Source organism: Eretmochelys imbricata, chromosome 9, assembly GCF_965152235.1.
Source record: "Eretmochelys imbricata isolate rEreImb1 chromosome 9, rEreImb1.hap1, whole genome shotgun sequence".
NCBI lineage: Eukaryota > Metazoa > Chordata > Testudines > Cheloniidae > Eretmochelys > Eretmochelys imbricata.
In genome coordinates, this window is record NC_135580.1 from 93,157,603 (window position 1) to 93,229,691 (window position 72,089).

Genomic DNA, 72,089 nt, shown 5'->3' on the forward strand with positions numbered 1-72,089 from the left:
GTGTTAAATTATTTAAAGTAAACAAAAGGATATGCATTTGTTGCTGAATGTCTCCTAAGGTTCGGAGACGCAGCTCCCCTTGTTTTAATTATTTGTTGAGCAAGGTTTTTAGCGTGCGATTTGCACGTTCAACAATAGCTTGGCCTGTGGAATTAAAAGGGATCCCGTGTTTGAGACGGACGTCCCATTGGGCACAAAAGTTGGAGAGGGCTGTGGAGCAATAGGCTGGGGCATTATCCATTTTTATCTGGCTCTGGCGACCCATAACAGCAAAACAGGATAGCAAATGGTGACTAACTTTGGGAGTGGCTTCCCCACGCTGTAGGGTCACCCAGAGGAATCCTGAATAGGTATCAATGGAAACATGTAAAAATGAATAGGGGCGGAATTGTGGCACGTGAGTGACATCCATTTGCCACAGCTGATTCGCTGCGGTACCTCTGGGGTTAACGGCATAAGAAAAGGTAGGGGCAGCAGCGGCACAGTGGGGGCAGGAACGAACAATAGAACGTGCATGATCAGCAGGAATGTAAAACTGTCGGGCCAAAACAGAGGCAGACTGATGAAAAAAGGCATGGCTTTCAATGGGGTCAGAAAAAAGGGAATTTACCTGACCACGTAACGCATGATCAGTGCGCGCATTGCCTTCAGTGAGTAGCCCAGGCAGAGGGGTATGACTGCGAATATGAGCAACAAAATAAGGGAAATTACGAGTGGTGAGGAAATAGTGTAAGGACAAAAACAGGCGAAGAAGGTCCGCATCGACCTGAGGGGTGATGAGGGCAAGGGGTAAATGATCAATTACCTGATAAACATAATGCGTGTCCACGATCAAATTAAAGGGACAATCAGCAAAAAGTTGAAAGGCCAAAATAACAGCAGCTAGTTCCAAGGACTAGTGAAGCTCTCCAAGTGCTGTGCATGCAAATGTTGTTGTACAAGTGAATGAAGAGCTTTCAGCTTTTCTAGGGGGAGGGGCCACTGGTCAATCCATACGGGCTCTAAGGCTTGCCATACCAACGGTAATGCGGATGGCAAGGTGGGCGAGGGAGGATTTTGGGCCATTATATATTAATATCGAGGGTGGTGTCCAGCTTTACAAGTAAGTCACGGCCCCAAATATTGAGGTGGACAGGGAGTACAAAAGGGCGGATTGTAGCAAGGGCACTGCCTCCTGGTTTAGAGACCGTGACCCAAGACAAACTTTGGCGCCCGGGTTTGCTACCCCCGATTCTCCACAACTCTTTAGAAGGAACTGTTGGCCAACTGACCGGCCACTCCGGATCACGAATCACCGTAAGGTCAGCTCCAGTGTCCACCAGCCCTGTAAAAGGAACATTATTTAAGAGAAGTGTTAACTGAGGTTTCGAGGGGTGGACCGACATTGTTAGAGCAACAAGTGGAGAGGACGTGTTGTGAAACGGCAACTGAGACAGCGTCAATCCAAAGCCGTTCCAGCCCCGGGCTCGATCCTCTGCGGCTGGCACCTGATAGGGGACTAAAATCAATTGCGCAATTGACTGTCCACGCGGGAGCGACTGCGGAAGATGGGTCCACACCTGAACCTTAATAACGCCGGTGTAATCATAGAATCATAGAATATCAGGGTTGGAAGGGACCCCTGAAGGTCATCTAGTCCAACCCCCTGCTCGAAGCAGGACCAATTCCCAGTTAAATCATCAAATTCCCAGTTAAATCATCAAATCGGCGTCAATGACCCCTGGGATGACAAAAAAACCCTGTTTCCCAGCGTGTGAGCGAGGGAGAACCAGACCCACAAAACTGGCAGGGAGAGGTCCCGTCACCTGTGTCGGTATGGCGCAAACCTCCCCCGGCAACTGAAAATCAGCGTCCTCCTGCATAATCAAATCAAGCCCTGCACTTCCGGCAGTCGCCGCCCTCATGGAGTCTACAGATTTTAAGGCAGAGGGACAGTTGTCTGAGTGGGAAACACCCCCGTTTGACCCTGGGTTCTGGGGAGACCCGTCATGCGGTTTCCCGACCCGCTACGACACTGATTAGCCCAGTGATAGCCCTTTCGACACTTGAGGCACTTCTTTGAGGGGAGGATGGGTGCCGTCGATGAGCGGCTCTCCCACTGAAAGTGACCCTCCTTACCACAGCGGTAACAATGCTTCCCCTCCTTCCCGCTTTTCCGCATGGCAGCAGCCAGAACCCCAGCTTTATGTGCTTGTGTGCCGATGTTTTGGCACGCCCGCAGCATGTCCAACAGCCCTAGAATGCCAGCGGCTTGTGCCGCCTGGAGAGCACGGCGGCAATCCTCATTCGCATTTTTAACAGGATCTCCTGAGCTGCTGCAGGATTATCCACCTGTCGGAGGATAGCCTCCTGCAATCTGTTGGTAAAATCCATAAAGGACTCTGATGCACCCTGACGGATACTGGCAAAGCTTTTGGTAGGCTTGCCTGAATCCGGGACCTTCCGGAAAGCATGCTGGGCGCAGGCAGAAATAATGGGGAAGACGGCCTGAGGGAGTTGAGACTGCATCTGAACGGTAGCAAACCGGCCCTCCCCTGCCAAGTGCTCATAAATGATACCTTGCTCTCTATATACCTGGGCTTGGCGTTCCGCCATCTGCCGATACTCACTAAGCCAAATAACATACTGACTGGGCGTCACCATCATGCGCAACAGCGCCTTCCAGTCTTCAGGGACCAGGGTGTACCCAGTACTTAGCCCTTCAATGAGACCACGTACATATGTGCTAGTGAGGCCGAACTCGCGAATCGCTTTCTTTACCTCTCTGATCACCGACTAAGGCAAACTGACCCAGTTTGCAACCTGGTTGCCCTGGCCATCATCCTGCCAGGTCACTGGACAAACTGAGACCAGATCAGCCAGCTCCTCTGCTGTAATATCTGAGCGAGTCTTCGCTGCGTGAACCATTTGTTGCACCAGCGAAAGCCCCTGAGCAGACGCGGACGACCCCCCAGGGGGCCCTGGAGCATGGGGCCCCACGGGGGGGACGGTGATCACACACCGGTTCCGGTGGGGAAGGCAAGGGAGGCGGTGGTAATAGAGGCACTGGGGGTGAAGCAGGGGGAGGGATGGTTGCAGGAGCGGACGGGGGTGGCGGGATCGGCAGCCCCTCTGTTGGCGCGGGAGAGGGCCTTTCCGAGGCGACACGCTGTGTCGCATCACCAGGAGGGGGGACGGCTGCAGGAGCGGACGGGAGTGGCGAGAGCACCAGCCCCACGAGGGAGGGCCTGTCCGAGGCGACACGCTGTATCGCGTCGCGGCAGAGGTGCCAGGCATGTAAAGCCTGCACGGGCACCCGAGGCTCTTTGTGCAATGTCTGGCCCAACCGCTCCCCGTCCGCTAGCTTAAGGGTTCCAGCTTCAGGGTACCAGGGCATTGGGCACTCACCTCCTGTAGCAGGAGAGTGAGTTCTCGAGTGGGGCAGTCATGCTGAGCCTTACGCAGCAAATACTGTAGCTCACTGTGGTGTTGCACTTGCAAAGCAGAGAGGGAGCTTCCCATACTTACCACAATGAAAAATACTCACCGGGATCCGCGAAGAGGATGAGTGACGCGTCTGAAACCCTTGCCGGGTGAGGTGAGTGCTGAGGGCCCCACGTTGGGCACCAGTTGTTGTGGTTCAAATACAAGACAGCACAAAGCTTTAAGCAAGCAAACAGGCTGGTCTGCCAACGGACTGCTCTTGTCAGCTTTCCACCCTCTCCTTTATTCTTTCTCTCCCCCCGCGCATTACATTCTCCAACAGATAAAAGGAATACACTGGCTTTGTTTAACATTCTTATTTACCAATTTCTATCTACTGCATTCCTTGCTCTCGGGCCTTGAGCCCAGTCCTGGGAGGCTTCCCATGGTTCATGTCATCTAACTCAGTATCAAACCTAACTCAATGAGGTTTAACTCAACTGAATGAAGTTGATCTTAATTCCATAAGGTTTGTCCAGGATGTTGTAGGACAGAGCCCATCTGTCACAAATACATCTTGTTATGGGCAAGGCTTCCAGGAATCAGCAGAGATTTAAACTGACAGGCGGACTAGCCTTGTCCCACTGAAGTCAATGGGAGCTTTGTTGATGACTCAAATGGTAACGGAACATGGACTTCGATGTTGCGCAAGTGTTGCCATTTGCCGATTCTTTCTCTGGAGTTAGACAATGCAGAGGAATCTTATAAATACTGCCATGTAGGGAGTAATCTGGCTTACTAACTTAGGGAACTGATTCAACACTGACCTAGGTTTGATCCTGCAGACACTTCTGCATGTGTTTAACTTTATACCCAGGAGCAGTCCTTTTGAGGTTAGTGCTGCAGGACTAAGGTCAGAGAGAGGAGAGAGCCACCTGCTGAATCCTCAGCTCTACTTCTTACAGCTCCTAGCATAAGCTTCCATAAGCCGTTGACCAGGGTGTAGGTATTCAATTATAACTGGCTCTCCTAGTTTTTTATGTAGCAGATTTCAATGTTGATTTCTCGCTCAGTTATTTTTAACACTAAGCTACAGTGTTTTCAGCTAATTGGAACATTAAGGAAAACCAATATCAATAAAGCATAGTTGTTCATGTATAGTCTTTGGCACAAACAAACCGTGTTTTCAAGTGTGTTTAAAAAATGCTCCTCGCAATTTTTATTAAAACAGGGTTAAAAAACCATCTCCAGCACAAAATTTGGCAGCTGACCCACAATCAAATTGCTGTGGCTGTGTCAGGTCCTGCCTTCAGGGAGCCTTTGTAAGTCTTGGTCACAATATGACAATCATTTTGGCAAGTAAAAACAAGAAGGGTTGGGTGGTAGGAAATCATGTGATTTTTTTTAAGATGCTGCTTTCCAAAGAGAGGCACGAAACCATCATAATGAATGATAACTGCCAGGCTCCAGGGCTTCCCCGGAGTGCTGGCAGGAAGGATATCAAAGCAGTGTGTTTTAATGGGAATGCTACGATATCTTCCTGGCACAAACTAGCAGGAGCCTGGTGGCATTCCAATGACACACAGCAAAACATCACTTCCAGCATCCCCCCCTCCCCCAACTTAAAACAAATTTTGCTATTTTTTTGCTTTAGTGTGGTGTCATACATTGAAACACAAAACTCTAATTATAAATGGACCAGCAGTTCTCAAACTTCATTGCACCATGACCCCCTTCTGACAACAAAAATTACGACATGACCCCAGCAGGGTCCCACCTGAGCCCTGCTGCCTCGGGGCAGGGTGGGTAAAGCCCAAGCTCCACCGCTCTGGGCAGGGGCCAAAGCTGAAGCCGAAGGACTTCAGCCACAGGCAGGAGGCCTGTAACTTGAGCCCTGTTGTCCAGGGCTGAAGCCCTCAGGCTTTGGCCCTGGATGGTGTGGCTCAGGCTTCAGCCCTGGGCCCCAGTAAGTCTAAGCCAGTCCTGGCAACCCCATTAAAATTGGGTTGCAACCCACTTTTGGGTCCCAGCCCACAATTTTAGAACTGCTGAAATAAATATAGGTCAAGCCTCTGCTGAATTTAGGCAGGGAGGGTCACCTGGTGGACAGAGAAGAGTGGAACTGGATGCCAGTGTTGTAGTCCTGATCTGACCACTGCTTTACTATGTGACCTGTGGTAATTCACTGAGCCTTTGTGTGCTGTAGCTTTCTCATCTGTAAAATGGGAGATGAATTTCTACCTCAGGCAGGTACAGTGAGATGGAGTTCATTTTTTGTAAAGAAAAATTCCTATTGACTTCACATGGTGCCAGGATTTCACCCTTTGAGTTCTTTGGATAAAGTCACTATTACTACAATGTTTTGCAAAACATTCTTGTCATAAATATAAACGGAAGGGTAAACCCCTTTAAAATCCCTCCTGGACAGAGGAAAAATCCTCTCACCTGTAAAGGGTTAAGAAGCTAAAGGTAACCACGCTGGCACCTGACCAAAATGACCAATGAGGAGACAAGATACTTTCAAAAGCTGGGAGGAGGGAGAAAAACAAAGGGTCTGTGTCCATCTGTATGATGCTTTTGCCAGGGATAGAACAGGAATGCAGTCTTAGAACTTAGTAAGTAATCTAGCTAGGTATGTGTTAGATTATGATTTCTTTAAATGGCTGAGAAAATAGCTGTGCTGAATAGAATGAATATTCCTGTCTGTGTGTCTTTTTTGTAACTTAAGGTTTTGCCTAGAGGGATTCTCTATGTTTTGAATCTAATTACCCTGTAAGGTATCTACCATCCTGATTTTACAGAGGTGATTCCTTTTTACTTCTATTAAAAGTCTTCTTGTAAGGGAACTGAATGCTTTTTCATTGTTCTAAGATCCAAGGGTTTGGGTCTGTGGTCACCTATGCAAATTGGTGAGGATTTTTACCAAACCTTCCCAGAAAGTGGGGTGAAAGGGTTGGGAGGATTTTTGGGGGGAAAGACGTTTCCAAACTATGTTTTTTCAGGAACCCAGATAAAGTTTGGTGGTGGCAGTGGAAGTCCAAGGGTAGAATAGTTTGTACCTTGGGGAAGTTTTAACCTAAGCTGGTAAAAGAAAGCTCAGGAGGTTTTCATGCAGGTCCCCACATCTGTACCCTAGCGTTCAGAGTGGGGAAGGAACCTTGACAATTCTCTCTCTGCCCCCCAGCTACTGAGGTTCTGCAAAACTAAAATTGTCCCAGAGTTTTGCTCAGCATAAAACAGTAGAAGTGAGGAGTTGTGTGAAAAAGGTAGTGATAAGAAACTGATAGCACAAAGCAGCCAGCATGGAGAGGTAGAGAATCTTTGTCAAGAATTATAACATTCAAAAACCAGTCAGAGAACACTTCAATCTCTCTGGTCACTCGATTACAGACCTAAAAGTGGCAATACTTCAACAAAAAAACTTCAAAAACAGACTCCAATGAGAGACTGCTGAATTGGAATTAATTTGCAAACTGGGTACAATTAACTGAGGCTTGACTAGAGACTGGGAGTGGATGAGTCATTACACAAAGTAAAACTATTTCCCCATGTTTATCCCCCCCAACCCCCCACTGTTCCTCGGACGTTCTTGTCAACTGCTGGAAATGGCCCACCTTGATTATCACTACAAAAGGCTCCCCCCCACACCCGCTCTCCTGCTGGTAATAGCTCCACCTTAAGTGATCACTCTGGTTACAGTGTGTATGGTAACACCCATTGTTTCGTGTTCTCTATGTATATAAATCTCCCCACTGTATTTTCCACTGAACGCATCCGATGAAGTGAGCTGTAGCTCACGAAAGCTCATGCTCAAACAAATTTGTTAGTCTCTAAGGTACCACAAGTCCTCCTTTTCTTTTTGTGAATACAGACTAACACGACTGCTACTCTGAAATTTGTCAAGGTCCTAATCTAGGTCTTTGCTTTGGGAATGACCTTCCATTGGATGGTCCACAGCCTGCCCCACTGCTATGCTTCACACAGGTGCGTGGGCTGTGGCACTGAAGCATGAACCATCCTGGGAATTCTCCTGCTCCCTAGCCTTCTCCATCCCACAGAGAAGGAAGTAGAAAATTGCCCTCTTTCCCCAAGGCCGTTGATTGAGCTGTCAGGTGCAAGAGAGGAAGGGCAGGGTGTAAAAAATGAGATGGGGACAGGGTAATGCGACAGCAGGGAAAACAAATAAGGCCTCCTAAAATCCACCAGACCAACAGGAGAATCCATTAAAAGCCAGCATATTCTCAGCCAAGCCAAGACACCCAGTTAGCTAACTCTCACCAATCACCAGATACTGAAGGACCGTCTGTCCTGGAACAGAGAAGCCAGATACTAGATCATCATGTTACTGATGGATTTACTTAGGCAGCCTGGAGGACTTCTCCTCTGCTCTTTTCCAGCAGGAGGCCTCCGGACCTAGTCCACCCTGTCACAAAAACAAACAAGATAAAAAGGGAGTTAGCTCCGACCCACTCTTCCCTGAAATCCATTAAGGACTTATAAAAAGAAAAGACTTTCCAATCACTGCTGATGAAAAAGTTCTCAGACCTCAAAGAATCTCAGGCATTGGTATTTCTCATTTAGGAGATGTCAGAAATGAGGTGATTGTCAGCCTGTTTCTCCCATACCCATTTTATCCCTTTTGGTCTCTGCTGTTGTACTCTGGTCCTCTTCTGCTTCTTGTCTTTAAACTTTACAGTGCAAATGGGACAGAAATTAAAAGAGCAGTTATGAGCGATACACACCACAATCTAAGATTTGTATTTATTATACAGCACATAATAACAATGGTGTTTGTGTGTGTCTGTGCGGAGGGGTTGTTTTTATTTTGTTCTGCTACCATACCATAGAAGTGTGAGAATTGAGAGCAGGGAAATAGACATTTGCAAATGAGTAAAAAGCTTTCACTGAATATTAAAAACACTCTTGTGACTCAACTGTGTTTAGAACTGAATTCAGCTTTTTTTTTTTTTTTTTTGCAAAAGCTGAAATACTAACAGGTTTGATGAAACAGCCCATGCATATACATGATCACAGTTGGCACTAACTGAAACATTATAGGAATTGCCATGGAAATTGAGAAAAGGAAAGCCAGTGCCAGTATACATTAGATATCCCCCAGGAATTTAGTTGGGCTAATGGTTATGTTTCTATTGAAGATACCAGCTAATTGCTGCAGGGTTTCCTTACAGAACTAATAGTAGTCTAATGGCTGTTCTTAGTCAATATCATTAGACTCCCATAGCATTCCTTGCTGCATATAACATTTATACCCATTCTGTAATGGTAGCTACAGTGGCTACTGAGGCAAGCAGAACGCTGGTTCTCTGACCTCTGCGGACTGTGAGATGTAGAACATGCCCACCCAGCCACTGAGAATGGAAAACACAAGGAGAAGCAAACACAGATTTCAGGTAGCAGATGCAAATCAGAAGCTGAAGACACCGAAGAAGGAACTATTTTCTGACCAAGCAGCAGTTGCGTGATCAGAAGGCCCGTGAGCTTTACTAATTGGCTACATTGGTTTGTGCTTTTTATTTCCAGCTGGTATCATCTTGTATTTAAATCGGCTTTAAAAAAAAACCCAACAACATAAAAGGAAGATGTCACAGTAGCCAAAGCCAGTTGTATGACAAAGGTTATGGAGCTTTTGTAACTCTGCCTCATGTCACACGATGGGGATGAGGAAATAAAACTAAGACTCCTTCCAGCACTCTGGAAGTCACGCCTTTATTACACAGTCCAGAAGCTTTAGTTTTTGCACAATACAATCAAACATCAGTTTTTAAGGCCGCTCAATATATGTCACTAAGTCAAGACAGCAAAGGAAACAGATTGTACATCTTTGACAGAGTTTCTCTCACTGAATTAGTAGTCTCCCAACTAACAGAAATATTTCTGTGCACAGGTAATTTCTAATCTGTTGCTTATATAGTGGTTCGACAACTACGCCACAGCTGTTCAAAATTATTTTAACTGGGAAAAAAACCCATTACACAACACCTCAAGCCAATTTTGTTTTTTAATACAGTCTATCAACTGTGACCGATGTGGATAGCCGGTAGATTTCACTGCAGTAAGGGTGACCCATGATGATCTAATGCTGGCTGCTACCCCCTTTATGCCATTTTCAGTTGGCAAATGGTTCTTCTCTCCCATGCTCCTTGTTGTATTTACCACCAGCTTCTTTAGGCTATCACATCTTAAAGGCAACATTTGTGTTTCCGTGATACTTCAGTGGCACACATTTTAGACATAATTCACAGACAAACAGCCCTCGTTTGGAAAGTCCTCCTTAGAATGTTGACTCCACTTGTGGGGTTTCAGGACAGATACATTGTCATGCTTCCAGTACACTGACCTATTCATCCAGTAAGCTGCTCAATGGACAGCATTAGCACAACATAGCATCAAATACTAAAACTCACTTTGTACAGTGTAATGAAAGCATTCTCTACACAGTTACAACAGGATTATGGCATGCAGTACAAAAATCCACACTCCTAGCTCTGTAACGAGCTAGCTGATCCCCTCATACAAAAACCTCCCAACTGGTTTTCCTTTGTGAGAGTTGTGGCATATTGGAAAATTGTGCTGGAATTTGTAGGCTGCCACTTTAATTGTAAGGGGGTTTCCTGTTCCTGCTTGCAGGCTAGGGTTATTCTGGGGGAAAGCATCCTATGAGAGTCAGTCTGGAATGAACCAGCCTGGAACAGGGTGGAATGAATTGTGCCTTTTTGCTTTAGGGAGCAGACTGCTTTGTCTCTCTCAGTTTCTGGTTATTGTATTTTGTGTTATCCTCTGGAGGGTCTAATAATAAAAGTCGTGTTACGTGGCAACCTGCCAGCAACAGCATTAGATGTTTTTAATCTAGTCTCTGTGCGTATACCATGAACATACACAGGAGTGTCCCTCAGTTTAGATCCCCATCCACCCTGATCCACCTCCCTTTTCTGCTATTAAGGGTTGATATCAAAAATAATGACTCAGGAAGCTTGAGGGCATCAGACAATTTTAGTTTTGAAAATAAATCCCCCCTGCCCCCATGGGATTTGAAAACTTCTGGTACTATTGTTAGTTTATTAATTTTTGGGGGGAGGGGGAAAGGGGGCTTAAGTCTTTCAGCAGGCCACAACTAGGGGGAGGTGTGATGCAGAGAGAACATGACACCAGAATGTCAGTCTCTAGTAATCAGAGAGCTTGATGCCAATCAGGTATTGACTCATTCAGAGGACATAGCGGTTACTTCATAGCTTTGTTGTATAATTAACAAAAGACACAGCAGAGGATCATTATCCACAGTTTCATCACAAGTTCATCTTTCCTTCTGGAGGACACATGGAAGTAGAAACATGGGCATTAGTAAATCTAGATTTTACTCTTGGCACTGAGCAAGTTACAACTTCTGTCTGGCTCAGTCTCCACTCTGTAAAATAGAAATAATACCCATTGCTAATACTGATTTATTCATGCTTATAAGTACTATGAGCTCCCTGGATGGAAGGTTTTATAGAAGCACAAAGTATTATAATTATCCCCAAGTCCTCCATCATAGAGAGTTCCGTTTCTATGTTCAGCTTCTGGCTCAGTGCTCTGTTTCCCAGTTCCAGATTTATTTCTCTAAAGGGCCGATGAACAGAGATGATAGGCTATATCCTTTGCAGCTAGGTCTCTCACCTAGAAATTCAGCCGCATTTAGGCCATCATCCAAAAAGGCATTGAAGTATATACTTAACCTTAGGCATGTGAATAGTTCCAAAGAAGTCAGTAGGAGGGTCTTACTGGCTTTCTGGACAAGTTACCAAGATTCACCTAATCTGTTCTCCAGTGATAGCACACGTCCTTACTGGCTGATGAACTGGGCAGCTGTAATCAGGTTATCTGCCAGTTTGCTTTGCAACCAAAGCCCTAGCATTGAGCCATCGTGTGGCTAAATACAGCACCCCTCTCTTCCTTCTGCTCACGGCTGTTTCCCATTCCCTTTGAACTGCAGGCTGATACTGCTGAGTCTTCAGATACTTCTTATCCTTTTTCTTTAGCCAGCCAGTCAGGCAGCAACATAGGAGCCAGCAAACAGAGCTGTAAACAGGGGCATTTGAGTGGGAGCTCTGTTGGAGGAGAAAGTATTTGTGTTTGGTTTGGTATTTGTAGGTGTAGAGGCTTGCAGGGGCTTTGTGCTGGGAGAGAAGCTGAGCCCTGATTAGGGGGTGGGGCTTCTCTGACTAGGGGCCCTATAAAGGGAGCCAGCCAGTCAGGCCGTGGCACAGGAGCTAGCAAACAGAGCCTTAAACAGGGGAGTTTGTCTTGTAGTGCTTGTTTTTTGCTGTGGGTGCTGGTGTTTGGGTGGGGTTTGTGTTTCCCAGATTAGCAGGATTTAGGTGGGAAGGCTGTGACAGATACAGAGGCAGCAGTGGGAGTGACCCATGTAGCGGAAGACACAATGAAGATGACTGGATGTGGAAGCTGCGGTATGTACATGATTCTGGAGGGGGTACCTGGTAAGAGTTTTGTCTGCATGAAATGCCGCCTGATAGAGCTGATGGAAGAAAAGATCTGAGGATTGGAGATGCAGGTGGAAAGTCTGGTTGAGTTTAGAAGGGGGTTTGAGTGGATTATGGAGCAAAGACATGAGGCAGCTGAAGGGAAAAGCTCAGACTTGCAGATGGAAGCAGGACTGAAGAATTCTGAGGGGAGATTGCTGGGTGAAGAAAATGGACAGTGGAAGTATGTGATTAAGAGAAACAGGCAGAGGAAACAACGGGCTAGTGAAGGAGAAATAGAGCTCAAGAACAGGTTTGCAGAGTTGGAAAATGAAGAAGGGGCTCAGCAGGTGGTCACTGAAGGTGGAAGGGCAAGGAAGAAGAGAAGAGCGGCTAGCCCTATAGGAAAAGGGGAAGAGTCAATGGAGACTACACCAAATATGAGCCCCAGGAGGATACAGGATGGGTTGAAGAGGATTACAAGGGAGAATAGGAATGGAAAGAACTTGCAGCCAGAGGGAACAGGGGATAGACCAGAGAATCGCACCGTCACCAGGAAAAGGCAGATCTACGTGATCGGGGACTCCTTTCTGAGAAGGATAGACAGGCCTGTAACCAGAGCTGACCCAGAGAATAGAAGGGTGTGCTGTCTTCCAGGTGCTAAGATATGGGATGTGGACCTGAGGTTGAAAAGGATCCTAAAGGGAGAGGGAAAAAATCCACTGATTGTCGTTCAGATGGGAACAAACGATACTGGTAGATTCTCGCTGGAACATATCAAAGGACACTATGCCAGGCTGGGGAAGAAGCTTAAGGAAATCGAGGCTCAGGTGATCTTCAGTGAGATTCTGCCTGTTCCTAGAGAAGGGCAACAAAGGTTTGACAAGATTATGACTATCAACAGATGGCTTCGGCAGTGGTGCTATAAGGAGGGCTTTGGGATGTATGGCCATTGGGAGGCATTCATGGACAGAGGACAGTTCTCTCGGGATGGACTTCATCTGAGTAGGGAAGGAAATAGACTTCTAGGATGGAGGTTGGCACAACTGATTAAGAGAGCTTTAAACTAGGAATTTGGGGGAGATGGTTGGGAGATGTCCAGGTAATCTCCATGCCGGATTTTAGCATTGAGAGGGAAGAAAACAAAGTAAGAAAGGATACATCCACGGGTAGGAGAATGTATATAAGGAGGAAGGGCAGTGTGGATTCCAGTCTAATAGGTCATACTGGCTGTAGAATGACCGTGCCTAATCGGGTAAAGAATGTGAGCGAGGCCAAACAGCAAAAATTAAGATGTTTGTACACGAATGCGAGGAGCCTAGGTAACAAAATGGAGGAACTAGAGCTACTGGTACAGGAAGTGAAACCAGACATCATAGGGCTAACAGAAACATGGTGGAATACTAGTCATGACTGGACAACAGCTATTGAAGGGTATGTGCTCTTTAGGAAAGACAGAAATAAACGTAAAGGTGGTGGAGTAGCACTGTATATCAATGATGAGGTAGATGGAAAGAAATAAGAAGCGATGGAATGGACAAGACAGAGTACGTCTGGGCAAAAATCACATTGGGGAAGAAAACTATGAGAGCCTCCCCTGTGATAGTGCTTGGGGTGTGGACCGCCGGGATCTAATTTGGATATGGATCGAGCCCTCTTTAATGTTTTTAATGAAGTAAATACTAATGGAAACTGCATGATCATGGGAGACTTTAACTTCCCAGGTACAGACTGGAGGACAAGTGCTAATAATAATAATAGGGCTCAGATTTTCCTAGATGCGATAGCTGATGGATTCCTTCATCACATAATTGCTGAACCGACTAGAGGGGATGCCATTTTAGATTTGGTTTTGGTGAGTAGTGAGGACCTCATAGAAGAATTGGTTGTAGGGGACACCCTTGGCTCAGGTGATTATGAGCTAATTCAGTTCAAACTGAACGGAAGGATAAACAAAAATAAATCTGACTAGGGTTTTTGATTTCAAAAGGGCTGACTTTCAAAAATTAAGGAAATTAGTTAGGGAAGTGGATTGGACTGAAGAACTTATGGCTCTAAAGGCCGAGGAGGCCTGGGATTACTTCAAGTCAAAGCTGCAGAAGCTATCGGAAGCCTGCATCCTAAGAAAGGGGAAAAAATTCATAGGCAGGAGTTGTAGACCAAGCTGGATGAGCAAGCATCTCAGAGAGGTGATTAAGAAAAAGCAGAAAGCACACAGGGAGTGGAAGATGGGAGGGATTAGCAAGGAAAGCTATGTTATTGAGGTCAGAACATGTACGGATAAAGTGAGAGAGGCTAAAAGTCAAGTAGAGTTGGACCTTGCAAAGGGAGTTAAAACCAATAGTAAAAGGTTCTGTAGCCATATAAATAAGAAGAAAACAAAGAAAGAAGCAGGACCGCTAAACATTTAGGATGGAGTGGAGGTTAAGGATAATCTAGGCCCAATATCTAAACAAATACTTTGCCTCAGTCTTTAATAAGGCTAATGAGGATCTTAGGGATAATGGTAGCATGACAAATGGGAATGAGGATATGGAAGTAGATATTACCATATCTGAGGTAGAAGCAAAACTTGAACAGCTTAATGGGACTAAATCGGGGGGCCAAGATAATCTTCATCCAAGAATATTAAAGGAATTGGCACATGAAATTGCAAGCCCATTAGCAAGAATTTTTAATGAATCTGTAAACTCAGGGGTTGTACTGTATGACTGGAGAATTGCTAACATAGTTCCTATTTTGAAGAAAGGAAAAAAAAAAAGTGATCCGGGGAACTACAGGCCTGTTAGTTTGACATCTGTAGTATGCATGGTCTTGGAAAAATTTTTGAAGGAGAAAGTAGTTAAGGATATTGAGGTCAATGGTAAATGGGACAAAATACAACATGGTTTTACAAAAGGTAGGTCGTGCCAAACCAACCTGATCTCCTTCTTTGAGAAAATAACAGATTTTTTAGACAAAGGAAATGCAGTGGATCTAATTTACGTAGATTTCAGTAAGGCATTTGATACAGTGCCACATGGGGAATTATTAGTTAAATTGGAAAAGCTGGGGATCAATATGAAAATTGAAAGGTGGATAAGGAATTGGTTAACAGGGAGACTACAGCGGGTCATACTGAAAGGTGAACTGTCAGACTGGAGGGAGGTTACCAGTGGAGTTCCTCAGGGATCTGTTTGGGGACCAATCTTATTATTACTGACCTCGGCACAAAACGTGGGAGTGTACTAATAAAGTTTGCAGATGATACAAAGCTGGGAGGAATTGCCAATTTAGAGAAGGACCAGGATATCATACAGGAGGATCTGGATGACCTTGTAAACTGGAGTAATAGTAATAGGATGAAATTTAATAGTGAGAAGTGTAAGGTCATGCATGTAGGGATTAATAACAAGAATTTTAGTTATAAGCTGGGGATGCATCAATTAGAAGTAATGGAGGAGGAGAAGGACCTCTGAGTACTGGTTGACCACAGGATGACTATGAACTGCCAATGTGATATGGCTGTGAAAAAAGCTAATGCAGTCTTGGGATGCATCAGGCGAGGTATTTCCAGTAGAGATAAGGAGGTTTTAATACCGTTGTACAAGGCACTGGTGAGATCTCATCTGGAATACTGTGTGCAGTTCTGGTCTCCCAAGTTTAAGAAGGATGAATTCAAACTGGAACAGGTACAGAGAAGGGCTACTAGGATGATCCGAGGAATGGAAAACCTGTCTTATGAAAGGAGACTCAAGGAGCTTGGCTTGTTTAGCCTAACCAAAAGAAGGTTGAGGGGAGATATGATTGCTCTCTATAAATATCAGAGGGATAAATACCGGAGAGGGAGAAGAATTATTTAAGCTCAGTACCAATGTGGACACAAGAACAAATGGATATAAATTGGCCATCGGGAAGTTTAGACTTGAAATTAGACAAAGGTTTCTAACCATCAGAGGAGTGGAAGGCAGTGGGGGCAAAAGACCTATCTGGCTTCAAGGTTAAACCCAGAAGTTTATGGAGGAGGTGGTATGATGGCATAACATGATTTTGGCAATTAACCGACCTTTAACTATTCATGGTAAATAGGCCCAATGGCCTGTGATGGGATATTAGATGGGGTGGGATCTGAATTACTACAGAGAATTCTTTCCTGGGTATCTGGCTGGTGAATCTTGCCCACATGCTCAGGGTTCAGCTAATCGCCATATTTGGGGTTGGGAAGGAATTTTCCTCCAGGGCAGATTGGAAGAGGTCCTGCGGGTTTTTCGCCTTCCTCTGCAGCTTGGGGCATGGGTCACTTGCTGGAGGATTCTCTGCACCTTGAAATCTTTAAACCATGATTTGAGGTCTTCAATAGCTCAGACATAGGTGAGAGGCTTATTGCAGGAGTGGGTGGGTGAGATTCTGTGGCCTGATTTGTGCAGGAGGTCCGACTAGATGACCATAATGGTCCCATCTGACCTTAATATCTATGAGCTGACTCTTGATATTTCAAACAAACTCTACAGGATGCTACCCAGGTACGTGGACTGAAGTGCTCTCCTCCAATCAAATACCTTGCTAAAGGCACATATACAAACAAATACAAGTGTGCTAATGCAATTACCAACTTCAGTGATATTAGACAATAACTTGGTATGGTTTGCTATATAAACATTGATCTCTGTCTTTTAGTCTGAGAAATGTAATATGCACTCCTTAGAAATTCCTTCTGAGCATAGCAAGGGGGTCCCATTGCTTCCAAAGAGACATCTCTACTCAATGTCCAGTTCATCTCCATGACCTAATACAACAATCAGGTTCCTCATTGCCCTTCAGCCAGCCAGATAATAATTTAAGGGGGTCATAAACTGGCAGCATGGTTCTGGGGCTCCAGCAAGAGTCTGCTGGACAGAAGATTTCCCCCCTGCTGCTCCCAACAAGCCCAGCCCTGGTAAGTGAGTACGCTTTGCTTTGGTGATCCAGAGGGAGCTTCCACAAACCGTAGTGTACGAAGATTAAGATGGTGCGACCCAGAGGCTCTTTGGTGCCAGATGGAAAAGAGTTCATTTCTCTGAGTCAGCAAGTCCTATCAGGCCTGATAAACTCACTGCACCCAACACGCTGCTTTCATATTACCTATCCAAAACATGCCTTGTAAGGTATCAGATGAATGCTGATGCCACAGTGGTCATGAATATCGTTGTGAAAAGTATGTACTGACACTGTACAAGGAATTGTGTTTTAAAGTCTGAAACAAGACAGAGTGGAGAAAGAGGGCTTCTGCCAGACAACAGCTTATCTATTCCCCTGTCTATGCTGTACATTAAACACTGTAAAGTCAACAGAAAGGAAGCTCCATTTGCATGTGATGTCAACAGGAAAAGCAGATTAATGTGGGGAGATGTGAAACCAATCGGGAAGGGTGGGGGAGCACACTGGAATACAAGCAATGGGGGAAGAAGAGTCTTATCTGGTGGCTTACATCAAAAGGACCATTTCAAAGGGTTACTGGACTACAAGAGGAAGGAAGAAGGACTCCTTTCTTATCCTTCACTGAGGAAGCAAAATGGACAGTGCTTTTTGCATTCATCAAAGTTAGATCCTGGCCATGTGGGCTAGTGACGCTGGGAGGTTGCTTTACATGAGAAATTGCTTTAGATAGGGATTTTACCCTGTTCAAGTTACGTTTAGACTGACACTAATGTAATCCCTTACGTTTGACATGTAACCTATTGGTTTTATTATCCTTGCTCACTGTCTCTTAATCTTTATAAATAAACTTACTTTTGTTTGCACTATCAGTAGATTCCAGAGCTGTGTTGTTATGAAGATCTGATTCTGGGGTATGCCAGCCAACCTGTGTATACACTGTCTCTTCTGAGACAGTTTACCTGGTTATTTCTATGAGTGTCCAGTGACGGGGGCTGGATGCTACAGAGGGGGATGTTAGCAGAGGAGTTTGGGGGTAGGTGTGTGTCTGTCACTAGCCTGCACAAGAAAGGGCAAGGTCTGCAGAGACCTGGAAGTCAGTGGCTGTTTGTGGCCAGCGGCCGCTTGTTTCAGGATGCTGAGCTACAGCCGGCATGTGGGAAGACTGCTTCACGCTCAAGACAAGGGGTTGTGAGGTGCTGGAAAACCCTGAACACCCCTGGGGAGCATTAGATGGCCGATAAGCTGGCTGGTACAAGTCCTCCTTTCTATCTGGGGACACAATTTGGGGAGTGGGGCATTAAAGATGTTACTATTTCAGTTATAAGGCTGTAGCCACACTTGCAACACCTGGGGTCAGGTGTGGGATATAGAATAGCAGAGCATGGGAGATAGGAAGGTCGTTCATCTTCTGTGCATAGCAAAGGAGTTTTTTGGCTCTGCAGAGCAGGTCAGCTTTTATTCTGGACAGGCTGATTTGCTGTACAGCCAGTATCCATAACTCTGTGGGACTGGCACGGCCTCAGGGGCCAGGCTTACCTTCTGTTGGATCAGGCTCCGAGCAGTTGAGTATCAAGAATAAAACCTGGGTTGGAGCATGGGAACAAATATTCTTCCATGCATCCTGAACTCCTGCCTGCAGGTATGTTACCAGCATTGCCAACAATAATCCCTGCTAGCTCTGTAAATCTGCTGCAGGCACCCCACTGCATATGCTTTGGGAATACCTGAGAATTAAAAGCTTTCGGGAAAATGTTACTACCCGAATACAAATGATTTTAGGCATTACGCTGCCAGGAGGCCTCCTTCCCCCAGCCTCCTCTCTGACTGTTATAGGCCATTTATCTGTTGCCTGAGCTGATCCAAAAGATAAGCTGAGATGAGGTGGGCGGGGATTTTGTAATCTTCTCTTGGCAAAGATATTCATTCTTATGGAATTGAAATCATGTACTTCCCTAAATCGTGGGTTGAAGTGTTAGAAGTAAGTAAGCAGACTGTTTGACAAAACCTTTTAGTCAAGAGGGCCTGGATCCAAAAAAGCACAATGCTTAACTTTACATGAATAGGCCCATTGGCTCCAGTGCGACAATTTAAAGTTAAGGACATGTTTAAGTGCTTTGCTGGATCATGGCCTAGATTAGATATACACAGAAGGCTGGGGTAGAATGACTGGGACAAATTCTGTTTGCTAACTTATCTGATTACTAGAACCCAATTAAGGGTCCTACTCAGGCAAATAACATCACATGATGGGGTGCTGGGCCATGCTACACTAATACAATAATAATGAGGTCAGCAGGATCTCTGTGCTGGGTTTGAGCATTACCCACAGCTTTTGCAATATGGTTTCTGCATGAGTCACGTGCAGCTAAATTGCCCCAACAGGAACAATTCTAAAATACAGATGGATCAGGTTATGTCTACACTACAAGCGCCACAGCTGCAGTGCTGCAGCTCTGTTGTCGCATCACGGCAGTGTAGACACTCGCTAGACAACAGAAGAATTCCTAACTTTTTCACAGCCCTGACCGCTGTAAAGTTAGGTCAATGTAAATTTTAGGTGTAGACCAGGCCTCAGTGTGATCACTGTTTTGTTCTTTTTGTAAAAAAGAACTCATACTTTCTCCATTTCCTCTTTACTTCCTTGCTTCTTCGGAGAAGAAGGATGGTTCAGAAGTTAGGGCCTTAGCTTAGGACTTCAGAGTCCTGGGTTCAAATATCTTGACCCCCAAAGGCTTCCTTTGTGACCGTGGGCAGGTTACTTAGGCTATATCTACGCTATGGCTTATGTCGGCATAAATTATGTCGCTCACGGGTGTTACTCCTGAGGACATTCTGCACGAAAAATTTAAAAATTCTGCTCCAAAAATATAAAAATTCTGTGCACAATATTTTTAAATTCTGCAAATTTTATTTGTCAAATAAATGGGGGGGCTCCAGCATGGCATTGGGGAGCACAGGTCACTGGCTGCATTGAGGTGGGAGATCATTGTGCAGTTCTGCCCCTGGACAGATTCAGCGGTGAGGTGCACCCAACCCTGACACAACTCAAGGACCAGGCCTTTCCCAGAAACACCCCGGGGCCCTGCCCCTCAGTGCCAGGTGCACCAGGTGTGGGCAGGTAGGCTCAGCAAGGCAGGATCCAAATGTGGAGGGGCTAAGCATGGGGGGATCTAGGTGTGGGTTGAGAGGATTCTATGTTGGGCAATCTGGGTGTGGGCGGCTCAATAGGGGATCCAGGGCCGGGGGGGCTCTTGATGCCCAGGGCCTGTTGGGGGGGTTCTGGGTGCAATGGCAATGGGACTCTGCAGGGTGGTCAAGGTGAAGGTGGTTGGGGCCCAGCAGGGAGGGGTCAGGGTGTGGGAGGGATAGAGCTTGGCAGGGGTGTGTGGATGTGGGGAGCTTAATGGGGGGGTCCAGATGCAGCTGGTTGGGGCTTGGTAGGATGGAAATCCAGGTGCGGGTGGCTTGTTGGGGTGGTCCAGGTGCAGGGGGAGTGGGGATCATCGGGGGGGTGGGGTTGGGTGTGTTTGGAGGTCTGGATGCATGGGGGTTGGAAAGATGGGGGAGCAGCTCCCTGTACAGTGATCCCTCCCTCTGCAGCTGAGGAGTGATGGGTGCAGGAAACACAAGGGGGGCAGGGAAGAGTTTGCAGAGCTTCCTACATTCGGGGAAGAAATCTGGGGGTGGGTCTGATAAGGCCCCAGATTCTGTGCAGGGGAAGAGGAAGTCACGTACTCCCCAGACCAGCTGGGACTAGTAGCTGAGCGGGGCACACGGTAGGAGCCAGCAGCCAGGTCATCCCTAGTCCTGCCTCATGCCCCACAGTGATTTACCTCTCTGCCGGCTGCTCTGGGGACCCAATACTGCTGGCGACAGTCTCATGACTGCTTTTGTGGCTTCCCTTTGCTTCTCCATCAGAAAGTTATTTTTCTGTGGGGAAGCAAAGAAATCTGCAGGAGACATAAATTCTGCACATGCGCAGTGGCGCAGAATTCCCCCAGGAGTAGGGTGTGAATCTTCCACCCTGAGCGACATAAGTTGTGCCGACATAAGTGCTAGCTTCTGCCCTTCGCAGAGGTAGTTTTATTATGCCAATGGGAGAGCTCTCTCCCGGCGGCCTAGAGCGCCTTCACCAGACATTCACTATACATTGGTATAGACAGGGCCTAAATCTCTCTGTGCTTCTGTAAAAATGGGGATAATACTTTTCTACCTGTGCGGATAGATACATTAAAAAACTGGAGTGGGTTGAGATTTACTGAAGAAAAGTACTCTATAACAGCCAGGTATTATCATGCTCCTCTGTTCTAATCTCTCACCTGGAAACAAGGAAAGCCAGTAGCATATAACCAGGCAGCTCTCCATGCACCACCAGTGGTCCAAGCACCATAGTTTGGGAAATTTTGACCTAGCTAAAGGTGGGGTTTCAAAATTCTGTATTGCTTCACCCCTTAGATGGGCCATCTCAGCATCTTCATTAGACACATTGATTCTCACATTTTAACTTGGGTCTCCTATACTCCTTTGACATATTACCACTTGGAACAATGTTTTTAGTCTGGGGAGCTGTAAACAGCATTACTGGAGGCATACCCATGATTGATAGGAAAAAATAAATTGGCCATTGGCAATCTCCCTTCAAAAGTATGCTCACTGGTGGTCTTGGACCACACTCATAAGAAATGTCAGACCACCATAATGCAAATGTCCTGAAAACCTGGTACATAATTCAGAGTATGTTTCAGGGTTCACTGCTGGGATCCTGCTCTCCCTAATGCCTAGCCATTGTGTCTCTCATTATACTATATATATATATATATATATATATATATATATATATATATATATATATATATAAATAAATAAATAACCAGGACCGAGCAGTCAGATGTATGACCTGTCAGATAACATTTGATGGAGCAGATGAAAAGTTAGGCCAGAAGTGACATGCTACTCATTGAAATGAAGGACATGTCATACACGATTTCCTCCTCATCTCAGGCTCTGTCATTTTGCCCCACTGTCTGGCATGTGATAATACATGTCAACTGCAGTGGTTCCTGTTTCATGCACAACATCTGTTTGTAGTTCACCGCTTAGATGAGCAAGACACCGCAGTCGTACAAGACAGCTGGGAGAGAGGATATGTAATTTAAAACTGTTCTGCAATGAGGGAAAACTGAAGAGGAATATGGCAAGAAAGAAATGTTATGGGCCGGGCCAGCCATTTAGCATTGCTCATCTGAGCTGTTGACATTGCAAGTGGGTTCCTCAAAACAGTTTGCTCTGAGCTGTTATGTGTCAGGTGGGCTATTTTCAAAAATTACTGGGAGATTTTTTTTTTTTAATTGTGCCACTGGCCAGTATGACTGTGCATGAAGATTGCCACAGCACTAGAATTGGATATGTCTGCAAAACCATACGTATGGGCTTGCAGGTGAACATCAATCCTTGGAGCAGGAGTAATCCAGGGAGCATTAGTCTAATTATCCTAATCATCCAACAGTTATGGAAATTTCGAGTGTACATCTCTGAGGAACCACCTGTATGAGATATTGGCTGAAGTATCATCACCTTCAGGGCATATTGTGGCAGTCCAGATAGAAAGGGAGACAGGACCAGATTCAGAATCAGGAAGTGACTGAACATTAGCGAGTGAGGGTGTCAAGGTTCCTTCCCCACTCTGAACTCTAGGGTACAGATGGGGGGACCTGCATGAAAACCCCCTAAGCTTATTTTTACCAGCTTAGGTTAAAAGTTCCCCAAGGTACAAACTATTTTACCTTTTGCCCTTGGACTTTATTGCTGCCACCACCAAGCATCTAACAAATATATAATAGGGAAAGAGCCCGCTTGGAAACGTCTTTTCCCCCCCAAATCCTCCCCAAACCCTACACCCCCTTTCCTGGGGAAGGCTTGATAAAAATACTCACCAAATTGCATAAGTGAATACAGACCCAAACCCTTGGATCTTCAGAACAATGAAAAAGCAATCAGGTTCTTAAAAGAAGAATTTTAATTGAAGAAAAAGTAAAAGGATCACCTCTGTAAAATCAGGATGGTAAAAACCTTACAGGGTAATCAGATTCAGAACATAGAGAATCCCTCTAGGCAAAACCTTAAGTTACAAAAAGACACAAAAGCAGGAATATACATTCCATTCAGCACAGCTTATTTTATCAGCCATTTAAAGAAATCAGAATCTAACGCATATCTAGCTAGATTACTTACTAAGTTCTAAGCCTCCATTCCTGTTCTGTTCCCGGCAAAAGCATCACACAGACAGAGAGAACCTTTGTTTCTCCCCCCCTCCAGCTTTGAAAGTATCTTGTCTCCTCATTGGTCATTTTGGTCAGGTGCCAGCAAGGTTATCCTAGCTTCTTAACCCTTTACAGGTAAAAGGGTTTTTCCTCTGGCCAGGAGGGATTTTAAAGGTGTTTACCCTTCCCTTTATATTTATGACAGAAGGTATAACTCAAGACTGCAGGTGGCAAAGTCTGTTAAAGTCACTTGTCTCTGTGGTGACTCCTGGACTTCCTCAAGGTCATTGAAGAGTTAGGACTAGGGGGGATTTCTTCGACATCAGCAACAGGCAGAAAGGATCTCCTGAAGGAACCTAATTCTCCCCTGAACACTAAGGGACAGATCCTCATCTTGTGCAAAGTGGCATACTTCTATCAACTTTTATTTGTTTTTAAAGTAAGAGTCAGACACTCAGCAGGTCACTGAAGTCAACAGAGCTATGCCAGTTTATACCAGATGAGGATCTGGCCCTTGAAAAAGTTACATCCATATTGGGCAATTATTTTTGATCCCCATTTTTTTACACAGAGCTATCTGGTTCCTATCTGGACTACATTACACCTGTGCTCCACAGACTGTATTAGCTTCCAGGCATGTTTAGGTGCAATTCCACATTTGTTTTAATCCAAGAAGCTCAAAGTAATTTGTCTCTTGGCTGCTGTAGAAATCGCCCGCCCCCCATTTGTGCTCTGGGCCAGCAGTCAGATCAGCCCAGAGGATTGATCAGACGCTCTCTAGCTTTGTATGTTTGGCGGCAGAGTGTTTTCCATACAAAGGCCCCTAACTCTGAAATTTGTGTTCCCCGCTGCCTTGACATATTGACTTTCTGGGGATGCTGTTAGGCACACATGTTTTGTGTTGGGGGAGGTTGGGAAGGTGGGTTCTCCAGAGGGGTGTTCTCAGCTTGACATTATGTCAGTTCCATTTAAGTTTATGTTTTGCAAGCATACCCAGAGGACGGTGTGCCTATTTAATAAAGCCACTAAATAAATAAATAAAAATGACAGGCTGAACTACCTGAAATATCAAGAACATTGATAAAGAAATCACACTGCATTTTTCATCTTGGGTCCTCTTTATGAAACAGATGATTAAAATGAGTGGCACTATATTCCGTGCTCAGGAACTGCTTGAAAGGTTTAATCTATAATTTTAACCCACGTCAGTAGCACATAGCAGCCAGGGAAAGCATACAGTCAGTCAAAATCCTATGCTGCAGAAACTCTGGTACAGGTTGTCTGATGTCCTTAGCTGATCTCACTTTTTCATTGGTGTATCTCTGGACTACATTGGATTTGTTCCTGATCTACAACATTGCAAGGAAAACCAGAATCAGGCCCTCAAAGCATTCCTCACCCCAGTCTGACCCCTCTAAGAGTTTTGCCTGAGCAAGGACTGAATAAAGAATCTGGGTTTAGCCCAGAGAATAAATAACTCTGTTGTCTGAGAGCTACAGTGAGCTGACAGGACAAAATGTCATGTGGGAATTACTTTTCCAAACAGAAATAATACCAAATAAAACAATGCTGAAATGTAATTTGTGCATTTTAATAATTTCCTTTTTATATTTTAAAGCTATAATATAAAATAAATATGACAAAGCACTGAATGCATAATTAGCATGAAATTACACCTCGTTTGTTTCCTCAAAGTTGCTTTGTCTGGATTATAAATGGTATGTGGAAAGAGTGGAAACTGAAATATCTCTGAGTATTAAAAAGTCTTTTAAGATGGTGCCATGGGGACTTTAATGTCCTCTTTTATTCCTGACTCTAATTTATTCTCCTTGTGTTGTCAGTAATAACCCTTCTAGAAAATGTACTCTGTCCCTCATCTGAGCTCTGGGGCACTGGGCACTGTCTGTCACAATAGCTGGTGCGAAACGTGGCACTTTTATACTGAATGGAAAGAAGAATATGCTTCCTTACCATAATGTTCCCACACAGAAGCAGAGAGAGTTCCCATTCTTTTACTTTATGGAGCATCCCGTGAACATTCATGGTAATACACTGGGAACTAGAAGAGCACAAAACGATTTTATGAGCCCTGCTGGGAGTTTCATGATGACCTGAATTTCCATGCAAACCTGTAGCTGACTGGGCTGTGGGCAGTCAGGCTAGTGGTAGACGTGAGAGTTCCGCCTAATGGTTAGAGCTAGGTCCAGGATGGGCAGAGCCAAGGGTGAGTAGTGGAGAGACAGAAGCCAAATGCCAGAGGGTAAACTAGAGTCATAAGTCAAAAGTGGAGTCAGGGATCAAACCCAGACATGTGGAGCCAAAGAGGAGCAGGGGCTGGAGCAGAGTGACAGGTTACATACCACAGTTAGTAGTTCTGCAATTTCATATTTGAGTTCCTTCAGATCCCAAAAAAGAATGTCTTGCACTGAGTAGGAAAGACACAGAGAGCAGAGAGCTTCTGGCAAACAGTGGGATGATCAAGTGTCCATTATAATGTGTTCAGTTCTTTCTAATGGTTGCAGTTGGTTTGGGATCAGACCCATTCCTAGCAACGGAATTTCACAGGCAGAATTCCTCAGCAGTGGTGTTTTTGTCTAGCATTTCTAAGATAATAAAACTAGGTCTTTACATTTTGGAGTTCAGATTTTGCTCTGCATCAGTCAACTGCTGGTCACTAATCATTCCTGCTTTTGAGTCATGTGGGCGTTCCTTAGACTGTGCAACTGCTCATTTTTTTTACCAATATTTGTAATAATTAGCAAACAAAGAAACAGTCTGAAAAACCATGCACACATATTCCACCTGGTCTACACAACCCTGCAGCAGCAATCAGAAAGCTAACAGAAAGCACGTTAGAACGCTTAGGAAAGGGATAGATAATAAGACGGAAAATATAGTGCGACTATGTAAGTCCATGGTACACCCACACCTGAATACTGCATGCAGTTCTGGTTGCCCCATCTCAAAAAAGGTACATTGGAAAAGGAAAAGGCACTTAGAAGGGCAACTTAAATGATCAAGGGAATGGAACAGCTTCCGTATGAGGAGAGATTAAAAAGCCTGGGACTAGATAGCTTGTAAAACGAGACAACTAAAGCGGGGATATGATGGAGGTCCATAAAATCAGGAATGGTGTGGAAAAAGTCAGTAAGTGAATTTACCACTTCACATAACACAAGAACTGGAGTCACCCAATGAAATTTACAGCCAGCAGGTTTAAGACTAACAAAAGGAAGTGCTTCTTCACCGGTGGAGCTTTTTGCCAGGAGATATTGTGAAGGCCAAAACTATAACTGGATGAAAGAAAGAATTAGATAAGCTCATAGAGGACAGGTCCATCAATGGCTATTAGCCAAGATAGTCAGGGATGCAACCCCCCCACTCTGGGTGTCCCTAAAACTCCGATTGTCAGATGCTGGGGCTGGACAAGAGGGGATGAATCACTTGATGATTGCCCTGTTCTGTTCATTCCCTTTGATGCATCTGGCACTGGCCACTGTCAGAAGAGAGGATACTGAGCTAAATGGACCATTTACTTCATCCGGTATAGCCATTGTTATGTTCTTATTTGTTCCTTACCTTCCATTTAGGCCTCTCTCGATCAAGAGTTTTTCCTCTTGTTGAAAGCTGGTCAAAAAGTTTGTCAAAACTGTTTCGTGATAGAAAATTGAGTTTTTTTACAGAACAAAGTTTTCCATGAATAATGTCTGCTTTCTGTGGAAATGTTGACTTTTCATTAATTGCTCCCCCCCACCAACTACCTCTTCCATGATGCCTTATGGCAAGGGGAATCCCATGTTGCACCCTGGTAGCTTAGCAATCAAGGAGATCATGGTGCATCATGGGAGAGATTGTCTGGGCAGGGAGCCCAGCCCACAGAGCAGATATGGGGGCATGTGACATCTGAACTAAAATTCCTATGAGTTACCGTGGTAGCATTTCCATATTAAAACTTTTGATTTTCAGACAAAAACAAAACTTGTCCCCGCCCCCCAAAGTAAAATTTTCTGACCAGCTCCGCTTTTATCCATTCATTTGTTGTTAAAATGGTTGGTCCCTGAGTTGTCGAGTCTGTCTATACAGGTTTTTATATAGCTCCTTTCACTGTAATCTGAGTGCTTCAGAGATATTAGTTAGTTTATTTTCCCACACATTCTTGACCCTGAGTCTTTTAAAAAAAAATAAAAAAATCTGAAAACTTATGCAATGCTACAGCTGCTTGCAATGGGCGCACTAAACAAATAAATAAATAGAGGAATAGGAAAGTACCTTTTGAAAAAAATCAAAAGAAAGATTTTCATTTCATTTTAAATCCTCATCGATTTTACTCTCCCAGGTAGAAGAAAGGGGAGAAGCAAATAAAAAAAAAAAAAAACCCTGAAAAATTTTGCATTTTTCATCAAAAATGAAATTTCAACCAAAATGAAAACTTTCCAGAAAAAGGTATTTTTTGTTTAAAAGTTTAAATGAAAAATAAAATGTATGCAGGTCTATAACAAAGATACAACCAGAAATCTTGAAAACAGAATTGTAGAGTGATTCTGAAAGGTAAAGTTGGCTGAAAGTGATAATGTTTCAAATCCTTTACTTCATCAGTGATCAAAGCAAGAAAGATTAAATTGCAAGCTCTTGAAACACTATGTTAATAGTATGTGATTGAACCCCAACATCTATTGAAATTGTTTTCACTTATGAACTTTTATAATGAGTTGTCTCCAGAAAATGTAGTCTAGTTATTAAGTCAAAGTTGCCAGGCAATTGAGAGGAAAAGGAAATTGATATATGGGCTGCCTTGTGATTTAACAAGTGAAGGGCTATACACAATACTCATTAACTGAAGCAACCTCATTCAGCAAGAATCAAATCTACGCTTTAAAAATGCAGTAGCTTAGGACTAATCAGACACTTACAAGAACGTCTTGATTTTAAATATCTCGATCTCCATTCTCTAGCAGAGATTTTTCAGAGTATTTATAAAATCTATTTAAACTCTGGTATGTTTAGAAATTTATGGCTAATGTTTTTTGCCTACTTCCCCCTAAATTGCAAAAAGAAAAGGAGTACTTGTGGCACCTTAGAGACTAACCAATTTATCTGAGCATAAGCTTTCGTGAGCTACAGCTCACTTCATCGGATGCATACTGATGAAGTGAGCTGTAGCTCACGAAAGCTTATGCTCAAATAAATTGGTTAGTCTCTAAGGTGCCACAAGTACTCCTTTTCTTTTTGCGAATACAGACTAACACGGCTGTTACTCTGAAACCTTCCCCCTAAATTGCTATTTTTAAAGCTGAAATATAAAATGTGTTCCAACTAAAGTTGTTGTATGGAACATTAAAATGTTTAAAGCCTAATGAACAAACTTCAAAAAGTGCTGGGCATCTGAAACATTTAGACCTGGAAGCAGCCATTTTAAAGAGTTCCCGTACACAAGAATAAGGCATTCACCAATAAAAAGGGTAGTCAGCAGAAGTGCTGTTTATACATTAAAATTGCTGGTTGTACATCATGTTGAAGGTGACTGACTTAGGACAAACTTTTGTGGACTCAACATAAATGGCTAAGAGTCCAGTAAACCAGAGAATGAATTGTTTTGAAAGGAAAATTAAAAAGAGAGAGTCGTGCCCTGGCATTCTTTTATGCATTGAAAACTTTAAGTAAGTTAATTATGGGATTTTAGTAGCTGTGTGGAACCAAGGATGGAAAATGATACAAGAGCAACCATGTAGCCATATTATGTACAGATTTTACTCTGCTTAAAGAGGCATTACTGCAGACGACAGGTGATCTACACCACCCCCAGATTTGTCTTGAGCTGCTTAATGGATGAGTTATGTTCTCTAGGGATCCCAGAACTGGCTCTAGTGTGGGAATGTAGAGGTAACAGACCTCCACACAGATGATGCTTGAGACTCAGAGTTTTGGTTATGAAAGGAAAATGGGATCAGGTCCAAACATTCAGGGTCTGTTTTAAAATCAGGAAGACAGTAAATTCCAAACAACTGCATATATGTTATGTGGACATATAGCTCTCAGGATAGGTGTGGGAGCTCATCTGGTATAAAGCAACGTCCCCCTGTTTAAAATGCACTACAGCATTTACTTTGCTGATGAAGTTTTCCATGTCACGTTGCCTTATAAAATCTTAGAAATTAGAGACGGTCATTTAGGGCTCCTTGAAATCAGTTGGATGTAATCACGTGAGTAAGTGCTTGCCAACATGAATAAGGGTTGTACAATCTAACCAATGTTCCATCCTCATGCTAGAGTGGAATTACGTCCTATTATCTAATTCAAGGCTTCCATCACTTCCCTGAGAAGAATATCTCACCATCCAAAGACATCTCGCTGTCAGAAATTTGTACCTGGTGTTCAACTCACATTTCCACCCTTCTACATAAATACACTGCTCTTTGCCCCAACATTGCTCTGGGGCGGTATGGGGCAATAGCCAGGGGCCAAGAAAGAATTCTCTGGCTGCAGCAGCAGTGCAGAGACAATATAAGCAGACAGACATTGCTCCCACTCACAATGTCCAGCACAGTGGGTGTGTCAGGGGCAAGGCTCAAGAGGACTGTTTAGCCTGCAAGTAACTTCTGTAAGTTAGAGCAGCACTCCATGGGGGCTACTTTACAATGTTCAGGGTTCTTTCAGTCCCTACATCAGCTAAGAATTCCAAGGCTGGAAAGGTAGCATAAATAATCCAATTTACATATGCAGGCATGGTAATTGTGCACATAAAAGTAGACACACAAATGCATAGGCAGCACAAGGCTAGGTATGAAAATCTTGCCCACCTCCTGCTAATATTGCCAAGAAATTAGATGAGAGGGGTATTTCAGTCTCTGCATATCTCTAAAATAAATGCCTCATTTGCATCCCTTACTCTCTGGAAACCGGTTTGTAGGACAGGCTCAAGTTATTAGTGCTGCTTTTTGAAATGGACGCAAGCACACAATTAGATGCAGGAAATGAAATGAACACCTCTCCTGCAGTATATCTTGGGGAAGGTACAGCCTGCCGTACACATCTCATTTCAATTCTGTTGAACAATTAGCAGGATCAAATCCTCTTAGTGGTTATGCCAAATGGGAACAGTTTGGGGGCAGCTTGAAAGAAAGCAGTTATCAGCACAGAAACCTCTGTTGCATTTGACAGTTTTCCTACTGCTTTGTAGCAGCAGACTGTTCTCTCAGCGCCTTCCTGCGCTGAAAGTATGCAGCTCAAATTATAATTGGGATATTTAATTATATATAAAAACAGCCAGTGGATTTCTTTTTCGTGTTTAGGAGTAGTCAGTCTGGAATGAGTCATATGAAGATCTTTAGATTCATCCCCATGTAAAATTATCTTTTCCTATCTTCTATTATTAAAATAAAAAAGACACATGTGTGTCCTGGTGGATTTTTATCAGACTCTCCAAAAGTAAATCACATGTTGATTTAGGTTTAAATGCTGGATTTTGGACCTGGATATATTTGATTTTTCCCACAAAGGACATTTCTTCTACTTAAATCTCATATGAACCCGAGGGGAAAAAAATCCCAGAACCATTAAACTAGGACTCTCCCTTCCAGTAGTAGTTTCTCTGGACTAAATATGCCATAAAAAGAATACACAGATGATGTGAATCAAATTTGTGACACTATTGGTTCAAATGGTTGCTTAAAACAATTTTCATTCTGTTTTCATAGGAGATAAATTTCTAAGCCTGCACAATAAGCAAAAGTTGGTTTGAAAGCTTTAGTGATGATGAGAAACTGATGTTGCAAGTATTTATTTAGGACTTAGTCCAGAATAGCCTGTCTTCTGGTATGATCTAGGTTCTAGAATCAGTTGTTGTAAGATACAATTTTTTCACCTTCTCTAAGCCTTGTACTATTGTGATTTTTTAGGTAAATAGTTGAGTTGTCCATTATTTTATTAAATTCAGTTGCTGTTTTGATCTCCCTCGATATGGTGCACTTGGAATCGGTTTTGATTAGGAGGCTGCTCTTATCCTACTAATTGTATTTTTAGGATTTGGAATTCATTTCTATACAGGTTGAACTGTGTGGGGAAATGTTACCTCATTATATTCTACGGAATCTCATTGTATTCTGTGGAACCTGTTAGGTATACATATTACTCTCCATCCTCTACAATCTAATCAGTATTTCCTGCAAAGTTTATAGATGTGTGCATTGGTATCCAGAGTTTAGGGGGTGAGGGATGGGGCAGTGAAGGTGGCTAAACCTACAAGACACTCATGGGCACACTGAAAAGAGGGTCCCCATTGCGCATGCATTTAGAAGGCACAATCTGGCCCACAGTTAACCATACTGTGATCAAAATATGAGTGCTGAAAATCAGTGGGCAAAAGGACAAAACTGTGATGCGAAATTGGAATCATCTTTGCCATTATATCTATATAAGGAAAAGTCTAATTTTGTTTATGGACCCTCTTGTCTCTGTAATATGTTATAGCTGTTCAGATAAACATTTCCGCATTTTGAGTAGCAGAAAAAGTAATTTGGGGGTTAGTTTTTTCCCCGCTCCTCCCTTCTTTCTTCCTTTTCTTTTTAAAGTATAGTCAAGATGGATGATAAAATTCTTGCTTGTCTTTATAATATAGAATTCATATGGTCTTCTCTTTTGGATTATTGTCTGTTCATTAATCATAGAAAAATCACTTATAAATAAGCATCTGTACATCTTGGACCTCTGCACAGACCTTATGGAGAAATATAGGTGTCGTGGGTGACATTTCTATAAACATGCCACAGTATTGGGATACATGACCTTATCTATCTACAAATCTCATAGTTTTCATAGAATATCAGGGTTGGAAGGGACCTCAGGAGGTCATCTAGTCCAACCCCCTGCTCAAAGCAAGACCAATCCCCAATTTTTGCCTCAGATCCCTAAATGGCCCCCTCAAGGATTGAACTCGCAACCCTGGGTTTAGCAGGCCAATGCTCAAACCACTGAGCTACCCCTTCCCCCCCATTTTGCATGCAAATCTAAGTAATTATGCATAATTACTCCTTTAGTACATGCAAATACAGGGTTTGTAAATGCAATAGATTCACCTGTATATACTGTGGGCCAGCTTCTCATGTGATGTAGCTCAGCAATTTCCATTTCAATAGATTTAAACCAGAGACTCAAGCCTTCTAAATGCCATTTTAAAAGGTCAGCTGGAACTTTGGCCAATGTTGTAGTTCAGTTACATTGGTAGATTGATCGTTATCTCTGTGTTCTGCTTCATGAATCAATATTTCCCCGCCGGCTTCTACAGGGCTTTTACTCTAACCTAACATCCTGAGCTGTCTTTTACAAATAAACTTGAGCGGTGGGCATTTTATCTTCGAGGAAGAAAAGTGTTTTAGGGAATACACACAGACAAGTTTTTAATTGCCTCTCAAGTTTTATATGTCGGTGGAGCTTATTGCAGTATATAAACAAAAGGTAAAAGACAATGCTTGTAATTCAGTCACAGCAACGGGAGTCAAATACAAAAATCTAACTCTGTATCGTAGCCCAGTGTTTAGAATGAGATTCACCAGAGAGTCATCATCTATTGTATGAGAACACATTTCAAAGAGACCATTACTCAGATATTTGAAAGTCTAATTCACCTGATGCTTTTAATTTTTAGTAAACAGGAAGAGGAAGCTGGCAAGTTTGACAATTATTTGTAATAGGAGTGGCTGTGCAATGAATAAGCAGTCCTTATAATTAAGCCTTATGTTTCCTTTCTTATCAGGGCTTTAGAGCGGAGCCCACGGAGCAGCTCCAGAGCAGTGGAGCTGCAAGTTTTTGCCTGGAGCTGGAGCGGAGCCGAAGCCCAGCTCCAAAGCCCTGTTTAAAAGAAAAGGAGGACTTGTGGCACCTTAGAGACTAACAAATTTATTTGAGCATAAGCTTTCGTGAGCTACAGCTCACTTCAGCCCTGTTTATTATTGCTGAACATTTCTGAAACACAGTTAGAAAGGGACTGGAGAAGCGTTAATGATCTGGATCCTTAGGAAAAAAAACAAAACCTGAGCCCTTCTTTAAAAACCAAGCAACCAAAAAACAAACACTCTCTCCTCCTCCCCTCATTTAACTAGTTTCAGTGCCTTGACAAATCTTTTCAACACTGTAGAATTCTATGGTGAGTTTGTGGTTTGGTTCTGTTTTTTTTAACATGACTGATGTAGATCTGTCTGACACACAATAATTAGAGAGACAAGGTGGGGGAGGTAATATTTTTTATTGAACCAACTTTTGGTGAAAAAGACAAGCTTTCGAGCTCAGAGATCTTCTTCAGGGCTGAAGAATAATTACATAATAATTAAAAGAAGTGGTGAACAGATAACCTAGTACTGCCTCTGTAAGTGCTGTGCATTCTGAAAGCCATCACTTTCTGTGAGTGAAAGACTGTCTTGCTTGTTTTTAAATTTTTTATTTTTGGCCAGACGAGTGTATTTTCTCTTTATGCAGTTCAGTTATCTAACACTTACTTTATCACCTCTAGTTCTGACTTTTAGCCTTGCTTAGGCAAATCTCCCACTGACAGCAAATGGAAGTCAAGGGGCATTATGCTTGTACACGACTGCAGGCTCAGAACCTACGCATGGAATGATTTTCATAACCAAGCTGATTCTTTTATATGTGCAAAAGTTTTGCTCAGATGCAAGCTTTTATTCAGAGAAAAATATGTGCATCATGTCTGAATCAGTCGTGGTTGTCCTCAAGGTCACTGGATTCATTCAGTATTAACAGTGCAGAAAAAAATTCCTCAGAAAGTAATTACTCAAACAGTAACCTTTAGGATGTGAAAGGCTGTAAGCCAGAGCTATGTTAGGAGGTTTTCAGGAGAGGAGATGCACCACTACACTGAGGATGGCTGGAGGCATCATGCCAAAACCTGCCTATAGTAGGAAACTAAAAGCCTTCTGGGAGAACAAAGAGAATAATGGTGTGTCAGCTCCTATTCTCTGCATCCTAAGCTTGCTCCTCTACATAGGCCACCTTGCTTTCTAAGCAGTTGCAGTGTTGCTTCTGCCAGCATGTGAGTTTCCTCTCTGGCTTTGACTCTCTTTTTAGACATTGCCTTCTGACCTTGAAAGATGTCTGCCCCAGCAGCGATTTTGTGCATAGCTGCTTGTGTTTCAGAGAATTTAGATTCAGAAGCGGTTGTTAAATTTAGGTTAAGTTTCTGCATTGCTTGTTTGGTCACAGATTTATGGGTCTTCTGCACTGTTCCACCATCTTGAATATCTTCCAGGTATGGCCTGGCTTTTCTGGAGCTCCTTGTTTTTACAGCCTCTTTATTTTGGGGAGGGAGAAATTAAAAGGGATTCTAGAAACATCCTTATATCTTAGTCTGGGACTGTCTTGAAGGTGCTTTATAAAGCACTCCATGCAAGGATTTTACAGAGTCACCACAAGGCACATCCTACCTCTAGCTCCAAGGATGCCTAGATTGGGGTGTTGGTATTGTTCTGCTATACAAGGGTTATGTTTTGATGACGCTGTAGAGAAAAGTCACTTTATAGAAGGGACTGTGCCTTTACAAAGAGATAGAGAAAGAACCCTGAGAAGATCTTTCCTACTGAGGCTGGTGCTAAGCCCACTTTTCTTGCGTCGGTGGTGACAGGATGGCAAGAGGAGTGAACAGTTGCCGAGTCTGGAGTGGAGTATGGCTTCTTTGCATTGTGGGGGAGGAAGATGGCAGAGTCCCCTTCCCACTCTCCCTGCTACTGGACTTTCTTTCCCCTGCTCCACTGAGAACAAGGTGGCAGCCACAAGTAGGTTACAAAGGTCACGCTCTTTCTTTGACTCTGGAGCAGGAATTGCACTCAGCTGATGTTTGCACTCAGCTGATGTTCAGCTCAACCGTGTTAGCATTAGAGTGAGACTGCTTCTACATGGACACAGTTCATGATTTTTTCCCTCTGCTCCTTGATGCTGCTATTAGTCTAGCTCTCTGAAAATCCAAGCAGAAATACACATGAAAGTGACTCCCAGTCAGAGGAGCTCCAACAGCGGAGAACCCCACTGGTGAAGTCGCCCTATGGCATCATGGAAGAGACATGCACCAAACGAACAGTATAGAGGCAATTGGCCTTTACAAAGATGCTCTTGTCCCCTGAGATGTGTGTGGAACTTGGGACAGCCACTGGTTCAATTCAATGGGGAGGCTCCATCTCCTCCCTCTCCCACCAACTCCTAGATGGGAGGAAACTTGGCAAATATAAGCTCTGATTTTCCTAGGCTCTTCGTGAAAAATCCCACATCTGGGTGGCCCGTAAGCCAGTATTTGCACATTTATCTATACCTGTCCACACAACATGTCTGGTCATTGACTGTTTGTGTGTGTTACATGTATTTATGTACATTTTAAAGAAATGTAATACTTGTAGAAACACAATCAGCAGAAACCCCAGAACCCACTAACCAAGCAGCAAAGAAACCAAAGGTAAACAGCATGCGTAAAAATCAGATGTATGGTATTAAAAATAAAGCACTGCACAAACAAAGCCATCCTCAGGGAGCACAGTCTTGAAATTAAAACTGCCAGAGACGAAGAAAGTAGCTCATCCACATTTAAACAAATTGTATATTTAATTGGCGAGGAGGGGCTTGTACTTTAAATTTCCCCAAGTTGTGTTTTTCATTTGATTTGACAGAAGAAAATTGAATCGGCTACGTAAAACATGTCACACAATGTCTTTGAAATATGGAAAATAAAAATAAATCTCTCTCCACTAGCAGCAGTGAAAGAAAGCACTTCCAATAATACCTTTAATCATGTTTTTTCTTCTTCTTTTGGTTCTTGCAAGGTCACAGTTAAAATAGCTTGTGGCACTGCACAGAAAATTAGCCCATTAAGAAATGCATAGCATTATCTTGTGTTTTATCACACAAGAAAAACAGAAATGGTGAAAAGCGTGGCCCATTACAATACAATGGAACTTGATTTTGGATCCAGAGCCATCAATAGCAATTACCTTTCCTGTAATAATGATCAGGGGAAAATAAGACTCAAATTGCATAATTTCTGTTTCTTGCAAGTGTCCAGAACACCACATTTATAGAACTGAAGCTGGTGTTATAGATTTAGTTTTTTCCTGTGAAAACCCTTGCCTCCTCCCTGCCATTTCTATTCTTGTCAAAAATGCTATCGTACTTTGGGACTGTATGAAATGTTACTGGGCATGTCTACATAGCAACTGGGATGTATGATTTCAGCACGTCTAGGCATACCTAAGCTAGCTTTGATTGAGCTAGTTTGCTAAAAATAACAGCCACCCAAGTACAATCCCAGCTGGGAACCTAGGTACATATGTACATACTTGGGCAGCTAGCCTGTGCCACCATGACTACATGGCTGTTTTTAGCAAGCTGCTCTCAATCAAAGCTAACTTGGGTATGCCTATACAGGTTATTCAGATTGCAATGTAGACATACCCCCTCTCCTCAAGGATTGGGGGCAGAGGTAGAGATTTAAAAGTGACTAAAAATTCTTCAGCTTTTACTTAACTACAGAGAACTTAACTACAGAACTTTGCGGTTGCCTCAAAGTAAATTTCTACACTCCAAAAAGTCTTACAATGTAAACTGATGTTGGGTCACTAATCTGTAATTGCTGATCTCTGCCAATTGTTGTTTGAGGGACCTAATGTGAGAGAGGTTGTTCATCATCTGCCTCATGGGACTTCAGGGAACTGTACAGATCACAGATTCTTATAATTTTCTATGTGTAGTTTTTTCCCTTTAGTTTATCGATAGGAAAGGTACAGCAAGCAAGCAATAGCTCTCCCTGGCCAGGCTGAATCACAGCTGGAAAGCTCTCTGTAGGCTAGAAGGTAGTTGAAACTTTCCTGCATATTAAGTGCCCAGTTGTGGAACCCTGAGCACTTACTCCCACGAGTAGCCCTATTGAGATCAATGGGATTATTGACATAAGTAGAGGCTCATCAACCTGAGTTAGGGTTACATAGCCAGGACCTAGTAATTGGACTCTTGGCTGAGCCAGCAACCAGGAATAAATGGTGATAGTGGTGTTTTTGTGATGTAAATACCTATCCCCAGAGTCTTCAAGTGCCACTCTAGGATGAGTTTAAGAGATAGTTGGTGGAATGGGAAGAAAAATTATTCACCCTTTAAAAGTAAAGTAATATGTTTCTTACTTGTGGAGTTTCCTTTTGCTAACATTTGGCAGATAAGCCCCACTCATCCTTGAGTATAATGAAGAGTGCCCAAAGCTCACAAGGGTTCAAGCCAACAGCTGGGCACCAATCTGTAATGATCACACATTGCCGTCACTATAACCCTAAAGTGTTTTTCCCAATTCCCTTTTCTGTTCTTCTTAAAGCCCCAGTTTCTGTGGTTATGGGATTACAGTGTACTTTTAGTTTCCATTCTCAAAAAGAGGAAGCTTCTAGCTCTCCTAATTGCAGAGAAAGGCTAGAAAATGTGACCCTAAAGGCACAAAAGTCAGAAGACAAATGAAGAGAACCCAAACATATATTTTTTTTAAAAAGTCATGACTTTAAAGGCAATTTCATGATTTTTGAACACTTGGGGTTGGTAATACTACAATTTCCATGTAAGTCTAGATCCTGTGAAGCGCTGAGTGACTCCAAGAGGTGCTGCCCACACTTAATTTCTACTGACTTCAGCAGGAGCTGAGGGTGCTCAGCACCCTGTGAATGGTCATAGAATATCAGGGTTGGAAGGGACCTCAGGAGGTCATCTAGTCCAACCCCCTGCTCAGAGCAGGACAAAGCCCCAAATCCCTAAATGGCCCCCTCAAGGATTGAATTCACAACCCTGGGTTTAGCAGGCAAATGCTCAAACCACTGAGCTATCCCTTCCCCTACTGAGCTATCCCTACCCCTTTGAGTCACACAACACCTTGCCGTCAGTACCCTGACACTTAACATTGCCCTTCAGAAGCAATTCCTAAAGGTCATCGGAACAGATGGATATTTGAAGGACTTTTTTTTTTTTAATTGTAAAACTCCAGAGTCTTTTCAGCAGAATTTGGAAAATATAAAGGAAAGGACACTAGTAATAAAACAGAGACCCCATATCCTGATGACACAGATTAACTGGACAACACCAGAAGGAGACAGATGCTTAGGTCATTGATTATATATCATTGAACAAACTGGGGGTAAATTTATCATATTAATTTATTATTTCACAAACTACATGTATCAAAATGCGTGAACTATTGTGGAAACCATATAAGAACATAACGGCCATACTGGGTCAGACCAAAGGTCCATCTAGCCCAGTATCCTGTCTACTGACAGTGGCCAATGCCAGTGCCCCAGAGGGAATGAACAGATCCATTCCCTATTGCCCATTCCCAGCTTCTGGCAATCAGAAGCTAGGGACACCATCCCTGCCCCTCCTGGTTAATACCCATTGATGGACCCTAACCTCCATGAAGGATAACAAGGGATATCTGTATTATTTTGTATGAATACTACACATACCTCAAAAAGAAAAGGAGGACTTGTGGCACCTTAGAGACTAACCAATTTATTTGAGCATAAGCTTTCGTGAGCTACAGCTCACTTCATCAGATGCATACTGTGGAAAGTGTAGAAGATCTTTTTATACACACAAAGCATGAAAAAATACCTCCCCCCACCCCACTCTCCTGCTGGTAATAGCTTATCTAAAGTGATCACTCTCCTTACAATGTGTATGATAATCAAGTTGGGCCATTTCCAGCACAAATCCAGGTTTTGGCCCAAATGGCCCAACTTGATTATCATACACATTGTAAGGAGAGTGATCACTTTAGATAAGCTATTACCAGCAGGAGAGTGGGGTGCGGGGAGGTATTTTTTCATGCTTTGTGTGTAGATATAAGCAGTGTCAGGATGAGCTCCACTCTATGACATCTGGTGGTGAGATGTGGCAAGTTGTGGAAAAGAACTTCAGGGGCCGATCTCATTTGCATAGGCACACTCACCCCGCCTAGAATGAGGCCATAGCTACCCAAATGGTCAATTTGGCTGCTGTGAGATCCCCAGTGTCTCTGTTATTGGGGCAGAAAGAACAAATTGTTATTACCCTGATTATGGGAACTGTGCTTGGAACTGTATTTGGCCTTTTGTTATGATGGAGGGACTCACCATCAAGTAAGTAACACTTGCTAGGCAAGGGTTCCAAAACTCTGAATTGAGAGAGGCTGGGAACAAGTATTAATACTTGGTGGCATGGGTCCCTGGGTGAGGGTCTTACATGCTAATTGCACTTCCTCCTCTCTCCACTGTGGAATATCAGAGCTAATTTTGATTCCATTAGGAGTCTAGTTACAGGCTGCTGAGCTCACTTTGGGCTAATGGTGCACCAGCACTGAGGCTCCCCTACTACAAGCTGAATTTACCAAAGAGCTGAACTGACTAAGAGCTGAAATCACTGAGCATTGTGTTAAGTAGTGGGGAAGCCTGAAGTTGTATTGTGGAGCAGTTTGTGGGACGGCTGGAGTGCCTTGTGGACAGGCTGGTGGAGCAGTTCATAGGACGGTGGGAGCTGCTTGTGGGACGTGGAGCGGAGCAGTTCGTGGACCAGCTGGTGGAGCAGTTTGTGGGACGGTGGGAGCTGCTTGTGGGCAGCAGAGCTGAGCGGAGCAGTTTGTGGGGCAGCTGGCGGAGCGGAGCGAAGGCCTATGGAGCTGTGGGGCGGTCAGCTTCAGATCATGTAAGGTGCCCCTTACCTCTCTCCCCCCCTCCCATCTCCACCCAGGTTGGGAGGTAAAGCTCTGCAGATAAACTTTCAAACTCTGGGGCTGCCCTGACCGGGGACAGAGACTTTTGGGTCATTGGACTTTTGGGACTTTGGGTGATTTGGGGTTCCTGGACTCAGGAACCAAAGGGAAAGAGCATGCCCCAATTTGCTTGGGGTGGTTTTTTTTTGCTCATGGGTTGTGTTACGAATCCTGTTGGTGGTGTTTCCCCAACATAATGCCACATTGTTTCTCTCTGTTATTAAAAGGCTTTTTGCTACACTCAGACTATGTACTTGCGAGAGGGGAAGTATTGCCTCTTGGAGGTGCCCAGCGGGGGTGCTATATATTTGGCCCAGGTCACTGGGTGGAGGCTCGAGCCAGTTTGCATTGTGTTATTGGAATGAATCCCCTAGATATTGAACCCGGCCCTTGTTGCTGCCAACTCTGATGGGCAGAAGGGTTACATATAAAAAGATCTTCCACACTTTCCACAGTATGCATCCGATGAAGTGAGCTGTAGCTCACAAAAGCTTCTGCTCAAATAAATTGGTTAGTCTCTAAGGTGCCACAAGTACTCCTTTTCTTTTTGCGAATACAGACTAACATGGCTGTTACTCTGAAACACATACCTCAGTTTACCAGCTGACTATACAGAGTCAAATCAAAGGAAGCTATTACAAGAACAAACAGGAAATGAAACAATGGTCAGAAATAAGACATCTCTAGGTAAATAATTTAAAGGGAGCTAAGGGAATAAGAGAAGGGCCATTAATTGAGAAGATGCCTTTCTAGGTTCCAGACAAAAGCAACACAGCTGTTTTGCCAAGGCCAGGGCTTAGAGAACAAAAGACCCACAAACAAAAGGCCCATAAACGTTTAAATGCATCCCAGGGAGAAAGTAAAATGGGAATTGTTAGCAGCTGCTTGAGGTGTGACAGAGAGATGCTGAGAGAAAAAGAAAATGTGGCATCTCTCTCTCTGTCCAGAGGTAGTGATGGCTGAATTGAACAAAATCTTTCTAAACCTGCAAGGAAAGGATAACGTTTAGGCAAGTCTGGATGCACATAGGGTGCTGTTGTTTTAAACCTTTCATGGCTTGCTATTTAGTTTTCGGTGAACAAACAAATAGGTCTGAGTACCTTTAATTAGCTGCTGGTGACAGGCTCTGGGAGGGAAGTTTCTTGCAGGTGCCAGATACAGTTGATCCTGTTTAGTTGATGTGGTTGGGAAACAGGGGGTCTGCAACCCAGATATCCAGGCCAAGAGTGATTGAACAATGCAGTTCTGCCCTTGAGAGAGGTGAGGGAATTAAGGACTATTACCGGCAGGTGTACTCAAGAGGGCCTGAAAAGGGGTCTTAGGCTCACCATGCTGCACTTCAGCTGGAGAACATTTTGTACAATGAAGCCTAAACATTGATACATTTTGTGGCTTTACACAAAATGAACAGACTGCCTTAATTCTACCTTAAAAGATATGGGATGGTAGTAAACATCGGAAATCTGTTACTGCATAGTACATTCTCAGTGTTGTCTTTCTATCTCCTTAGCAATGTGAGAGGAAAAACATCTGAAAATATCAATACTTACAGCTGCTGGGAGAGATGAAGAAGTAGTAGCCAGTTGCAAAATGGTTTCTTTAGGGGCAGTACTGCCTCTCCTGTTGATTTTAAAGGGTCAGCCCTAGAAAGGCATGTTGGAAAAATATTCTGTCAGCAGGTCACCCTACAACACTATGGAGGATCAGTAGAGACTAGGCAAGCAATAAGGAAGAACCAGCAGAGTGAAAAGGGCTGTCTTTGCTGCTATTACATCACAAACACAGTAAAGAAGGGTTGTTGTCAGTAGCTGGTGTGTCATTTATCTGACAATTCATTCAAGCTGCAAATGTAACTAAAACAGTTACTGCAAAATACCTAAGCTGCTATAAACTCCACACTCCTAGCTAACAAAATGGACAGAAACATTCAGAAGAATTTAATAAAACATCAAAAGACAAAGGCCCTATTGAAGTCAGTGGAAGTTTTTTCATTGATATCACTGAGGCCAGGGTTTGACAAAAAAGCACTTTGCAGCAGAAAAAAAGGGGAGGATTTTCAGCGTTAACACTGGCAAAGGATAGGCAGGAGTTCTAAGATAAGAGACAGCAGCAAATAGCCTTGTCATGCATTCAACATCTTTTAGATTAACACTAGAATCGACCAACCAATAGCCTTAAAAATACAGCAATTGCTTTCTTGCTATAAGCACTTACTTGAAATACACCTCCGGCACTAAGTGATAGCAATTATGGTCCCCTATTAACAACCTACACAGAGATTTATTTGTTCAACATATGTGTTGGGGAATAAGTCAGGCTAACATGAATGATGTTGAAAGCTATAAATTTATATTCAGGAATATGTGTAGCTTCTGTCATCAAATTTAAATGACCATCAGCTATAGCTGTATATGCTGAGAATCGACCTCGGGACCAGAGTTCGTGAACCTGGAGAGAAACAGTAAGGAAACCAAATAGCTCCTATGTAGCCTGTACTACTGAGGCCTGAGAACAGAAGTCTTAATTTAAGAACATTTAAAGAAGTAGGAAACCAGATAAGCTGCCCTGCCTGCTACTATCACATCACAAGACACTTAAGCTGTTTTAAGGCACATGCAGAACTTAAAGTAGCAAATGGCCCAATTTAGTAGACACTCAACTACTGAAAAAGTTAATCAAGGTAGATCAGAGTTTATCCCAATCAGCCACAGAATGCCACACAGTTTAAAGGATCAGCGGAAATGGAGCCCAGCAGATAATTTCCAGGTTACACAGTAGGACTGAGGAGCAGAAAGGCTACTTAGAATATTAACCACACTGAGAATAGATCTGTGTAGGAAACAGTAAGGGGGAGTGGGGCAGCTGGTGACCCAGATATGGAGGCTCAGTAGGAGGGAGATGACAGGCAGGATTACTCATCAAAACATTTACTATTTTAAAGGGGTTGGTTCAAGTACAATTTGAAAAACAGACCGAAGCTGGGAAGTTGCTAATTTTATCTAAATCAGATTTCCTACTCCTAATTGCTTCCTCAAAGATGCTCCCCAAAACCCACATCAAGGAAACAGTTGGATAAAAACAAATCATTTCCTCTTGTGATTGCTTAGGGTTTCATTCCTTTGTTTGTTGTGATGTCAAAATCCTACCAGGACCTCAGTCCTGAATTGACCTATGTGTAGGCGGGTCTCCATGCTCACAAAGTGCTCTGGACAGCGGAAATCCATGCAAGTGCAGCGAGCTGTCTAGTAGACCACATTGCAGGATTAGCACCCAGTGTGCATTGATCCCCTTTCTTTTTTGGGGGGTGTCAGGGTTCCCTCCCCACTCTGAACTCTAAGGTACAGACATGGGGACCCACATGAAAGACCCTCTAAGCTTATTTCTACCAGCTTAGGTTAAAAATTCCCCAACGCACAAATTCTCCCTTGTACCTTGGATTAGGTAACCTTGCCACCACCAAGTGATTTAGACAAACTCAGGGAAAGGACCACTTGGAGTTCCTATTTCCCCCTAATATCCCCCCAAGCCCCCACACCCACTTTCCTGGGGAGGCTTGAGAATAAACAAGATGAGCACAGACCAACCTTGGATTGTTTTTTTTTAGGGCACTAAAAAAACAAAACAAAAAACCCCTAATCAGATTCTAAAAGAAACAGAACTTTATTAGAAAGAAAAAAGGTAAAAGAAGCACCTCTGTAAAATTAGAATGGAGGATAATCTTACAGGGCAATCAGATTCAAAAACACAGAGAATTTCCCTCTGGGCCAAACTTTAAAGTTACAAAAAGAACACCAGGAATACACCTTCCTCTCAGCACAGAGAAAATCACAAGCCAAAACAAAAATAAGCTAATGCATTCCTTTGCTAGTACTTACTAACTCTAATGGAGTGGGATTGCTTGCTTCCTTGATCTGTGTCTAGCAAGCACACAGAACAGACAGACCAAAACCTTTCCCCCCAACCCCCAGATTTGAAAGTATCTTATCCCCTTATTGGTCTTTTTGGTCAGGTGCCAGCCAGGTTACCTGAGCTTCTTAACCCTTTACAGGTAAAAGGATGTTATGCCTTTGGCCAGAAGGGATTTTATAGTACTGTATACAGGAAAGTTGTTACCCTTACCTTTATATTTATGACAGGAGGGGTGGGGGATGTTGATCTATATCTTTCTCATGGAATAGATAGAATGATCAAAATGTCTGTAGAAAATGGGGTTGAAATTCCTCTGCTTCTGTGTAATCACTGCCTGCATGTTTTTCCTATAATGTGCTATGATGACAAAAGCAGCTTATTAATGAATTATAATAGGAAAGCTAATATCTAGTGTCTTCAGTTTTGTAAGGTTGATGTTGACTAATTATCGATGTTGCTTTTAATTAGGAACATCTGCTGCAATAACAAATCAGATCAAATTCATGTGACTATCATTTTCCCCCTCTATCTACTATTTGCATCTTTTTCAGCTTTGGCTGAACTCCATTTCCAGTTATTTGGTATTCACTTGCATATTAAATTAGGTATTATTCTTAGCTCCCTCCAGAATGGAGGACAGAACTGGGTCTGGGTTCTTTAGTGTCAAAAGTATTCTGGGAAACAACATAAAACATTATTGATCCATTGAATACATACTGAAAGAGGACCAGATACAGCAAGGTGTTGAGTCACAGGGTTAAATTGGAACACCTGAGTAGTTCCATTGGGTCTGTTCATGTACCCAATACTTTGCTGAATCTGGGCCGGAATGGCATAGAAAAATATGAGTAAAACAGAAGTACAACTGATGAGATGTGTCTAGAAAGGAGACTCATTTAACTGGACAAAATTAACAAAAAAAAAGGAAATTATTTTAAATGTAGAAATTCAGTAATGTAGAGTGCATGAATAACTATAGAATGCTGCATTCAATTTATTTATGTATTAAGCTTATTATATATTATGTGTCAAAAATTCATATTCTATTTTTTGATGGTATGCTATGTAAACCTAGTGCTCATTCAGAAATGGAGCTGAGCATTTTTGTAAGTCGCCACTGGGTAGGAAGACATGACTTTTAGGCAACAATCAGATAGGACTGTAAAAGGGGAGAACTAGCTTAATTGATCAGGGAACATGAAAAGGAGAACAGAACTATTAACGCGGGTGAAATAGTGAGCGAGCTGATGCATAGGGTGTATCCTAAGAGTGTAGATCCCCTAGATGATTGGTGCCCAAAAGCTGTACAGAGAAGTGCTAGAATGAGCTCCAGAGATTATTTTGAAACAGGCAAATTATTGATGCAATAGGCATTTTACAAAATGATATTTAGAGTGGCCATTATTCTGGGTGCCTGATCATTTTCTGAGTGGAAAACTTTTTCTCTTCCTTTATGTAATTTAAAAGCTCACTTACCCTGGAAACAGCTGAAGGCCAAGTACATTTTTTATGTTTGGAAGATAGAATTGTGATGCTCCTTTGGCATTCAGCAGTATCCTCTCCTGTTGGTGCATGCAAATCCTATTAACCCGCTCTCGCTTTGGTTCTCCTTGTAGCTTCTGTGCTGTTGATGGCAGAGAGTTGGGAACACTGTTTTGGGGCCTACATTTAGTGCATTACCTGTACTTCAAAGGTGATCTTGTTACATAGGCCAGCACTGGAGGTACCTTTGCCCGGTCTGCCAGTTAAGTCAGATAGAACAAATATGTTTCAGGTCTGATCTGATGTCTGTTGAAGTCACTGGCATTAAGTTAAATGGTAATTGGTTCAGGCCTTTAATGAAGATGGAAATTCAGACTGAGGATATAATAGACACCATTGATTTGGTATGTATTCTGTGAATCTAATGCTAGGAATCCACATGCTACAAGCAATAAAGAAGCCTGCTGATGCAATTAATGAGAGAGCCTGGGGCTTATTAATAATTTGTACATAATGCTTTTCATGCCAAAAGATTTTAAAGCACTTAATACAATTTTACCAGCTGGGATTACCTGACCCACTGCTGCAATGTAGCCTCTTTGGTGGTAGCACAACTGCGGCTGTTAACAATACACTGCAACACAACAGGTTAAGATAGCAAGTGACTGAATACTGTGGGAGAGGCAAGGTCACGAAGCAATAGCTTTTATTGCACCAGCTTCTAATGGTCCAATACAAGATATTACCTCACCTACCTTCTCTCTCATATCCTGGGACCAACGTGGCTACCACAGTGCTGTGAATACTGTGTCCATTTGAAACTGCAAGGGGCCCTTAGCTACTGTAGGCAAAATATGATTGCCCAAACTGGACTTTGACCAAGGCCCTACTGCTTAACTCACACACTGTTAACTCCTATAACACAGGCCACAAAGCAGTCAACTGAAGGTGAAAGCTTTCACTTGGTACCGATTTACATCACGTTTGAATTTGTAACCTAGGACCCAATCCCATTCCCACTGAATTCAAAGGGAATTTTGTTTTGAATGGGAGTCAGATTCGGCCTTAAGACACGAAAGGCTCTTTTTAACCATTATTTGTCTCTTGAGTCATCTATTATTTCAGACATCTCATTCCCCACTCCCGCCTGCATTTCTTTTTGTGCTGTAAAAGCATGATCCTACTCAGCCAAATTCTGTTCTTCATTAAGCTGTTGCAGGCAGCCACATAAGGCTCAGTGGGATTATATTGTTGCAAATGAGAGCAGAATAGAGCACTGTATATTTTCAAACAAAGACAACAATAAGGACCATATGCTATCATTGTCCTGGGTTTAGATAAACTTAGCTGAATATAGATTCACAGTTTAACTATGCCTCCAAAAGCTCAACTGAGGCTCCACAAAGTTGGGGGGTGGGGTTGTTATAATTTCCCCTTGCGTCAGAATATCTTGGGCTTGGGAATGATCAGTAGCAAAAGCATTAAAAAAAAAAGCTGCAAGACAGGCTATTTTTGCAATAATTCTCACCCCACTGGAAAGAAAAAAGAATTAAGAATTCATGAGAGCCCGAATTTCCACACCAAAGAGATTGGGGTAACTTCTGGATGCTTATCTGACCACACAGAACCACACAACTTCTTGCAGATCTCTCATCACTAGTTCCTGAGGAAATCTAAGTGATACGCATGCATTTTAATTCTGTGATGACCACTCAGGAAGGAGTGCACTGTCCGCTGTTTTTACACTGAGTAAATATCAGGTCCGAATGCTCAGTGTTAGTGTCTGCATTGGGAGCTGTGTAGAACTACACGATCCCAGAGGGAGATCTGGGAAGATATTGGGAACAATCTCTCTTCGAGCACCGTAGCCACTAGGTGCAGCATGGCCACCGTGCCAACAACAAGATAAAAGAAACAGCCAAGAGTGACTCTTGGATGGACTGAAGGGGTATATGAGGAAATGAGGACAGAGAGGTAGTCAGAAGCTGAGTTATGCGTGTCTGGATGGTGAAGAGGGAAAGATGAAACTTCATGGCTGAGATTTTTTCAAAGCTGTTCAGGGGTTTTGGACCCCAAACACCCATTCAAATTAATTGGAATTAGGTGTCCAAATCTCCTGTGTGGCTTTGAAAAAAGTCACACCATATGCATTAGACGATGGAAAGTAGTGAGGGGCCTAGAGAAGAGGAGATGTGATTGGGATTGCAAGAAAGGCAAAATTTGTTTGCACTATTTTGGACTGATTATAATGGAAAAAGAGAGCAGAACAGGAAGCCTGAGTGGGGAAGGGTAGCCAAGGTATGAGACACTGAGTGCATGGACCACTGTCTTGACTGTGGGAAATGAGAGGAAGGGTTGAACTTTAGAGATGCTGTACAGCAGGCAGCGGCTGGATTTCGCAGTGGCCAGGATGCCAGAGATGAAGTGGGCCTGTGTAACGGGAAGGTTGGTGGTGTTGTCAACAGCAAATGAGAAGGTGAGGTAGTGAAGAAGGAAAATAATAGGCTTATATGCAAATGTTGAGCTTGAGGTGGCATTGATACCTTCTGGAGGAGATGTCACAGAGATGAATGATGACTGCAGGGAGGGAGGATTTTACCAGTGGAGAGGCAGATCTGGGAATTGTTGATACTGGAGTGTAGATCATATGACACCACCTAGGAAGAGATCACAGAGTGAGAAGAGAACTTAGGCCTGGAAGACAGAGAGAGATGAGGGAGGAGAAGATGGTCAGACAAATAAAAGAAGAGCCAAGGGCTTGATCCAATGCCAATTGACTACAGTGATCATTGGCACAAGCCTCAGGAAAGCACTTGGTCATAGAAGGCAAGAGAAGAGAGGAGAGAAAGGAAGAAGAAGTGTTCCACTGTATAAAAAGCAACAGTGAGTGGAAGGAGGTTGATGATAGAGAATAAATTATTCGACTTGGCTAGAAGGAAATTACTGGCAATTATAGACACTCTTCTTGGAATGGAGGAGACCGAAGCCAGCATGCAATTCTCATGTAATTAAGGGGTGTACAGTCCCAGGTGTGAATTAGCTCATCTAGGACCAGATTCTGATTTTAGTCGTGCAGCTAATATTGTCAACTATTTTGTGAGATGTGCTGCTGTGTGCTTGCTTTTTATTTTTACAGGAAAGAGTAAATTTCACTGCAGGAAGACCTGTGATATGTCCACTTCCCATGCACCATCCTATTATAATGGAATTAAATTGTATAGTCATTTGTATGATAACATTGGTTCTGGGGACATGACAAAATAGGGCTAGGAATTTAGAGCTATTTGCTTAACGTCTGATGTGTAATCCAGCAAACTCAGCTCCCCTGAATGTGCTACATTCACTGGAATTTCATTTAGCTATTTAAATGATATAAAAGTGAGATACAATGAATATGCCCACGTGTCCTGGAGTATCAGGGACTAGTCTTCTCATGACTGCTTCTGAAGACCTACCTGGGGGTAACTGACTGCCAAGGTGGCCACTTAATTGGTAAATGAACGCCTGGACCTAATACAAAGGTTAGGTGAGGTTAGCTAAGAAAGGTTCTCCCGAGGATACAGGAAGCTCCTGAGGAGAGGAGTTCCTTGGAGAACACCCCAGAGCAGGGTGCTTAGAAGGTTTGCTCCTGGAGATAGGGAATTCTCTGGAACCAGAACAGGGAATCTTGTAGGTACTCCTAAAGATAGGAGACTCCTAAAGGTAGAGTTGCCAAAGGCAGGCATCCATGAAGGTCTTGTTTCAGCAAAATGGATCTACCAAACTGTGGCAAGAAGCCCAGTCTGCCAAGAAGCTACTCCCAGTGAGAACATGCTTCCCAGGGAATGACAGGAGCAGCCCAGGAAAAAGAACGGGCATTTTTCTCAAAAAGCTGTGCATTATTAGAGGAAGAGTGTCAGCTGGCAGAATATGAAGGGATGTATAATCTGTATAAAGAGGAATAATCCATATTTATAGTGTTTTTAAGGTGGAAAAATCTATCTATAATAGTCTGTATTCTGATCTCACTTGCACCAGCTTTTATATCCGTGTAAATCCATCAATTATCCTGATTTATCCCATTGTAAATTAGAGAAGAACCAGGCTTTCTACATTTTATATCATTAATGCCTATGGTACCCATTACTTCCATAAATGAGAGGGTAGCTGTTGTGTAAAAGGCACAAGTACAAATCAGAACAATATAAACTGACTTTGTTGCTTGTATTTCATAGCTATTGGGTGTCTTTCTAAAAGAGAGATGCTCTGTTTCTCCGTGATAACTTATGGGCTTGATACGGGAATCACTGGATGAAGTTCTATGGTCTATGTTATGCAGGATGTCAGACTAGATGATCATAATGTCCCTGAAGATATATGAAAGCACCACACTTTGAAAATGTTCTTTTCCCCCCAAAATGTTTTCCCACTACAATTATGGAAAAAACCCATCATTCAGATGCATTAGGTACCCTTAACTCCAGTTTAAAAAACACATCTCTGGGGGTTGTATATATTATAGGTTTGCCCAGCTTCACTCTTCGTAATGTGTTCCCAGACAACTGTTTGTATAATGGATGTTACATCAATCTGAGGTGATTGCTGTAGTTTGATGTGACTACATGTAGATTCTAGTTTAATGGAAATTTTCGTTTAAAAAAAAAGGAAGTCAGTTCAGTTCATTATGCATCCCTTTCAGGGATGCAGAGGAGAATGGTTGTGAATACTCTCACGTGGTGAGAGATGGAAGTCAGCAACCCCTACTGCTCAGAGATCATTGATTTATTTTTTTACTCTCGATAACTTTTACAGTTAAGAAAGCCAACGCAGTTTGATTCGTATTTGACATAATTCCATGCTGATGTGCATCAACTCAAATAAAGTACTTATGATTATTTGTTCGTGCAATCATGTGCACTCACTTAATTGGAAATCTTTTAAATATAGGTCTGCATGAGGATCACTGTTTTCCTAAATTGTTCTGAAAATGTCTTATATTTTTATAGCTCATTTTTCTGCATTCTGCTATTCAGTTTCTCTTCTGCTTGAGTTGGCTGCCTCTTTTGCTTTTTCCCATGTCAGTTATGCTTTTAGGGCCAGATTCTCAGCTTGTGTAAATCAGCACATTACACCATTGACTACAATGGAGTGATGCCAATTTACACTAGCTGAGAAGCTGCCTCTTTAGACACTAAATTACAAAGTAATGAGTTAAACTATTGGACATTTTGGAAGTTTTGCTTGAGGAAATGCCACATTAAATACTTCCCAAACTGAATATACTCTTTCTGCCAATAACAATTACAGATTTACGGGTAATGCAATACCTGCCATCTGCTTTAACATATGGATGTCAAAAGTACCCACTGTTCATAGGCATCCAACCCAAAAAGAGAGGAGGGAAAGAATGGTTGTCTCTTGTGTATATATATAAAAATATTCATGAATGTGTCATGGTCTAAAATGCAGAAATTTTAAAGGTTTAAACTTCCACCTCTTCATGTCCTGTCAAGATACTGATGTTATAATCTTTGTTTGTTCTGCTATTTCTATCTATTTTTATGGTGCTAAGTGGAAGCATCTCGAAATGATATTACATAACACCCATACATACGGTAGCAAGGCATGGTCCATTCCTGGCCTCCTGCCTTTTTGCACTATAGAAACCTGCTCAGACTCTATTGGTTGGATCAACACACTATGCGGGTCATTTATGTTCCTTCCACCTTTTACAGTTTTGTGGAGCAATACTATTTATAATGTCCCTTGTATCCCCAACCCTTTCCCTGCGGCCCAGAGGGAGAAGAGGTCTCCTGGAGAGCTGACACTGGGCTCGGATAGCCTTTCACCCTCCCTCACTTGCACTGCCTTTCTGTGCCCTTTTTATAAGTCCTCAGCTAATGGGCTAACTAACCCGTTAGCTCACCCAGACTGCTATCCTGATTAGCTAATTACATTTCATCTCCCCCCCCACAGATATCTCTGGGGGAGCAAATTAGCATCAGCGTGCAGGCTCACCCATTAACTCCCTGCATTCTGTCACACATACACCCAGAGGGGTTGAACCTGCACAGGAACTTATTGAAGGTTCACTTATGCACAGGATCAGGACCTAAGTTAATAATACACTATAGAGATGGCCTAGAAGGAGTAGCTGAAGCCCTTTCTTCAGTCTCCTTTGCTGCTGTTTCTTTTCTCTTGACTCAGTTTCTTGATTGCCTGTTCTCTGTAGTGATTTTTTCCCTCCTCTTTGCACATCTATCTCTTTCAGTCATGTGACTGAAGAGTCAATTGTTTTTTAAAAAAGGATCAAAGAACAACTTTAATCTATTTCTTGAAAGGTTCCCCTCCCGCATGTGACAGTTCTCCTGATTTGGGTTTATTGCTAGCTTAACACAGCTACTCAAGATTCAAGATGCTTGCACTGTCTGTCTCAACTTCTGTTAATAGACTCTGACGATTGGTCCTAAATCCTTTTCCAGTAGAGCCAGTGTCCCACCCCCTCTAGTGATTTGAGGGTAACTATCCACTGAAATAGCTCCACAAGGAATGTGGTGGATTCTCCATCATTTAAAGTCTCTAAATAAAGATGGGATATTTTGCTACAAGATATATCCCAGCTCATCCTGCCTTATATCCTTGACACTGGAATTACAAGATGAAATTATATGGACTATTTCATGCTGAGGTTGGACAAGATGATCATAGTGGGTTTAGCTGGTCTAAAATCTAGACTGTCTACAACTGTGATATTATCTGCATTCTCTCCACTGACTCCATGACTAGTGTCATGTTGGGTTGCATATGAAACATCCCAGGTTGTAACTATTAATTAACATCTATCTTCAGCACTATTATCTTTGTGTTCCAGTCATGCTATTTATTGCGTTAGGCACTATGCAGCCACATAGAGAGAGAGTCCCAGACTTAGAGCTCAGAGAGAAAGTCTGTGTGGCGGGGCACTGCTCCCTCCCCACTCTGGGAGCCCCACTGTACCTGTTTCCTCACCTTTTGTGCCCCAGAGACCCTCACTCGCCACACAACAGGCAATTCAGGTAACCCCCCGTCTGCTTTCCTACTATCTTCCCTTCTTCCTGAATGCCTCAGTGGTCACTACAATACACTGGAGCCCTTACTAATCCATAGGGTTAACTCTTCCCTCGTACCTGAGTGAATCATTGCACCTCTCCATTTCCTCTATTCCTAAAATCACAGAGCGGGTCAAAGCCAGGAATAGGCACGTTGTTTCCTGTGTCCCAGTCTAATACCCTAGTCCCTAAAGCACACTGCCTCTCTGAGATGGACTACACCCCTATATTCACACCCTCCACCCTACTGCTATAATCTTTGTACAAAGTATGCCTTGTAAGATATTATATCAAATCTTATAATTTGCTGGTCAGTATTGTTCTGGAAAAATATGTGTGGCAAAACTGTACATGAAGTTATAAGATTCCCCTGTTTGACATTATCAACATGTTTCAATCCCCACACTCCTGCCTAGGCAGAAGTCAGGTTTGTTCTAAACAAAAGGCAAGTAACTTGCCTTCCTAACTTGCACTTAAGCAGTAAACAGAGTCATCAAGCAGGGAGGGAAAACAAAGGAAGTTCAAACATGTGGAAAAAATCAGTAGGGAATACCCTTCTAGATAGCCTCTGTGTCTCCTGAGTCTCAGCTGGAAATGGTTTTCAAGAGGGGGATTGAAACTATAAACAGGCGGGACAAACACCCCAATGCACTCTCCTCTCTCTCCCTAACAATCACATTCACTGCCCCGGAAGAGATGGAAGTAGCTGTTGTACCCTGGGGGTGGGGTCCTGACCTAAGAGTCAGCTCAGTAATCTGCTGAAGCATGTGGTGAGAAAAGTTTGCTTTGAATCTAATGTAGTTTAAGTTAGGCATCAGTAAGCGTTTTATCTTTATTTTTCTTGTAACCATTTCTGACTGTTATGCCTAATTACTTGTACTCACTTAAAACCTATCTCTTTGTAGTTAATACACTTGTTTAATCTAATCCAGTGTGTTCAAGTTGAAGTGTCTGGGTAACAAGTTGGACTCAGTGTATTTCTACTGTCCAGGAGAGGGCTGGACAGTACAGGACATATGTTTCTGGGGGGAAATCTGGAACTGGGTCTGGTTTGGGGTTGCCCTGAAGCATAACCAAGGCTGGTAAAAACCATAGTATGGGTGGGTGGCTGCAGCACACCCACAGACATAGCTGGGACTGGCTTACATGCTGGAGGCTGTTTGTGAGTAGTCCAGGCTGGAGGCTACAGCAGCAAAGCATTAATAGGTAGCAGGTTTAAAACAAACACAAGGAAGTATTTTTTCCTGCAAAGCACTGTCAACCTCTGGAACTCCTTGCCAGAGGGTGTTGTGAAGGCCAAAACTATAACAGGGTTCAAAAGGGAGCTAGATAGATTCATGAGAGGATAGGTCTATCAATGGCTATTAGCCAGGATGGGCAGGAATGGTGTCCCTAGCCTCTGTTTGCTGGAAGCTGAGATTGGGTGACATGGCATGGATCACTTGATGATTACCTGTTCTGTTCATTCCCATTAGGGCACCTGCCATTGGCCACTGTCAGAGGACAGGATACTGGGCTTGATGGACCTTTGGTTTGACCCAGCGTGGACGTTCGTATGTTCTTATTGTAAAGGGCACTGCAGGTTACAGGGCAGGGGTGATACAGCTCCTCCTTAGTCTGGATTGTACCCTGGTATGTCACACGCTCCAATGATGGCTTTCATCATAAGCAGTACTAATGTCAAATCTTCAAGTTTTTCACATTTCTACATGTAGATCATACTTTACTGTACTCTTCTTTATCAAAGTGTGTGATTTCAGGTACTTTAATTTCATTATCAAGCTATTTTTATTGGCTAGACTACAGTACTGTATAACAGACTGAGCCAGTTCCTCACCTGGAGTAAAACAGCATTGCTTCACTGAGTTCAATGGAGCGACTTGGCTTTACACTAGCCGAGCAGCTGGCTCACTGCTCTTAGGGGTTTTTTAGGGTGAGAGGGTCAGGATTTCACTGGCACTGAATGTTGACACCAGCTGTAGTCTGCCTTTAAGCATATTTCCATAGTACATATAAGGAGCAAAGTAAGAGACCCTGGAAGATTCAGTTTGACAAGCTTATCTGTGACGTTACATTTCATTCTTTTTAATTTCTTCCCCAAACAATTGTTCCTAAATAAAGCAGAAAGTTGGAATAATAATAAAAAGAGCACTATCTCACTTGTAGTAAATGAAACTGTCATAGGGTGAAGCATTAATGGAGCTGAAGGTTAAATACACAAAATCTGAAGTATCATTTTTTTAAATGGTAGGATGGGGGTAATATTCAAATACTGAATGTTCCCGATACGAGTCTGAACCTAAAGAGAGAACAATAAAGCTGCTGCTGAAACTGATTCACTGAACCGTTTAACAATGTGCTCTTTTATGTTTAAAACTACCACCACTTCAGTTGCTTGTATTTAATGTAACTAGCACAGTAAGGTAGCTCTGGTAAGAAAGGGTATGTCGACATTGCGATAAAAATCCTGTGGCATTGAGTCTCAGAGCCTGGGTTAGCTGATATGGGCTGTGGGCCTACACCATTGCTATGTAGATGCTCAGGCTTGGACTGCAGCCCAGATTCTGAGACCTTCTCCCACATGGGGCCTCAGACCTTGGCCACCAGCCTGAGCCCAAGAGTCTACACTGCAATTTACAGCCCTGCAGCATGAGTTAGTTGAGGTGAGCCTGGCTGCAGGTCTTTTATTGCAGTGTTGACATACCTCAAGAAAGCAGGGGCCTATTTGGCTCTCCTCCTGCAAGTCAACGGCAAAATTCCCATCAGTTCAAATGGGAGCAGAATGAGGCCTGTTTTCCTGTATAAATGGTAACATTTTTGATTTATGAGATGGTTCCTTCCTAAAGTGTGCTCATAGGAAGGGATGCTACTGCTCGGTAACGAGTTCATTGCAGGGCTCATCAAATAACTATTGATCGTAACTATATGTTATGGGGGGGGGGAATTACAAATGTGGGGGAGTTTAATACCATTGGAGCAAAGCAGATTTTGAAGCGACAGGATGGATGTATTCAAAAATGATGAGATGATGCAGTGGAGCAAGGCTGATCTTTCATATTGATGGGGAAAACCAAAATGTAGCAGGGGAAAGCCTAGGAAATTCTAGAGGAGCTGCGTCATTGACATCATATGAATGGGTCTCCTACACTATTCAGAATCAAAGGTTGTGCCTTATGTTACATAAAATCTAGGTTTCCCTAGATTCTGCAAAAAGGCTTTGGAGATGCCCTATTATATGAAGCACGTTGGTGGGTCATTGTGGGAAAGGCTTGCCTTTGCCATTGCCCATGCTGTGGCTGTTCTGTGGACAGAGGGAGAAATCTGGCATCGGTTGATGTAACTGCATGGAAATCAATGGACCTGGCCCTTTATTTCCAAGGCTGTCAATCCAATGCCATTCATGTGCAATGCATTTGCTTTACTAACACGAGATAGGCTTTGCATACCTCGATCATCTGTCTTGTTTTTGTTCTTTAATAAATTCTAATTTATCAAATTCATTTGGACATAGTCCAGGAATAGTGATATTAGCGTGATCTGTAAGAGGTAGGGTACATGTATCATGACATCTAAACAAAGCTGCAGTCAAAAGGGACATTGACAGCGCTAACAGGCCCAAAGTGTAACCTCTCCTAATACATCTTCTCCCCATTCAGGATTTCAAAATGATAGCAGCTCTCCAAAACAAATTAGCACTTAGAAGTCCCAACCGTTAGGGCCTCTTGGTGCTAGAGCCCTGCCCAAGGAGATTACCATCTTAATAGACGAGACAAAGGTCTGCCCAAGGCATAGAGTGGATCAGTAACTAAACCAGGACTAGAACCCAGGTTTCCTATGTCTTAGCTTAGGGCACTATCCACTGTTACTTACCGGTTGCAAGGGCCTGAGTCCCTATTACTAAAAAGTGCAGTATACTGCTGTGTGGCATGACTAGCAAGACATCCTCCACCTGTTCTGCTCTTAGGAACAAGCAGTATAGTGAACTGTACAAGAACCCTCTTCAGTGTGCAGTTGCATCATATGCATATGCTTCCCAGTGAACCAAAACATGTAGCAGGTGTATTTGAAGTGCTATTGTTCTTGGCATTGTTCCTTTAGGATATAGATGTTTTGGGCCTATGAAAGTTCTTCACATTTAATATAGAGAGTTCTTTCCCCCCGCACCCTTTCCAAAAAGAAAGGAGGAGCTGGTAGACGGGCAGGAGAAAAAAGTTTGGATAAACCTACATAGTTTGAAATCTGGCTAAAAATATATCACTATCTGTGTTTGACTCCCTCAACATTTTTCAGTACTTCTGACATGTAAGAACAACCTTTGTTCAGAAAATGCTGGTGACATTCATTCTGAATATGAACTTATATGGAAGTTTTGCTCCCCCCCATATACATTAAAATTTACCAATTTATTTCACTTTCTTTGCCAGTGTACCGCTGTTCACTACTGTATCACATAAGAGATCTCTGACACTAATGACCTTACTTGCAGAATGCAGGACAAAAAGAAAACATTAAGAAAATGAGCTTAAAAAAAAAAAAGACTCCTAGAGATTTGACATAAAGGTGACCTATTTGCTCCTCTGAATACCATGGAGCTAATTAAACTCAGCATCTCTCGAAATAAAGTGCTGGAGAGAGAGTAAGTAGTCTGTTGCTATCACTGCATATGTCACTAGGGATTATGATTAAACCCATTTCCAAAAGGCAGTTGAAAAAGAAAATGTTTTGCAAGACATAAGAAAAATCCATCTATGGTACTGTGTGCCCAGACATGAAATGTATCATTTTGGTAAGGAGCACGGAAAGTATTTTTCATTTCAACCAGTTTTTAAATAATCGCCCACACTCAAATTCTGTTTTAAGAGAAGTTAAAAAAGATTTTACATAACAAGTGTATCCTGTGGGTAAAAGAAAAAGTGTAATATCTCGCACGTTTGCAGTACTTGATGCTGATAAGGTGTTTCAACGTCTAATAGCTTTCAGATGTATTTAATGTTTGGTTGCTCTTTCAAAATACTTCTGCCGTATCCCTAAAGCCTTGAATATGCCTGCTGCCACTTCTCTGCTCTGCGGTGCAAGTTCTCAACTTATTTACAAATTTGGCACGACGGGTGCATAGCTTATTTCTGCGACCGGCTGCTCGGGGAAGCTATCACAATATTGCCAAATTCAAACATTTCAAAATCACGAGTTAGGCCCCCAAAATCATGAGCTAGTTTGTCCAAAAAATAATTGGATCAAAAATAAAAGAATAATTGGGTTTCTTTTTATTTGCCTTCTGGCGTGTGAGCATTTGGACCGCATTTGAATTACCCTTTGAAACTTTCTTCAGCAACCGTTAGGGACAGAATCTTACTTTTTTGTTGAAATGAAAGTTGAGATTCTCCCATAATCATCTCTCTCCAGGAGCTGGAACTTTCGTAAAATACCAGATCTCACTAGAATGGCAATAGAATGGTGAAAATATGCAACATTGTAATCATGGAGTTTTAGGCCCTATTCCTATAGGAGTTCTCCTTATTGGTGTTATTAGCCATTAGTTTAGCATACTGCAATATAACAGATACAAATGAAGACAGAACACAAATCAAAGACCCAAATATTCCTGTCCACTTTTGTGAGCGGATGCGACCATAAATCAAGAAATCAGGCATACGAATGCACGGAGGGGGAAGTGCTGTCCCTGGTTCTGCAGCAGCTTTTCTATACAAACAAAAGTACCAGTAGGTAAAAGCGTGTATGTACTTAACAGGTTGTTAAAAAGAGGAGAGTGATAAACGGCTCTCCTTATCCACTGAGGACAGGACAAGAAATGATGGGCTTAAATTGCAGCAAGGGAGATTTAGGTTAGATATTATGAAAAAATTCGTAACTGTAAGAAGAAAAGGAGGACTTGTGGCACCTTAGAGACTAACCAATTTATTTGAGCATAAGCTTTCGTGAGCTACAGCTCACTTCATCGGATGCATGCAGTGCAAAATACAGTGGGGAGATTTATACACACAGAGAACATGAAACAATGGGTGTTACCATACATATTGTAACCAGAGTGATCAGGTAAGGTGAGCTGTTACCAGCAGGAGAGAAAAAAAACCTTTTGTAGTGATAATCAAGGTGGGCCATTTCCAGCAGTTGACAAGAACGTGTGAGGAACAGGGGTGGGGGTGGGGAATAAACAAGGGGAAATAGTTTTACTTTGTGTAATGACACATCCACTCCCAGTCTTTAGTCAAGCCTAATTTAATTTTCCACTCCGATGAAGTGAGCTGTAGCTCACGAAAGCTTATCCTCAAATAAATTGGTTAGTCTCTAAGGTGCCACAAGTACTCCTTTTCTTTTTGCGAATACAGACTAACACAGCTGCTACTCTGAAACCTAACTGTAAGAGTAGTTAAGCACTGGAACAAATTACCTAGAGAGATTGTGGAATCTCCATCATTGGAGGTTTTTAAAAACAGGTGACACAAACATCTGGTCAGGCATGGTCTAGATAATATTTAGTGCTGCCTCAGTGCAGGGGACAGGACCGTATGACCCATCAAGCTCCCTTGCAGTTCTGTTGCTCTGTGTGCTATACAGGGTTTAGACTATTGCTTTAGAAGGATGGGTAAAGGGCTGGAGGGGAAAAAGAAGGCTTAATTTTCCATCTACATAGTCATTTCAGTGTTAAGGTAAGTAATAAAACGGGTGCCTCTGTAAAACCACTAGTCAAGACTTCTGGCCAATCTGCACAGGATAGAATTGGCTCCAGGCCCTCTCATTACAAAGCTTAAAGTGGGAGAGCCTTTTGGTTTTAGCTCTGAAGGGCTGTGGTTCAATCCCTGATGCGGGCTGAAATGGCAGCTGTCACCCTTGGTTTAAGAGACAAAGTAATCTCTGCAGCTGTATGTATGTGTGTAACCCTCAGAGCAGATGCACTCAGACAAACCAGCAGCCGCCTCCTTTGCTTGCCTCATGCTCCCAGCTTCAGTGCTAAAATGTCCTGCTGGAAGGGTAGAAGGAACTTCCTGGCAGGAATCAGGTCTCCCAACAGGCAGCTGTTTGTCGTCTTCAACTTTTGGTTCCTGCTGCTGCTGCTGAAGGACGCTGGACCCTCCGGGGGCTCCAGGTGCACAAAGGCAGCCGCTGATTTTTCCAAGCCATGCACCCCTGTGCAATTATTTTTTTGCAGGTCTCCATTTACCCCAATTGGAGACTGTAATCTTGCATTCCTGCCACACCGTGGCGCTGTGCAAGCCTATAAATGAGCAGAACTCCCAACTCCTGTTCGCAAAATAGCATTTCCTGCCAGTTGGCAAGCATTGCAGCTGCTCATGTATCTCTGAACCTGGAAGCCCAGAGCACCTCTGTGAGGATATTCATTTCTAAGATGAGACAGAACAGGTCTGCAGTGTAATCAGCTGGAGAATTCAGGGGACCAGTATCCCCCTTCAGTGAGTTTCTCTTTCTCTGGTGTGGCTTTATGTTAGCTTTATATGTGGCTTTAGGGCAGGGCTTTGACCTCTAGGGCTTGGTCATTCTGCTGTGTGGGAGGAGCAGCCTGAGAAAATCCTGTAGACATACTCTTTTGGGCCCAATATTCATCCCTGCACCAGTGCTGAGTTCAGTGCAGGGACCAAATTGTGGGGTCCCATTTGGCCCCTGAGTCAAATTAAAGCAGCTCAGAGGGTTGCTGTATCTTGCACCCCAGTCGCATCCACCCCTAGCAGGAGACAGCCGTCTTCTGCTCCTAGCATGTCATGGATACACCGTATCCTGTACCGGGGCCCCTTCTGGGGTGATTTAGGGGAGTCTCAGGCTCTGTCTTGTCAAAAAGTTTTGTTTCTGCTTTAAAACAATGATAGCATGTTCGCTATCTTGCTATAAAATCTTTGTGCAGACAAGGCACTGTAGTGTTTGCCATTAGGTAGCTAGGCAGTGGCAGTTCTGTACCCCCTAATGCCTGACTGAACTTAGCTAGTTTACCTCATAGTAAAACTACAGTGCCTTGTCCCCACTGGGGTTTTACAGTGGGATAGCTAACACTCCTTAGTGCCGACATGTGAAAAACACCCCATTGTTTAGCAGTAAAGGCAAAGCCGACGGCTCCCAGTGCTGCTGGTACAAATTGACAGCAAAGCAAGGCTGAACTGTCCCATTTGTACATATGGTGGATGTCACTGTGTCATTGTTCCCGTACTTTCTCTCTTCTGCATGTCATTGAGCAGGTGAAATGGGTTCTCCATGTTGGAGCACAGGCTGTCTAACACTGAAAGAGCAGATCGCTGCAATGGTCCCTATTCATATATGTTTGATTAGAAAACTAACCATATTCTTGGGAGGGGAAAGAAATGCTTTATTTTTCCCTGTAGAAAACAAGCCATGTGGGGGAGGAGGAAAAGGATTTATGCACAGCTTCAGCCAGGCATCTGAGGGACCTCCTCCACAGAGGGGTGGAGGTCACAGGCTGATATAACACGTCAGAAGCACTTTGCAGAGGGAGAAAATGGGAAAGCAAAAAAACAAGACAAAACCCTGGCTGAGAATGGGTGGTGCAAGGGTTAGAGATGAGATGTTCTCTGGCATTTTGAAAGGTTGCTAGAAACTTAAGTAGGTGGACCTTCATCTGAGCTCAGGCAGAAATCCTGTGTCGGGGCGGAGGTGTATAAAGGAGTAATCTTTTTGTTGTTATGTTTTTTAAGTCTGCTTTTTCCATTCACCCTCATGGAACTCAATACGCTTCCACATTATAGTTTGAAAACTATGCCCCTGGCTTTCCAAGAGGCCCTCACTCCTCAACGTCTCCATTATTAAAAGACTAAGATTGTGAAAACAAGCTGAGACCAAAGTTAATTCAGTTTTGTTTTTCCTATAGAAAGATCCTGCCATTAGCTCTGCAGTTTGTTGAAAAGGCCGATGTTCGCTCACATTGCAGGATTTTTGTGTGTGTGGTTCACAAGGTGTAATACTCATAATATAAAAAGTGCCATTGAAGGGCTCATGCCAATTAATTGACTGCAATGTATATTGCATATAGAAAACTAGATTTTTCACTTGTATTATGCTCTGATCTGTTATTTCAAACACTTGTTTTGTTTTTCATACACTGGAATAACAGAAGATTTTGCTTGGTGGTTTGGATTCTTACAGAATGATATATTATAATTTTTCTCCGCTGGCAATTTAAGTTTGTCTATACTTGATGCCATTAAAAGCCAACATTTTCCTGTAGACACCCCAGTCACAGTTATTTCCTGTTTTAAATGCATGGAAAACTTGTATCTCAGCTACCACCGTGTGGTGACAGGTGAGACATTATGACATTTTAAATGGCTATATATTGCACTGTTTGTGAAGCTCATTTGCTAGTTATATATATTTTATGTGTCATTGTAATGTGTTGTCTGATGGTCTGTTTTATAAAGGTCTACGGGATGGGCTATGTTGTAGTGGATGTTAAATGACCTTGATGGAGTTTGTTCTTAAACATCTGTGCATATGACTGGCACTCTAATATATGCATAGACCTAGTGTCTTGATTCAGCGCAGTGACAAGAGGTACTCTTCCGCTGCAGAAGAAGGGGGAGGGGGGAATCACTTAGTGTACTGTTGCCATAGGGACCACAGGGCTAAATGCTGGAGACATATTTATGCCGTTGTGTAGGCTGAAGAGATTCCTACTTCTGTGGGTTTTGCAGGAAGCAATGCTGGGGACAAAGTGTGTTTCCTGAGTGCTGACGACAGGAGCGGAAGGAGACTGTAAGGAGGTGGGTTAGAGTCTAGCATCCGAAGCAGCAGGTTTGTTTTAGATTTGGGAGGAGGGCCTAGCCTGAGCCCCCAGAATTCTCCTAGAGTGTCTAGTCCTTCATAACTAAGCATGGCAAATCACGTGCCTCTGGAGAAACCTCAGTGGCCGTGACATATAGAGAACAACCGTGGTCTTACTCTAGAAAGTTTGTTACATTCTTATCATGTGTCCTGGGGCTCGTAGAGATGAAATTGCAGCATGACTGCTTCCCACTTCTGACCATTTTCTGATTCTGCAACAGTTTGCAGGACCCTGACGGGTCCTCTTCAGAAACGAATCTCAGAGAAACAATGTCTTACTTCTTTCCTCTCTGCTGCTCCTATCCTCTGGTAGCCTTTTTTTTTTTTCCTCTCTCTTTTTCTTCTGGTTGGGTCTTTGAGCTACTCTTGCCTCCTGTGTCTGTGCGCTATCACAGAGGCAGGAATAGTTCAGAGATCAGTGATGAAACTGAGAAGAGTGCTTAGGAGAAAAACAAGAAAACAGATCAAAGAGGCAGTGAGAGCAGCAGATTTGTTCTTTAACTGTGTGTTTCACATACAGATTCTTCTTCTCTCTCTTCTCCTCCCCCCCACCCCCCCCATTCCTGCTCTTGAGACAGGAACAAGGATGATGGGAAGAGGGAGGGTGGGTGCAGGGGAATCATTTTTGAATGTCTTCCTATATTCTTGATGCAGCCCCTGGTGTAAATTAGCAGACTCAGAGTTGCTCCAACTTACTTTTTGGCTGCCCATGGCCTGCAAGGAGCTAAGGAGCAGCTTAGAATAGCCAGAGCACAGTGCTTACTGGCCTCACTACCCCTCTCTGGCTGGGTGTCCAGTCTGCTCTCCACAAGTCAAGAAGTCCCCTTTGCACTAAGATATTCCTTAAGGGTTGTTTTACTGGTTTATTTCGCTGCCAGAGTGGCATAAAAGGATCCATATAGTGTTACAAGGCAAATCTGAGGCCTGCCATGCCACCTTGTCTCTCTGCTGCCAGTAAAGAGAAAGCTGGTGTATGCCATCGCATTGGGGAGGGGATACTGTACCTTCCTCCATAATTTTTAGCATTTCCTATAAACGACACTAATCTCAATTTTTTCTGCTCGTCCATGTTTTTGTTTTCCCCAAAATTGAAGTGCGTTGATCCTGGCTTAATTTTTTTTTGCTGTTGTAGATTTAAAAATTAAATGGAAAAAGAAAGTTAAAAATGTTGGATAACACCTTTAAGTACCACCTTTCCCATTTCAGTTTTATGATTTGTACGACAGCTCCGTATCGGAGTGAAAGATCAATAGATGTTCCTTTTAAAAGAGAATGGCAATAATTTGTTACCATAGCAATCTTTTCCCCCACTCTTTCCCGCTATTACTTTATAGTAATACAAAGACTTAAATGTCAAGTGTTCCTTATGTTTGTGCTTTGTGACTGTTGCCAAGAATAAGGTGTCAGGCCATGCTGAGAGTCCTCTTTGTTAACTCTTCGTTTGCAGGCCTCTTCTGCAATGGCTGCTAGAGGTAGGCTTGTTTCTTTTACCCTAGCTAATCGCAAACCTATCTGTAGGCCTGCTTCTGCATCACTGAAGTCAATGGAAGTTTTTCCATTGTCTTCATTGAATGCAGGATCTAGTCCTATTTGAGCATGCTGTTAGCTACAGTGGTGTAAAGAGAGCAGAAATTGTCCACAGCACCCTGTGCTGGAGAGGGGATTCCCCAACAGGATAGATCTGATATAGCTAGCCCATATGCCACACACCCTTTGTAGCCCTTGGTGTAGGAAATTGGGAGGAGAGGACATGGCTGGAGCTCTATCCCCAGCTGCTGAATGGTTCTTTGAGAGGAGGGGTTTAGAGCAACCTCATGGGTGCTCTAAACTCTGCCAGAGGTAGAGCCAACTAAAACTGGTCCCAGAATCAGGGAGCTGCAACCAGAAGAGACTGGATGCAATAGAAGAGATGTTGGGTCCTACAGGGTATTTATATAAATATTCTACAACATGTAACTACTGTCACCTATTATTAAAAGTCATTACTTTAATCCCCAAAGCAAAAAAAGGAGGAAATCTGATTGAAAAACACAGTCAAATTGCCCCTCTAAATCATTATTTTAATTCATCCTTCTGAGCTCCTTTGTTGTAGACTTTTCCATTAAGCCTTTGTCTCAGTTACCATTTCACATTAACAGCGGTGCCGATTTCATTACTGCAGCTAGGTTATTACATGATATTTCAAAAGACTCCACCTTAATTGCCAGTGATGGGAGAGTTTATATGCAAATACTCCACACCAGCAATGTTTGGAAGCATTGAAGACCTATTTAGGGAAGTAGGTCAGACTCTATTATGGCATGCAGCAAATTTACTTTATAGTTGATGTTTTACTTTGTGAAGAAAGAAATGCTTTATGTTCTACAATATATACTACTTGAAAGTTCGTTAACAACAGCCACACGCTGGTAGTTCTTTAAATGTAAAAATCTACCGTATTTTAATACCCACCGTAACCTCTTTGTGAATTAGGAAATTTATAATTTCCACTGGAATTCAATTAACAATTGCTCGCTGGGTATGAAATATACTCTGCCATCTAGCAACATCTCAGCAGAGTATTCAGACATAGGAACAATGGCCAAGAAGTCATTAGTCATTTTAGAACCATCAAAGAGGGCATAGATAAAAGGCTGGTAGAGGTTATCGGTGAAATATGACTTACTGTGCAGGATGGAAAATAGTCTATGCGGGGTGGATGAGACATGGAAGCATACAGAAGTAGTGCTGCTTGTATCTTTGTCTTTGCTGGCCCAGGCCTCCAAAAGTCTGCTGCCATGTGGTCCTGAAAAGAGCAACAGCTTGACCTATATATTAACATTGCTAAAAAGAACTTTGAGGTTTATTTTAGGCTTCCCATGGTGACTGAGTTTATGATGTTCTAGTTTTTGTTTTTATTTTATTTTCAATTAAGTAAACTGTGACGAGGGCTTAGATTCCTGAGATTGAAATATCTAGAGGGTGATTACAGCATGGAAAGGAACACAGCAAGCTATCTCGCAGCGAGGTCTGGACTCATAACCTGGAGGGACTACCTTCAAGAGAGAGAAGCTTTCCCTATAGTTAGCCTGCATCCATTGCTATTGTTGCTGAGTTGGTTGCAAATTTAAGGAATATATGTGCTGACATTCCACACGCATTCTGACCACGATTCACAATGATTGTTCTGGTGCCAATTAGCGTAAATTCTGATAGTATTTTTGTGAGGTCAGACCAAACTCATTGCACTTCAGTTTCTAAACAGCCATCAGGTAGTGAGAGCTTTTAGTCTCTAGTAATGGGCTGGGTTGGCTTTTGAATCCGACAAATAAAGATGGCAGAAACACTATATTTTACTTCCAATCCCTGGAAAAGTCCAGCCTCCATTTTATCAGTTTATAATCTTACAAGAATCTTTCATTTTTTAACCTATGTGTCTGAGTTTTTACAGTGTCAAACTGCTATCTGATTTTTGATTATCTGTAGACTTTTTCTGCTGTCTATTTAGTGAATAGGGGACTTACCAAACTGGAAATGAGTTTATTTGCAAAAGATCACAAAGTTAATATTTATGTAAGAACAGAGCTCTGGAAATGTCTCTGTAACTTAAACAAATGGGCAGACATTCATTATTGCAGGTTGAAAGCCTTCTTCTGATGCATACCAAGGAAAATCTCATTATTGGTCAGTTTTACAGAGTACTGAAAGCCTGTGAGCATCAGAATGATTGGAAGTGAAGCCATTGATGTCAGTAAGTGTGTCAGATTTAGTAGGAGATGTAATGGTAAATGTACACAAGACAAAAACTAAATCTCCATCCAGAGAGGAATTAAAAAAACAATAACCCTTTCTGCAAACAAGATGAAACAAATAAGCTAATACATTTCTTTCAGCACACAGCTTTCCTCACTTTTGAGTCAGATACAAATATTATTTTGACACTGTTACAGTATGTCAGAACATTAGATTATACATAGAGTGTCGGGCCTCATCACTTCCTCAAAAGATAACCTGTTGGAGAGAAGTTAGTCAACATCGATTGGAAATCAAAATATCTTACTACACCTTTTTTCATCCTGGCAGTGCAGGATATAAATGTGATAACTGCAGCTAGACATTTCCTCCATGCCAAAGGAGGAAAACAGTAGCTTCCAGAAAGCTGCAGACATCCTCCATGGTGCTATGCAATGAAAATTAGGTGGAAAGAAAGTCCTGTGCTTCTATGCCAGATGGCTGTTCTGGTGAATCATAGATTTTAAGGTCAGAAGGGACCATTATGATCATCTAGTCCGACCTCCTGCACGACACAGGCCACAGAATCTCACCCACCTACTCCTGTAACAAACCCCTAACCTATGTCGGAGCTATTGAAGTCCTCAAATCGTGGTTTAAAGATTTCAAGGTGCAGTGAATCCTCCAGCAAGTGACCCGTGCCCCATGCTGCAGAGGAATGTAAAAATCCCCTAGGGTCTCTTCCAATCTGCCCTGGGGGAAAACTCCTTCCTAACCCCAAATATGGCGATCAGCTGAACCCTGAGCGTGTGGGCAAGACTCACCAGCCAGACACCCAGGAAAGAATTCTCTTTAGTAACTCAGATCCCACCCCATCTAACATCCCATCACAGGCCATTGGGCATATTTACCACTAATAGTTGGAGATCAATTAATTGCCAAAATTAGGCTATCCCATCGTATCACCCCCTCCATAAACTTATCAAGCTTAATCTTGAAGCCAGATATGTCTTTTGCCCCCACTGCTTCCCCTGGAAGGCTATTCCAGAACTTCACTCTTCTGGTGGTTAGAAACCTTCATCTAATTTCAAGTCTAAACTTCCTGATGGCCAGTTTATATCCATTTGTTCTTGTGTCCACACTGGTACTGAGCTTAAATAATTCTTCTCCCTCTGTGGTATTTATCCCTCTGATATATTTAGAGAGCAATCATATCTCCCCTCAACCTTCTTTTGGTTAGGCTAAATAAGACAGGTTTTCCATTCCTCGGACCATCCTAGTAGCCCTTCTCTGTACCTGTTCCAGTTTAAATTCATCCTTCTTAAACATGGGAGACGACAACTGCACAGTATTCCAGATGAGGTCTCACCAGTGCCTTGTATAACGCTACTAACACTTCCTTATCTCTACTGGAAATACCTCTCCTGATGCATCCCAAGACCACATTAGCATTTTTCATGGCTATATCACATTAGCGGCTCATAGTTATCCTGTGATCAACCAATACTCCGAGGTCCTTCTCCTCCTCTGTTACTTCCAAGTGATGTGTCCCCAGTTTATAACAAAAATTCTTATTATTCCCTAAATGTATGACCTTTCACTTTTCACTATTAAATTTCATCCTATTACTATTACTCCAGTTTACAAGGTCATCCAGATCTTTCTGTAGAATATCCCGGTCCTTCTCTGTATTGGCAATACCTCCCAGCTTTGTGTCATCCGCAAACTTTATTAGCACATTCCTGCTTTTTGTGCCAAGGTCAGTAATCCTTTAATTGTGAATCAGCTTAAATCCTGCTCCAATCCTTTTCTGTCTCAGTAGAAAGTGGGTCCAGGTGTAAAAGGAATAGTGCCTACACTGAGTACATGGTCTGAATCAAGAAAGACAGCAGACTAGGCACCAGGGAAGACTTGCAATGACCTCTGATGCACAACTGGGGAAGACACTAGTTAGCATTAGCCTGTTCATCGCATTGCCTATTGGAAAAAAATGTGACCTCTATGATTACCTAGTACAAGGAAAATAACATCAGTGTAGTAGTATTATTTAGTATTTCTTTTGTAGTAGCATCAAGGGACCCCAAGCAAGGATAAGGGCCTCTTTTATACTAAGCTATACAAATAAATAACACAAAGACAGCCCCTGCCCCAGAGAGTTCACCTCACAATACAAAGCAGGTGATTAAACACGCAAGAGAAAGAGGAGGATAACAGTAGAGACGGGTTAATTTGCAGACGTTTCACTGGTTGCATGGCATTGACCCTCAGCAAAGGAGATCTGCAGCATCAAAGAGCCTTTTAGCATTGAAGACATCTGGTATTCACCACCAAAGTCTGTCTGCTGGTTTCCAACAGCATCCTTTATCAGTATGTGTTTGAGGAGATCCTCCAGTCTCTGTGGATGCTGGGAGTGAGCAAGAGACAAACAGATGATATCTTTAGGCTTTATTCATCCATAATGGATGTTTTGACATCATACATTGCCCAGAACTTACAGTCTGTCCTCTTGCTGTGTCTAGCCATTGACTTGCCACAAAGATACAAGCCCAACAAGACTCAGGGATGTCTGCAATAATAGATCACAAGAGGGAAAGATAGACAAGGGTAACCCAATGGAACTAGACAAAGAGTGTGGGGAACAAAACTGGGTGGAGTGGAAAATTTCGATGACCATGGAAAAAAATGGTGTTTAAATTTTCTGTGGAAGATTTTGATTTTTCAGCCAAAATTTTTAAAGTGAAAAAGTTCATCAGAAAACTGAAAATGCTGCTGTGATGCGTTGTGTGAATTGCAATTTGGGTGTCAAGGACTGGGCTTCCTGGTCAGACTACATCTCCCATGATGCATCGTGGTCTCCCCTTTTGGAGAAAGAAGGTGGTGCATTATAGGAGTCCTTGGGCAGAGGGTATCATTGGTGGTACAGTTGGACTGGGACATCCAGTCCATAGAGAATTGTAACCTGAGGCAACCAAATTACAACTCCCACGACACACTGCAGCTGCAGATCCAAATAGAAATATTTTGGTTTACGGGCATTCATTTCTTAGATGAAAAATTTTTATGGAAAGTAGACACTTTTCATGAGAAACGTTGATTAGTCAAAAATCCAATTTTCCATTGAAAAGTGGTTTATATGGAAATTTTTCACCCAGCTCTGTGGAAAATGAGAAAGTGAACTATTTAATAAATCCATCTAACAACTATTTAAAGAAAACAGTAGCCCATTCCTTAATAGGGAATGGAAACAAAGACATGATGAGACACCCCTAGGGGGCCTGAGCTTACTGATAGTTAGAAGGGACTAAGAAGCAGCTGGGGTTCAATTCCAGCAGGTGTAGCAATGACAGGAAAAGCACTGTACACTGGCAAGTAGCTGCTACTTCAGATAAATATGAGCATATAAGAGCTACATAAATGAACCCACAGGCTCCTTCATCCTGCTGGAGGGAAGGAGAGACATAAACCACTGGAAGCAAGGACTAATGGACAGGGTAGATAAGTGTATATGGCAAGGCCCTGATTCAAACACCAGGAATCATCATACCACTTGGAGAAGTGCAGCAGCAGGCAGCAGTTCAGATGTGGGCAGGTGCCTTTTGGGCAGCCTGGAGGACTTGGAGCTTGTCAGCATTGCCCATGAGCTCCTGGAGCCAGCTGGAGTTAAGGCTGCACAGATGGTCAATAGATAACTGTAGGGTACAATTGTCTGCTAATACAGACCCTCACCTGCTTTTCATGGGTTGCAGGTGACAAATTTCCTTTGCACTCTTTGAGAAGTTGGCCCTCGAAGGGTAAGAGTGGATCCTCTTCCTCCTCCACATTCCTCCTTTCCTCTCTGGATCCTCATTCGTTTTATCCTCCATGTCCTCCTCTTTCCATTTCTCATGTTGTCAAGTGTAATGCCCCACTGGAAGGTGTTTGGAAACTACTACAGTGATGAAGGTGCTGTAAGAACCCGTATAGAATACCCCAATTCCCAGCCTTTCACTTCATGTCTCTTCCTCACTTACCAGCACCACAGTTAGATTTCTAAGATGGCTGCTGTGTTGCTTTTCCCATTCTGCCCAAAGCAAGTGTAGTTTGCCCTGAAATACAGGCTGGCTGGGGGCATGGCCCAACATTTTGTTTTCCTGTGAATGTTTATTTGAAGCAATCTTTGCTCGCACAAATGTTCATGTACAAGGGAATAAAGAGGGGTTAATTTGAAATTCCCTTCAAAATTTGTCAAATGTTAATGTACTTTTCCTCCTTTCGCTTTTCATCTGGTTTTACTGGAGCTCTCCTCCCTTCCCTGTACCTTGTAGGGCATCAGAATTCCAAATGAAAGATGTCTTAACATAAATGTAGACCATTGCACGTCATCTGTAGTTGGTAAGGAAGCAAATAGGTAAGTGGAAAAGATCATTCACAGTATTTGTTGACAGTGAAGAGAGAGACCTGTATTCAAAGGGTTGATTTCATGTAATTAGGCACCTGGTAAGAGTCACATTGCTTTAGCAGCCAGGGCCTGTTGGACCACAGAAACAAACTGTGCTTTGCTGCATGATGCGGAGAGCTAATTCTTTTCTAAAAGCATGAAAACCAAGGTTGAATGCTTTTCAGAATATTCTGAGGGGGAAGCTGGGAGGACAGAGAAGCCAATGTAACACTAATGAGAAAAAATCCAGGATGCAGGAACGGTGCTTTGTTTATGGCCAGAGAATTATGGCCAGGAAGGTGTATGTGCTGCATGACTAATGATCAATATGAATTCCATCGCCTTACAGGCATATTGATCTTGCATACCTACATCACACATTGTAATTGCCTTGCTGTAACTGGGAAATAAAACTATAAAAACTGGGATGGTTGGATTGTGTAGAAGATAAAGAAAGGGAGATATAAAGAAAAATGCACCATTGATCTTGGGGGACTGGAATGAGAAGGTCACCAGCAGTTGTGCCCAGGTTGGCCATAAAAGCTAAATGACTCACTGATTTGATACACAAACCCCGTAAAATATTTTGGTTTGTCTCAGGTAAGCTTCCTTTTCATTAACTACAGAAAAAACTGAATCATATAAGCAGCTTGAATTTAGTGTAGCAATCAAAGATTAACTGCACGCAAGAACTAAATGGCAAGGAATATTGCGGTGCAGTAACTGTCTAGAGCTATGAGGACTGCATTTACCAGAAAGAGCAGACAGCAAAAGGAACACTGTAGGTGTTTTTTTATGAACTGGTAAAGACAGGAGGTTGACTTCAAGATATAAAGACCAAAGATAAAATTCTATGCTGGGGAATTCTGTTGACTTCAGTGGAGAAACATCAGCAAAAAATCTGGCCACAACTGTATACAGCATGTCATTCCACAAGACAAACAAATTGCCTTTCTGATCTTTTCTGGTTAGCTGCGACTGATTATATATTTCACTTGGATAAGTATAAGCAAGAGAATGGCTTAAGCAGACCTCTGGGACTGTTAATCTCTTTGGGAAACGTAGCACCTTACTTGGATTATGGAATTTAAAAAAATATTTTAAAGTTTTCCTTTCTGAGCCAAACAAATTACAAACAGATTACAGCCAGAAAAAATAGACTATAGTAATGTTTATTAACTGTGTGCAGCATGGAGAGGAAGGATAATGCATTGGTTACAGTGCCAGTCTAGGATCTGGGAGATCTGTGTTAATTTCCTGTCTTGGCCAAGGCACTTATCCTTTATATGGTCAGCCCACATCTGTAAAAATAGGGTAGTAGCATTGCCATGCCTTACGGGGTGTGTGTGTGGGAGGGGTGTTGTGCAGATAAACACATGAAAATTGTGAAACCTTTAGAGGCTGTGGTAATGGTGGCCCTATAAGTATGCAAGAGGGAGATCCAATGTTTTCTTATGTCAGGAATTGTGTGTGCATTTGAAGACTCAGGAAAGGGGGTGCTCAGATATTAATCTGTTCTTTTTAACGGCCTCTGTGTCAGGCTTCTGGAGAGGAGTTCTCTCCCCTAGCTGTGTTAAATAGCATCTTCTCCCATATCAAATAGGCCCCTTCTGGTGTGAGTGCTTGAATGTGTGTGTTCTAAATCCTAACAAGTATTGATGCAAGAAAAAACAGATCATTCTGATTGTTTGCTGAAAGCAAACATGAATGGAGATAGTGCAGCCAAAGTGAATTCATGTTTACCTTGGAGTAAATACATGGACTTTTTTTTGTGTAGGAAACCAGCTAGCCCAAATTCTGATGTTGATTTGAGTTAACCCTCAAGAGCTGCTGCAAATTGAAAGCTTCATTTACACAGATGCTAAGGATTATAGGGGAGATTCACAAGCAAGAGGGTCATGT

The 72,089-nt window shown here is 42.8% G+C and overlaps 1 long non-coding RNA gene across 1 annotated transcript; it reads right to left on the reverse strand.

Moving 5' to 3' along the window:
• Positions 1-2,295: 2,295 nt before the first annotated feature.
• On the reverse strand, positions 2,296-41,505 carry LOC144270146 (uncharacterized). The gene is made up of 3 exons (XR_013347113.1): positions 41,348-41,505; positions 40,898-41,047; positions 2,296-7,825 (listed from the first exon to the last, which is right to left on the reverse strand). It is a non-coding gene; the product is annotated as an uncharacterized LOC144270146 (long non-coding RNA).
• Between the last annotated feature and the right edge of the window lie 30,584 nt (positions 41,506-72,089).